The sequence below is a fragment of the Oncorhynchus mykiss genome, chromosome 8 (genome assembly GCF_013265735.2).
Source record: "Oncorhynchus mykiss isolate Arlee chromosome 8, USDA_OmykA_1.1, whole genome shotgun sequence".
NCBI classification, from domain to species: Eukaryota; Metazoa; Chordata; class Actinopteri; order Salmoniformes; family Salmonidae; genus Oncorhynchus; species Oncorhynchus mykiss.
Window position 1 is genome coordinate 46506450 of NC_048572.1, and position 72089 is coordinate 46578538.

Below are 72089 nucleotides of genomic sequence, written 5' to 3' on the forward strand. Positions count from 1 at the left end.
ACCTTTCTCTCAGTGGACTGAGGAAGAAGCAGAGCTGGTTTGCGTGCGTGACTGATTGCGCGCTCTTCGTTGTTTTTCCTTTCTATTGAATATGCTATTGTCCCATTAAAATATTATTGATTATTTAGACAATCTTTTGACATGTTTCAACGAACTTTACCGGTCCTATTAGGATGTATTCGTCTGCATGTTTTGACCGCCTTTGAGCCAGTGGATTACTGAACAAAACGCGCCAACAAAATTGAGTTTTTGGGATATAAGAGAAAACATTGCTGCACGTCTGAAGTTCGCAAAAGAGCACCTGGATGTCCACACAAAATATTCTGTGGACAGATTAAACTAAAGTTGAGTTGTTTGGAAGGAACACATAACACTATGTGTGGAGAAAAAAGGACACAGCACACCAACACCAAAACCTCATTCTCACTGTGAAGTATGGGGGAGGGAGCATCATGGTTTGGGGCTGCTTTTCTGCCTCAGTGCCTGGACAGCTTGCTATCATTGATGGGAAAATGAATTCCCAAGTTTATCAAGACATTTTGCAGGAGAATGTAACACTATCTGTCCGCCAATTGAAGCTCAACAGAAGTTGGATGATGCAACAGGACAACAACCCAAAACACAAGTAAATCAACAGCAGAATGGCTTCAACTGAAGAAAATACACCTTCTGGAGTGGACCAGTCATAGTCCTGACCTCAACCCGATTGAGATGATGTGGCATGACCCCGAGAGAGGTTCACACCAGACATCCCAAGAATATTGCTGAACCCAAAAATATTGCTGAAATACATAATTGATCATAGTGCTAGTAGAAGGGTAATATTTGCGATGCATTGGAAACATAGAGCAAGATAGAGGACTGATCTTCATATCATTGAGGCTACAACCCATAGGAATCCCCACTCAGTTAAATTTGAGTCATTTAGCAGACACTCTTATCCAGAGCAATTTACAGGAGCAATTAGGGTTAAGTGCCTTTCTTAAGGGCACAGATTTTTCACTTAGTCAGCTCTGGGATTTGAACCAGTGGCCTTTTGGTTACTGGCCCAATGCTCTTAACTGCTAGGCTACCAGCTGACAAATTTAAAATGGCGGAATCATTGTGGAAGCCCTCAATTGCTATGTCCATGCTAAAACAGGTTATATTCATGATGAGTCCTCTATCTCTCTCTATGGTAGGAATGCAAAAACAGGATGTTGCAGACTAACTACATCCCTTGCCGTTTAAACGCACATTGATGTTGTGTATAACGTTAGACTTTCCTGCATCCAAACATAGAACATCTATAAACTTTGCCTCTTCCTCTCTGATCCAAATACATTTTATATTAATAGTTCATTCAAGGTATACGTCCTGGCAAAAAAGTATTAATGAATCGACAAAGTTTCACCTTTGTTAGTAGAGTCTGCCTTTTTGAAACGTCTTCCATTTGACTGACAAAAACATTAATAAAAAAACAAAGTTTAATATTTTATGTGCATTCATTGCATGTTTCACAAGGGTTATAATAATCCAGAAAACATACAGTGGGGCAAAAAAGTTTAGTCAGCCACCAATTGTGCAAGTTCTCCCACTTAAAAAGATGAGAGAGGCCTGTAATTTTCATCATAGGTACACTTCAACTATGACAGACAAAATGAGAAAAAAAATCCAGAAAATCACATTGTGTGATTTGTAATGAATGTATTTGCAATTTGTGGTGGAAAATAAGTATTTGGTCAATAACAAAAGTTTATCTCAATACTTTGTTATATACCCTTTGTTGGCAATGACAGAGGTCAAACGTTTTCTGTAAGTCTTCACAAGGTTTTCAAACACTGTTGATGGTATTTTTGCCCATTCCTCCATGCAGATCTCCTCTAGAGCAGTGATGTTTTGGGGCTGTTGCTGGGCAACACGGACTTTCAACTCCCTTCAAAGATTTTCTATGGGGTTGAGATCTGGAGACTGGCTAGGCCACTCCAGGACCTTCTTACGAAGCCACTCCTTCGTTGCCCGGGCGGTGTGTTTGGGATCATTGTCATGCTGAAAGACCCAGCCACATTTAATCTTCAATGCCCTTGCTGATGGAAGGAGGTTTTCACTCAAAATCTCACGATACATGGCCCCATTCATTCTTTCATTTACACGGATCAGTCGTCCTGGTCCCTTTGCAGAAAAACAGCCCCAAAGCATGATGTTTCCACCCCCATGTTTCACAGTAGGTATGGTGTTCTTTGGATGCAACTCAGCATTCTTTGTCCTCCAAACACGGCGAGTTGAGTTTTTACCAAAACATTCTATTTTGGTTTCATCTGACCACATGACATTCTCCCAATCTTCTTCTGGATCATCCAAATGCTCTCTAGCAAACTTCAGACGGGCCTGGACATGTACTGGCTTAAGCAGGGGGACACGTCTGGCACTGCAGGATTTGAGTCCCTGGCTGCGTAGTGTGTTACTGATGGTAGGCTTTGTTACTTTGGTCCCAGCTCTTTGCAGGTCATTCACTAGGTCCCCCGTGTGGTTCTGGGATTTTTTGCTCACCATTCTTGTGATCATTTTGACCCCACCGGGTGAGATCTTGCATGGAGCCCCAGATCGAGGGAGATTATCAGTGGTCTTGTATGTCTTCCATTTCCTAATAATTGCTCCCACAGTTGTATTCTTCAAACCAAGCTGCTTACCTATTACAGATTCAGTCTTCCCAGCCTGGTGCAGGTCTACAATTTTGTTTCTGGTGTCCTTTGACAGCTCTTTGGTCTTGGCCATAGTGGAGTTTGGAGTGTGACTGTTTGAGGTTGTGGACAGGTGTCTTTTATACTGATAACAAGTTCAAAAATGTGCCATTAATACAGGTAATCCACCATTAATCCACCATAATTTGCAAATAAATTCATAAAAAATCCTACAATGTGATTTTCTGGATTTTCTTTCTCATTTGTCTGTCATAGTTGAAGGGTACCTATGATGAAAATTACAGGCCTCTCTCATCTTTTTAAGTGGGATAACTTGCACAATTGGTGGCTGACTAAATACTTTTTTGCCCCACTGTATTAGCCTAAATATGAACAGCATGTTAATCCACTAATGTCAATGTAGGTCTATGTCTTGATGTCACAAGATATGATTTAAATGTATTTTATTTGACCATGCATCCCACCCCATATCAAGTAAGAAAAGTTAATATTCAACCGGTATATCCAATGGTTAAGGTTAGGCATGGGGATAAAAATGGCCTAAGAATAGGGCTACATTTAAGGTCAGGAGTAGGGTAAGGTTAGGCATTGGTTAATTTTCCCCCATCCAAACCGATCTGACACCCAATGAAGAGAGAGATGTACGCTGTCTAGTGCCTGAATACAAATTTGACTGAGATTTTACAACCACAAGAAATACTGATCAAAGGACAATCTGTTGCGTGTTGGTATCATGTTTATGGTCTCAAAAACAGAGAGACTGGTGATAATAGAAATTGATCCCTGTCAGATATATAGGACATTTGTATGTGTGTGTGGGGTGGGCTGGGGGGGTGGGGGGTGGGTGTGGAAATATGGGTGCACGTGACAAGGTTTTCAGGAGCTGTACCCCAGCTGCTGGGGTAGTCTAAAATTAATCTCTCTCTTTATTGGCCATCAGGCCCAAAGCCTTTTTAGGGGTGTGTGTTTGTGCTAAGTGAGTGCCCCAACAGGGGTTCGCCTCTCGTGGCCAGAAATGTTCTAACCTGAGAGACAGATCCAGACGTACAGAAGCAGCATACTACTAAAGGACTAAGTAAGGACTAGGTAAGTCACTATACACACAAACACACAGGCGGCAGCTGAGACAAACATAGTCTCACAACACATTACACAACACATAGGCTCACTCCTACGAAACGTGACTGAGCATTGCACAAGCTTTGCATACTGTGGCAAGCATAAATTACTCTAAAACGTTTAAACACACAGAGCTTTTACTTTATGAATGTGACATTATAAGCCTACCTTTTAAAATGTTCATGGTATTGAACCACAATGTCCTTCTAGTCACCCGCATGACATGCTCATTTTACTGAGGGTAAAGGATTGTGAAAGTGTGCAGAATGGGTATTCATAGAATAATAGAAGACTGATTGGTTCCTACTAACTTAACGTCCACTTTGTTCAAAAAGGTTGTCTTTTTACTATGATAAAGTGGTATTTTGAGTGTGTATCATGCTACAATTTGTTTCTATCCAGGTCCTCGTAAAACATTTGTGTTGAACTCAACAATTTAGTAATGATGATCTCTTACTAGGTTGTATTGATGTAAATGAAGTGGTCGTCAAGCCTGGTCCTAGAGAACAGGTTATGCTTTGGAAACTGCCAAAACACCTGATTCAACTAAAAGTCTTGATTATGTATTTCGATATAGGACTTTGGATGCATTAAGTGTGCTAGTGCTGAACTGGAACAAAAGACTGCACTCCAAGACCAGGGTTAGTAGCTACAGCATATTATGGATCCCCCACTCAGGTTCTAAGTGGTAGAGAGTAAAGGTTTTATTCCTCCCATCACACACCTGTTTCAAATAATCAATAACCATTATGTAAAATATTGGTCTGATCATCATTTTTTTGTCTGGACCCAGATAAGCTGATGCATGTGTTACTAGTGCTGAGATGGAACTAAAGCTTGTATTAGTAATGAGGTATTTGTTTGTGTTTCCCTCGCAGGCAGCCATGTCGGTTTCTCAGATCACCCCCACCCTGTTCCTGAGTGGCGCAGACGCCCCCCTCAACCAGGCCCTGGTCTCCCGCAAGGGCATTACCCTCATCGTCAATGCCACCCTCAACCACGTCTGCCCAGTCTACCCAGGCGTGGAGTGCCTGCGTGTGCCCGTCTCCGACCTGCCCAGCGCCCGTCTGGGCGACCACTTTGACCGTGTGGCAGAGCGCATCCACAGCAACCGGACTGGTGGTACGCTGGTGCATTGTGCGGCTGGCATGAGCCGCTCGCCGGCCCTGGTCATAGCGTACCTAATGCGCTACCGGGGCGTGACTCTGTGCCGGGCCCACGCATGGGTGCAGGAGAGTCGGCCGTACGTACGACTCAACGCGGGTTTCTGGGCGCAGCTACTAGAGTTTGAGAAGAGGCTCTATGGGAAGAATACGGTTAAGGTGGCAGCGCCCATGCCGCCTGTGAAGCCGCCCCTGTCGCCATGGACACTGCGGTCATCATGGACACAGCGGTCACCACCGCTGTTGCCCAGGTCCCCATTGTTGTCGTCTATATCGCAGGCCAAGAAGTTGAAGAAGGGTAGGCTTGTAAGGAAATAGTAGAGGAGGGAAGTTTGCTTTTCTGTTTGAAGATGTGAGGGAAGAACTTACAGCCCTACTGCCTGAGGATTTAAACCAAGGAAGCAGGCATGTCCCCTGTCATGATTTGATAAGGGAAATATAGTACAATAATAATCTTTATATATATGTACACTGAACCAAAATATAAACACAACATGCAACAATTTCTAAGATTTTACTGAATTTCAGTTCATATAAGGACATCATTCAATTTAAATAAATTAATTAGGTCCTAATCTATGGTTTTCACATGACTGAGACTACCGATATGCATCTGTTGGTCACAGACACCATAAAGAAAGGTAGGGGCGTGAATCAGAAAACCAGTCAGTAAATGGTGTGACCATGTTTTGCCTCATGTATCACGACAGATGAGTTGATCAGGCTGTTGATGTCTGGTGAGTATTGTGTACACATTCTTGCGACATGGAGCCAGCCGTGCCTTATCATGAGATGATGGCGGCAGATGAATGCCATGACAATGGGCCTCAGTATCTCGTCACGGTATCTCTGTGGGTGGTTTCAAATCGCAATTGATAAAATGCAATTGTGTTTGTTGTCCATGGCTTATGCCTGCCCATACTATAACCCCACCGCCACCATGGGGAACTCTGTTCACAACGTTGATATCAGCAAACCGCTCGCCCACACGACTCAATACACACTGTCTTCCTGGTACAGTTGAAACCAGGAGTCATCCGTGAAAAGCACACTTATCCAGCGTGACAGTGTGAGCATGTGCCCACTGAGGTCAGTTTCAACGCCGAACTGCAGTCGGGTAAAGATCCTGGTGAGGGCGACGAGCACGCAGATGACCCTGACACAGTTTCTTACAGTTTGTGATGTAATTCTTCAGTTGTGCAAACCACCAGATTAATCAGCTGTTTGGGTGGCTGGTCTCAGACGATGCTGTAGGTGAAGAAGATGGTTGTGGAGGTGCTGGACTGGCTTGGCTACTAGTTGTCTGCGGTTGGGAGGCTGGTTGGACTTACTGCCAAATTCTCTAAAACGGTGGTGTATGTTAGAGAAATTGTCTGGAAACAGACATTCCTGCAGTCAGCACACCAATTGCACGTTCCCTCAAAACTTCAGATATCTGTGGCATTGTGTTGTGTGACAAAAGTGCACATTTTAAAGTGGCCTTTTATTGTCCCCAGCACAAGGTGTAATGATGATCATGTTGTTTAGTCAGCTTCTTGATATGCCACACCTGTCAGGTGGTTGGATTATCCTGGCAAAGGAGAAATGCTCACTAACTCACTATAAAGTTGTGCAAAAAATTGATATATTTTAGCTCATGAAACATTGGACCAACACTACATGTTGCGTTTATATTTTTTGTTCAGTGTATACAGTGCCAGTCAAAAGTTTGGACACATCTGCTCAGTCATAGGTTTTTCTTTATTTTTACTATTTTCTACATGGTAGAATAATGGTGAAGACACCAAAAAAATTTAACAAATTAACTTTTAACAAGGCACACCTGTTAATTGAAATGCATTCCAGGTGACAGCTATGAAACTGGTTGAGAGAATGCCAAGAGTGTGCAAAGCTGTTATCAAGGCAAAGGGTGGCTAATTTGAAATACATGTATTTAATTTTTTTTTGGTTATTACATGATTCCATATGTGTTATTTCATAGTTTTGATATCTTCATTATTATTCTACAATGTAGAAAATAGTTCAATAAAGAAAAACCCTTGAATGAGTAGCTGTGTCCAAACTTTTGACTGGCACTGTTTTGTGTGTATATAATATATATATATATATACACACAAAACAGTGCCATATATATATATATATACAGTGCCTTGCAAAAGTATTCGGCCCCCTTGAACTTTGCGACCTTTTGCCACATTTCAGGCTTCAAACACAAAGACATAAAACTGTATTTTTTTTGTGAAGAATCAACAACAAGTGGGACACAATCATGAAGTGGAACGACATTTATTGGATATTTCAAACTTTTTTAACAAATCAAAAACTGAAAAATTGGGCGTGCAAAATTATTCAGCCCCTTTACTTTCAGTGCAGCAAACTCTCTCCAGAAGTTCAGTGAGGATCTCTGAATGATCCAATGTTGACCTAAATGACTAATGATGATAAATACAATCCACCTGTGTGTAATCAAGTCTCCGTATAAATGCACCTGCACTGTGATAGTCTCAGAGGTCCGTTAAAAGCGCAGAGAGCATCATGAAGAACAAGAAAGCCATTTCTTAAAGATATCCATAAAAAGTGTCGTTTAAAGTTTGCCACAAGCCACCTGGGAGACACACCAAACATGTGGAAGAAGGTGCTCTGGTCAGATGAAACCAAAATTGAACTTTTTGGCAACAATGCAAAACGTTATGTTTGGCGTAAAAGCAACACAGCTGAACACACCATCCCCACTGTCAAACATGGTGGTGGCAGCATCATGGTTTGGGCCTGCTTTTCTTCAGCAGGGACAGGGAAGATGGCTAAAATTGATGGGAAGATGGATGGAGCCAAAAACAGGACCATTCTGGAAGAAAACCTGATGGAGTCTGCAAAAGACCTGAGACTGGGACGGAGATTTGTCTTCCAACAAGACAATGATCCAAAATATAAAGCAAAATCTACAATGGAATGGTTCAAAATTAAACATATCCAGGTGTTAGAATGGCCAAGTCAAAGGCCAGACCTGAATCCAATCGAGAATCTGTGGAAAGAACTGAAAACTGCTGTTCACAAATGCTCTCCATCCAACCTCACTGAGCTCGAGCTGTTTTGCAAGGAGGAATGGGAAAAAATGTCAGTCTCTCGATGTGCAAAACTGATAGAGGCATACCCCAAGCGACTTACAGCTCTAATCGCAGCAAAAGGTGGCGCTACAAAGTATTAACTTAAAGGGGCTGAATAATTTTGCACGCCCAATTTTTCAGTTTTTGAATTGTTAAAAAGTTTGAAATATCCAATAAATGTTGTTCCACTTCATGATTGTGTCCCACTTGTTGTTGATTCTTCACAAAAAAATACAGTTTTATATCTTTATGTTTGAAGCCTGAAATGTGGCAAAAGGTCGCAAAGTTCAAGGGGGCCAAATACTTTCGCAAGGCTGTGTATATATATATATATATATATATATATATATTTATTTTTTTAAAGTATATTGTAATTCCACTCCCCTTCCATATTGTTATGTTTAATTACAGATAGGAATGAGAGGGGGAGAAAGTTGAGTTGAAACACAGCGCAGAACATTTAAGAGGCCGTTTGTGGTCCAGAGTTGGCAGCGCCACCTCTGCACAAGAATGTGTATTCCACTACCTGAGGAAGAATGCAGACAGCAAATCTTCTGCCTAAAGTAATGAAGGAATTGTTATGGCCATCTTTCTCGCTGTAAGGGGAGTTCAAGTTAATTTAAGTCATCAACATTCAACAATTGATCTTTGAATTGTGGGATGAAAAAAATATATACTAATAGAAAAACACAAACAAACAACAATGCACATTTAGGGAACTATTGTTGTGGCTGTTGCTTGTGTTCACTGCTGTGGAATCTTGTTCCTAGGAATTTTCCTAGGTTCTTCCTGAAGTTTAAAACTGTACATGACAGTGGAGTAAGATCTTCATCACATTCACATTATCTCAAGGATGTCCAGTAAGGACTAAGCCTGGAACTACAGTTTTTTTTTGTATGTTTTTGTTGTTGTTGCATTTATGTACTTTGCAATGCCTTGTTTTATTGCAAATATGAACATCAAACCTTTTAAAGTTAAAGCGTGTAAAATGTGTAGACGTACCCATGACATTATGTTTGACATCATTATATTTCAGGAGGCGTTTTATGTAGAGGCCTTTGTTCTTAACGTTTACAGCTCAACGCTAGGCCCTTTCTGCAGTGGGGTGGTTTTGCAACCCAGGACCCATTATCAAAAGAAAATCTGGATGATTCCACGCCAGTGGAAGCAGAAAATATTTTGGGTATTGCAGATTGTTCTGGCAATTCTCACATAGAAACTAAATTAGGAGGAAGGATGTTTGAAATGTTTCAAAAAAATTGTGTCACAAACCATTTTTGGGAAAATCATTATGAAAGTGACAATTTTATGCCCTACACATGCCTCCTGTAAGACCCTAAATACATGATACAGACATATTGGTGTCATTATGCTCCTTATACTGTAGTGTGCTCTAACATATGGAGTATGTCTCGATTCTGAAATACAAATGCTCACATTCATTTATTCAGCATAAAAAAACGTTCATATTAATATCTCAAAACTATCATTTTTTATTTTGTTAATTTTTACACAACTTCCATAAATCCCATGTCCAACCTAGCAGGTCTCACTGAGGGCGCTTTCACATATTTCTGTATGATCTGGATCCTGGAGCGTTTGATATCCTGATCCACGCTAAAAAGAATATGTGAAACATAAACGAATCCTGGCACAAATAAATCCTGCGCCCTGCAAGGGCTGTGGGTCCAAGATCCAGGACCAGGGTACGAGGTATTGTGACACGGAAACAACCTGTGCTGATGTTCATGTGTCATAAAACTTTTAAAATACAGGTTGCAACTGGAGCGCTATTCGTTATTTTTTGTTGGTTATTCAACTTTTGTTATCCAGTTAACGTTAGGTAGACAATTAGAAAAAATAATTAACATTTCAAAATAGGGCAAAGGGACGACATGGACGATCTGTGAAACCGAGACCTTACTGCAGATCGGAGGGAGAGTATCAAGGCGGAAATGGCAAACACCCACAAAAAGACAGAAAAAAGCTATTCAGGGAATTTTTAAAAAACTACGCTCACAATACATTTCAGCGAGGGATGCACTCAGGAAGTCAGGAAGCTCGGTAGATGAAAAGGACAAGTGTCAATATTTTGATATGATTGACACGATCATTGGCTCACGACCAACAAGCAATCCAGTCTAAACTGTGGATACATCGTCAGAGACAGTCCTGTGCCTGCTGCTGCAAGTTAAAGTCCAAACAAGACACTGAACAGTTTGTCATCTGAAACGGATGATTTCTTCCCCAGTGGTAAGTTGACAGTAGGCTATGCATAGCAATGGTACACTGTAAGCTAACGTGAGCTAGCTATTAAAAACCAATAACTTTAGACCAAGTAACATCAGCCTGTGATTAAGTCCATTGCTTACAATAACAAGCTAGCTCAGTCACATTCCAACTTTTTTTGGTTACAGTAATCAATACTGCAAATGTATTCAATTATTTTACCTTTGTTTTTTTAGATGATCCTGCTTTTACTTCAGGGGATGTTATCCAGCAAGCGGGGACATGTACCACCAGTGAGGCTAGGCGGACAAAGAGGAAAAGGAAGGCACCTGACACACCAAGTACCATGGCAGCAATTGCAGACACACAGAAGAAACAATTTGAGGAGTTTATGAAGTTGGAGACTGACCGCCTCTTGAGCGAGCTTGCAGATCAACTGGTGGCATGGACAGCAAATGAGGAGGAGAACAGCGAAAGGCAGCTTCAGCAGTGAAAATAATATCTTTCTTACTGTGTTTCAGCACTTGGCAAACAGATTTGAACGTGTGGCAGGGGCCCTTGTCCTACCTCACCAAACCTGTCCCCCAACAACATAAAGCAGGCCCAATAAACACAGCATGGAATCCCCCCACACCACCATTTGGAGCTTCAATGTATGCAGCCTCAGATCTGAATCACCTTTACACCATTGAGAATGAGCTCTCAACATCCACCATGACCACATATTATCGTCTGTAGCTATCCATTGCAGAACTTTTGTCTTGTTTGACTTGATCCGATACATATAATTCTAATTTGTTCAGTTTTGGTTTTTAGATCATAAATAATATATTATTTATTTGATCAGATTTAACGAATATCAATCGATGCAAATATTTATTATATAACAATAATAACTTTGTTACATAATAATAGCATGCTAATAATGTAATAGCAAACGATTGTCATCTTGAATAGATAAGGCCCCTGAGGCCTACTTCATGAACATGGATTACTTAAATACTACACTGAAAAAAATATGTATGCAACATGCAACAATTTTAAAGATTTTACAGAGGTACAGTTCATATAAGGAAATTAGTCAATTTAAATAAATTCATTAGGCCTTAATCTATGGATTTCACATGACTGGGAATACACATATACATATTTTGATGACAGATACTTTAAAAAAAGTTAGGGGCGTGGATCAGAAAACCAGTCAGTATCTGGTGTGACCACCATTTGCCTCAAGCAGGGGAGGCAGATGAACCTGTAGCCATATTACTTCAACAGTATTTAACATTAGATTGTCTCTGGCTCGTTGAACAAATTTTAAACTGTCCATTTGCAATGTCTTACAATGGGCATTTACCATCACGAATTGGACATATTCTAATATGCTGCAGAAATGCCCAATTGCCTGGCTTGTTGAACTCGGGATGGCCGAGCAGTGATAGTGTTCCTCTCCATCGCTCATTGGTGTTGATTTCAGCCTGTCCATTTGGTGATGGAAAATTCCTCATTAAATACATTGGAAATGGACAAATGTAAACTGTCTGTTTGCAATGTCTTATAATGGGCATTTACCATCACGAATTAGACATGCCCCTAATATACTGCAGAAATGCCCAATTGTGACTGGCTCGTTGAACTCAAGATGGCCGAGCAGCGATAGTGGTTCCTCTCCATCGCTCGTTAGTGTTGATTTCAGCCTGTCCATTTGGTGATGGTAAATCCCTCATTAAATACATTGGAAATGTACACTGTCCATTTGCAATATAAAATGTACAATGCCAATATATTATACTGCCATCAAGTCAGCCATCAGTTAATAAGATATCATATTGACACCAAACTTACTTTGTCCAACTCTTTTAGAAGCCAACTCTCACATATTTCAGAGCCGGCCCACAATTCATAGCGCCTTCTGTTAAAACCATACAAATTTTAAAAAACATAGTTATATTCAAGCTGCGAGTCCAGTTCTGACATTATGTGTAGGCCTAGCTGAGGTGTCCCTGAATCCCGAGTTTCGGGTCAATAGGTAATTTGGGGCCCAAGCAGCGAACTTAATTAGTGCTGAAAATGCACTTATTTCGGGGGTTGCTATGGGTTCCCTGCATGAGCTATCGACCAGAAACGTGTAGTGTCAGTCTCTATGGGCTGAGGCAGTTTTAATGCACCTAGTCTTGTGATTCTGGGACTTTTCTAAATGTTGTCATTTTCGCGACGTAAAAAACAAATTGAAGTTATTTCAAATGGACGAGGCTGTTTCTCTGCCTGAGAACCTTCGAAGGCCACACATCTCACCGTGTACTACCGACTTAAGTGCTAGAACAGGTTTATAAAGCTTCAGAGCTCTAGATCTGACGGTTCTTGATGCTTCGAATGCAGGTAACTATTGCAGGCTCTGTGTGTCTATAAGCCCCATACTAAGTCACTCCATATTGACTCTGTCTGTGTGTGTGTGAGCACAGAAAATCACAGAAATCATGTTGAGTGCTGCAACTGGATCTATAACTTTTGGGATAAAAACCCACCTTTGTTTAACCTTCATCAAACGGACGTTGTACGATTTCTCGTAAATTACAATAGATAAATGGCTGTTTCTGTTTTTCCTCACACCATAGGTTTATATACTTTGATGTGAAGTGGTCAAATTAGCGCTGTATCACCATTTAAAACTTTTAATCCTATAAAATGTGCATCATCATATTTGCACCTCTTCGATGGTCCAACGTCACTGTCTGTTGTTCGGCGCTCTCTCAAACATAGTGAACATAAAAGTTCAATCAGGAGAAACAACAGGGATTATCCAGTCACAGTATATTTTAATGACCTAAAGCATGACATTTCTACCTTTAGATTTTGTGTCATAGAGAAAGTTGAGATATCAAACAGGGGAGGTGATATTAATAATACTCTGAGTAAAAGAGAATGTTTTGGGATTTTCACCCTCCAGACATTATTTCCTAAAGGACTTAATGCTGAAATGCCTATGTATGTTATGTTGTGAATTTGAACATGAAGTATGTGCCTATTGAAGATTACTCTGATGTTTTTCGTACGATGTACCCAATGACTAATGAAAACTTGCTATGTCCTCATTGTGGTTTTACAGATGTGTTCACATTTGCACCTCTTCGATGGTACAAGGGGCCAGTAGCTCTTCAGCTGCATCAGATTCCCAACTGTCAATGTCCATGCTAGCTGGGCTAATAACAAATGTAGAATTACTGATGCTAGCATTGGCTGTGCTCGTGGAAGCAGAACAACTTGTGTCGTCGACAGGTGCAGGTGTAGTGCTGCTGGTAGTAGCAGTACTACCAGTAGAGCTGGTATGTGTTTCTATGGACGCGGGCCGTACTTTTTTATAAACCATTTATCAATTTTCGAGCAAACGGAATGAGCAGCAGCTACGTTGGCTACATATGGACCGTTAGTGGAATTCCCGCGAGAGAGTAACGGATAATGTGATTGGATGTTAATTATTTGACTAGGCTACCTGTTGTTGACATTATATTGTTATTTCGCTGAACGCTAGATGGTTTAATTTTATTTTTTGGCAGTGAAACAAGGCTACTCAGTCGAGAAAAAAAAACATCAACCAAATATATAGCCCTGTTGGAAAATATAAATGGACTGTTTGAAAATCTGAATTTTTATATTTATTTATTTGAATCACATTTTTATTTGGCGTACCCCCGACTGTATTGCACGTACACCTGCCCCAAAGTTTTTGGGTTCTTTTTTTGTAAACCTGTGATTTTGTACAAGCATTGGAACTGTAAATCTGAATATTCTCTATTTTTTTAGGTGGTTGAAGCGTAATCTACGATTGCATATTATTATCTGTATTTATTTTTATTATTGGAAATGTGAGGAATTTTTTTCTGATATTAATGTTTGGTTGTTATGTTAATGTCTACGGACCAGAGTGCTCTGGAGCATGTTTTCATCAAGGATCTCTCTGTATTTTGCTCTGTTAATCTTTACCTTGATCCTGACTAGTCTCCCAGTCCCTGCCACTGAAAAACATCCCCACAGCATGATGCTCAGTTTGGCTGGGCGGCCAGCTATAGGAAGAGTGTTGGTAGTTCCAAATTCATTCCATTTAAGAATGATGGAGGTCTTGGGGACCTTCAATGCTGCTAAAAAAAACGTGGTACCCTTCCCCAAATCTGTGCCTCGACACAATCCTGTCTCTGAGCTCTACGGACAATTCCTTCGACCTCATGGCTTGGTTTTAACTTTGACATGCACTGTCAAATGTGGGACAATATATAGACAGGTGTGTGCCTTTCCAAATCATGTCCAATCAATAGAATTGACCACAGGTGGTCGCCAATCAAGTTGTAGAAACATCTCTAGGATGATGAATGGAAACAAGATGCACCTGAGCTCAATTTCGAGTCTCATAGCAAAGGGTCGGAATACTTATGTAAATAAGGTATTTCTGTTTTTTGTTTTTAATACATTTACAAACATTCTAAAGACCTGTTTTCACCTTGTCATTATGGGGTATTATGTGTAGATTGATGAGGGAAAAAAATAATGTAATCAACTTTAGAATAAGGCTGTAACGTAATAAATGTGGAAAAAGTCCAAATTTACTGTATAAAATAAAACTAATCAAGCAGAAAGTACCAGTGAAGCACTCAATATGGAAGAGGTCCAATGAAGCGGATGCTGAGCTACAGGACTGTTTAGCTAGCACAGACTAGAATATGTTCCAGGACTCATCCAATAGCATTGAAGAGTTTACCATATTAGTCACCAGCTTTAATAATAAGTGCATTGACGACTTCGTCCCCACAGTGGCTGTACGTACCGTAAATATCCCAACCAGAATCCGTGCATTACAGGTCACACCCACACTGAGCCAAAGGCTAGAGTTTCCACTTTCAAGGAGTGGGACACTGGTGCTTTGAAATGCTTTGAAAGGCTGGTCATGGCTCATATCAACACCATCATCCCAGACAACTTGGATCCACTCCAATTCACATACAGCCCCAACAGATACACAGATGACGCAATGTCTATTGCACTCCACACTGCCCTTTCCCACCTGGACAATAGGAACACCTATGTGAGAATGCTGTTCATTGACTATAGCTCAGTGTTCAACACCATTGAGCCCTACAAGCTCATCACTAAGCTCAGGACCCTAGGACTGAACACCTCCCTCTGTAACTGGATCCTCGATTCCTGACAGGCCCCCAACCACAGGTGGTAAGGGTAGCCAACAACACATCCACCACATTGATCCTCAACACGGTGGCCTCTCAGTGGTGCGTGCTTAGTCCCCTTCTGTAATCCCTGTTCACCCAAAAATGGGTGGCAGCGCACAACTCCAACACCATCGTTAAGTTTGCTGACGACAACACGGTAGTAGGCCTGATCACCGATGACGATGAGACAGCCTATAGGGAGGTGGTCAGTGACCTGGCAGTGTGGTGCTAGGACAACAACCTCTGCCTTAACTTCAGCAAGACAAAGGAGCTGATCGTGGACTACAGGAAACGGAGGGCCAAGCACGCCCCCATTCACATTGACGGAGCTGTAGTGGAGAAGGTCGAGAGCTTCAAGTTCCTCGGTGTCCACATTAATAAAGAATTATCATGGTCCACATACACCAACACAGTTGTGAAGAAGGCCACGACAATGCATCTTCCCCCTCAGGAGGATGAAACGATTTGGCATGGACCTTGAAAAAGTTCTACAGCTGCACAATTGAGAGAATCTTGACTGGCTGCATCACCGCTTGTTATAGCAAATGCTTGGCATCCAACCGCAAGGTGCTACAGAGGGCAGTGCGTATGGCCCAGTACATCACTTGGGCCGAGCTCCCTGCCATCCAGGACCTCTTTACCAGGCGGTGTCAGTGGAAGGCCCTATAAATTGTCAGTCTCCAGCCACCCAAGTCATACTCTTCTCTCTGCTACTGCACAATAAGAGGTACCGGGGAACCAAGTCTGGAACCAACAGGACCTTGAACATCTTCTATCCCCAAGCCATAAAACTGCTAAATAGTTAACCAAATAGCTACCCGGACGATCTACATTGACCCTTTTTGCACTAACTCTTTTGACTCATCACATGCGCTGCTGCTACTGTTTATTATCTATTCTGTTATCTAGTGACTTTATTCCTAGTTATATGTACATATCTCCCTCAATTACCTTGTACCCCTGCACATCGACTTGGCACTAGTAAGTACCCTGTGCATATAGCCATATACTCATTGTGTATTTATTCCTCATTTTTCAATTCTTTCTCTTTTTTACTCTCTGTATTGTTGGGAAGTTCCCATACGTAAGAATTTCACTGTTAGTCTACACATTTATTTTACAAAGCATGTGACAAATACAATTTGATTTTGAATTTACAGTCAAAATAATTTATTTCAAACATTTATACAATTTTGACATAGGTGTGAGATGACGTGTGAGGGGCTGCAGGGGTTTCCGCTACGCCAGTGGGTGCTGCCCAGCTGTTGAAATTTGGTTACCATGATGACATAATCATGTGGTTGAAACTTCACCCTTAAAACAATTTTATTCAAATCCAATGTATTTTCCACATAGATTCCACTTCACAATACGTTGACAAATTACATTGAAACTACACTAAAATAAAAGCCCAGAAGAAAGCATGAGTATCTATGCATCTCTGCAATTAGCCTATAATTACACTTGGAATTTAAATTGGAAATCGAACATTTGCAGATTATTCCAAATTTACACAACAAACAAACACCAGCGAGAATATCCTAACATGGATTGCAATAAATGTTTTATTACAAGCAATAATATCCACAACTTTTCATATATCATATTCATTTCACATCCAAAAGGAAAATAAATATTCTGAATAGCGTGTTAAAGCGAATCATCGACAACATGAAAGTAGCACTAGAAAAATACCTCTAAGTATATATAGACAAAATGGTTATTTAAAATGTCGTTAACAAAATGTCCTGGGTCGTGTTCAGTAGAAGAAGAAAACGGACCGAAACGGGGAGGGACTACCTGAAGTTGTCAAATAAGAAACTAATTACATTGCAAATGGTTTTGCTACAGTGTGCACTAATGAATACGACCCTGTTGTCTTAGCAATGCTGTTATGGATAATTGCAGAGGCTGGTCTGAATATTGATGTTTGCTAATGACACACTCATCCCACTCGTAGTTACCAGTGTGAGGCATTCTCTGCTCTCTGCCCGGAGTGGCATATAGCTGTGTGCCACTCCAGACAGAGAGTCTACAATTTTGAGAAATACTTTCTGTTTGTACATACAGAGATTGGATAGGTATTTCAATTACTTTTGAGTATTATGTCATTTGTATTTGAAAATACTGAAAGTGAATTAGATTTTTATTGCCAGACTATCACTACACTCACTCTCATTCGGAAGTGACTTTCTTTCAAACACCTTTGCGCATCCACCTACACCGTCTGATGGCTCGTAGTAATATATGGTATCTCTTTTTTGACACCAATGCAGCAAATTTTTGAATAATATGCAGCCACAAAGCTCTGAAGATTAACATTCAGAACTGTGCCAATTGTCTTAGCAATAGATACTGTTCATAGAGTGTTAGCCAAGGTTAACAGGCTGTTTTATAACTCATTTAAAGGGGCTGCCTGTAAATGTATTTTCTGTATTTTGAAAATACAAAATACATGCATTTTGAAAATACAAAATACATGTATTTTCATCAAATACATTTGTTGGCACCAGTATTTTGTGGTTCATTACAATGCATTGGTCTTTAGGGTATTTTATGTTTTGTAACAGATACATTTTAATGTTTCTTTGCCCACCTCTGTGTACATACATTACCAGGCAAAATGTTGGACACACCTACTTATTCAAGGGTTTTTCTTTATTTTTACTATTTTCTACATTGTAGAATAATAGTGAAGACATCAAACTAGGAAATAACACATATGGAATCATGTAGTAACCAAAAATCTGTTAAACATATCAAAATATATTTTATATTGGAGATTCTTCAAAGCAGCCACCCTTATCCTTGATGTCAACTTTGCACACTCTTGGCATTCTCTCAACCAGCTCCATGAGGAATGCTTTTCCAACAGTCTTGAAGGAGTTCCCACATATGCTAAGCACTTGTTGGCTGCTTTTCCTTCACTCTGCAGTCCAACTCATCCCAAACCATCTAAATTGGGTTGAGGTCAGGTGATTGTAGAGGCCAGGTCATCTGATGCAGCACTCTCCTTCTCGGTCAAATAGTCCTTCCACAGCCTGGAGGCGTGTTGGGTCATTGTCCTGTTGAAAAACAAATTATAGTCCCACTAAGCCCTAACCAGATGGGATGGCGTATAGCTGCAGAATGCTGTGGTAGCCATGCTGGTTAAGTGTGCCTTAAATTCTAAATAAATCACAGACAGTGTCACAAGAAAAGCACCCCTCACCATCACACCTCCTCCTCCATGCTTCACGATAGAAACCACACATGCGGAGATCATTCATTCACCTACTCTGCGTCTCACAAAGACACGGCAGTTGGAACCCAAAAATCTAAAATTTGGACTCAATAGACCAAAGGATAGGTTTTCACCGGTCTAATGTCCATTGCTTGGGTTTATTGGCCCAAGCAAAACTCTTCTTCTTATTGTTGTTGTCCTTTAGTAGTGGTTTCTTTGCAGCAATTCGACCATGAATGCCTGATTCACGCAGTCTCCTCTGAACAGCTGATGTTTAAATGTGTCTGTTACTTGAAATCTGTGGAGCATTTATTTGGTCTAAAATGTCTGAGGCTGGTAACTCTAATGAACTTATCCTCTGCAGCAAAGGTAACTCTGGGTCTTCCTTTCCTATGGAGGTCCTCATGAGAGCCAGTTTCATCATAGCGCTTATATTTTTTGCGACTGCACTTGAAGAAACGTTCAAAGTTCTTAAAATGTTCTGTATTTGCTGACCTTCATGTCTTAAAGTAATGATGGACTGTCATTTCTCTTTGCTTATTTGAGCTGTTCTTGCCATGATATGGACTTGGTCTTTCACCAAATAGTGCTATCTTCTGTATACCACCCCTACCTTGTCACAACACATTTGTATTTGTATTTGCATATATTATGGATCCCCATCAGCTGCTGTCAAAGCAGCAGCTACTCTTCCTTGGGTCCAGAAAAATTAAGGCAGTTTATACCATTTTAAAAACATACAATACATACACAGATTTCCCAAAACAATGTGTGCCCTCAGGCCCCTACTCCACCACTACCACATATCTACAGTACTAAATCCATGTGTTTGTAAAGTGCGTATGTTATCGTGTGTGTGTATATCGTGTGTGTGTGTGTGTGTGTGCCAATGCTTGTGTTGCTTCACAGTCCCCACTGTTCCATAAGGTGTTTTTTTATCTGTTTTTTTTTTTTTAATCTAATTTTACTGCTTGCGTCATTTTCTTGATGTGGAATAGAGTTCCATGTAGTCATGGCTCTATGTAGTACTGTGAGCCTTCCATAGTCTGTTCTGGACTTGGGGATTGTGAAGAGACCTCTGGTGGCATGTCTTGTGGGGTATGCATGGGTGTCCGAGCTGTGTGCCGGTAGTTTAGACAGACAGCTCGGTGCATTCAACATGTCAATATCTTTCATAAATAAAAGTAGTGATTAAGTCAATCTCTCCTCCACTTTCAGCCAGGAGAGATTTACATGTATATTTCTAATATTAGCTCTCTGTGTACATCCAAGGGCCAGCCCTGCTGCCCTGTTCTGAGTCAATTGCATTTTTCCTAAGTCCTTTTTGTGGCACCTGACCACACGACTGAACAACAGTCAGGTTGTGACAAAATTAGGGCCTGTAAGACCTGCCTTGTTGATAGTGTTGTTAAGAGGGTAGATCATCGCTTTATTATAGACAGACTGCTCCCTATCTTAGCTACTCCTGCATCAATATGTTTTGACAATGACAGTTAAAATCTAGAGTTACTCCAAGCAGTTCAGTCATCTCAACTTGCTCCATTTCCACATGATTACAACGCTTAGTTGTTTAGCGTTTAGTGAGTGTTTTGTTCCAAATACAATGCTTTTATATTTAGAAATATTTAGGGCTAACGTATTCCTTCCCACCCACTCTGAAACTAACTGCAGTCTTTGTTGAGTGCTGCAGTCATTTCAGTTGCTGTAGTGGCTGACATGTATAGTGTTGAGTCATACGCATACATAGGCACTCTGTCTTTACTCAAAGTCAGTGGCATGTTGTTAGTAAAAATCAAAAAGAGCAAGGGGCCTAAACAGCTACCCTGGGGAATTCCTGATTCTGACTGGATCATATTTGATAGGCTTCCATTAAAGGACACCCTCTGTGTTCTGTTAGACAAGTAACTCTTTATCCACATTATAGCAGGGGGTGTAAAGCCATAACACACGTTTTTCCAGCAGCTGCATGTCTAACAGGACAGCCCCACAATCATTTTATCATCAATTTCTCTCAGCCAATCATCAGTCCTGTGTGTAAGTGCTGTGCTTGCTGAGTGTCGTTCCCTATAAGCATGCTGAAATTCTGTTGTCAATTTGTTTACTGTGAAATGGCATTGTATCTGGTCAAACACCATTTTTTCCATTAGTTTACTAAGGGTTGGTAACAGGCTGATGATTGGTCAGCTATTTGAGCCAGTAAAGGGGGCTTTACTATTCTAGTAGGCTTAAATTGAAGATGTGGCAAATAGGAGTGGCAATATTGTCTGCTATTATCCTCAGTAATTTTTCATTCCATGTTTGGCTCAAATGATTGGCCACAAATTATCTTTTAACAAGGCACACCTGTTAATTGAAATGCATTCCTGGTGACTTCCTCATGAAGCTGGTTTAGAGAATGCCAAGGGTGTGCAAAGCTGTCATCAAGGCAAAGAGTGGCTACTTTGAACAATCTCAAATATAAAATACATTTTAATTTGCTTTAAACACTTTTTTGGTTGCTACATGATTCCATGTGTGCTATTTCACAGTTTTGATGTCTTAATTATTATTCTACAATGTAGAAAATATAAAAAAATAAGGGAAAACCCTTGAATGATTAGGTGTGTCCAAACTTCTGACTGGTACTGTACGTGGTTTAATATGTTTGTTCATTTCAGTCTATGGGTGTGTGTGTGTATCATTTGTTTTACTGTGTTCACACTCCCAGGAGTATCCCGGAAAACAAAGTATCCTGGAGGACTGTGAGTGCTGAGCCTGTTCCGTTGTCGACGAAAATGGACACATACTCCCCCGCCTGCAAGCCAGAACATAAAGGGTTAAAGACCATCAGTCACTCCGCACTCTACCCTCAATCCTTTCACCAAGAGCAGTGTTTATGCTCATCTATCACTCTGACTGCCAGTATCATTCCTGGCAAACAAGGTAATTGCACATAATTGTCAAAGTATATGTCTTTATCTGGAGATGAGAGTGTTGATAGGAGTGTGTGCAGATATCAGATTGTTGTGAATGGGTGGCCATATACATGTTTAACTCAATACTGTGTTTGTGTGTGCGTGAACGTGTAGTAATACCCTGTGTGTGTGAGAGAGAGTATATTACCTGTATGTAAAGGGTTCCTGTCAGTAAGATGCTGAAGACTCCTGAACTACCCACCCCTGTCACCGAATCCAGAGACCTGGAACATTCAGAGGCATAGCTCAGGAAAAACAGGCAGGAACAACTGGCAATGATTGAATACATCTCTGTTTGTGTGTGTGTGTGTGTGTGTGCATGCATGCGTTTGTGTGTGTGTACTAGTACTCACACATTGCTCTGGCATAGGGACTCAATGCAGATGGAAGCCTTCACACTATCCTTCATCCTGGCTTGTGACCTCTCATTGGGCTCTGAGAACACACACACACACACACACACACACACACACACACACACACACACACACACACACACACACACACACACACACACACACACACACACACACAGAGGTCAGTGGCAACCCATCATTCAGGGCAGGTGGGGCCTGCCTGTTTTGCTCAATATTTTGGCAAAAATACGTGTCACATATCAGCTTGCAAACAATGTTAAAAAATAAATGTAATTGAGTTAATAAAGTTGCATACACACATGGCCTCTTTTTTTTGCTTTTTTGAGTAAGGCAGGTGTGTCAGGGTAAATGCAAGTGTCTCAGCCTAGCCGAGTGCTTTCTGTGGTGGTGGGGCGAGCCAGCAGAAAATACAGAGCGTTGCGTCTGATTGGCTCAGTTTTCTGTCATGATTGGCTCAGTGTTCGGTCACTCATGGGACAGTACGTCATCCCCAATTCTAAGGTCAGAGCTCAAATATTTTATCCCCTTGGGTTCTGCCATAGGGTTATATTAGATGTGCCCATCCAAGAAGGTTCAAGGTCATTGGCCACAGATAGAATGATATCAAATCACGTTATATTTACAGTAGCTTGGATTGGACTGATCATGTCAACATCTTACTTTCAAAGTCTTACCTAAGCAGTCATCAAATCAAAGTTTATTTGTCACTTGCATCGAATACAACAGGTGTAGTAGACCTTACAGTGAAATTCTTACTTACAGGCTCTAACCAATCGTGCGAAAAAAAGGTGTGTGTGTGTGTGTGTGTGTAGGTAAGTAAAGAAATAAAAAGACAGTAAAAAGACATTTGAAATTAAGAGTAGCAAGGCTATATACAGACACCAGTTAGTCAGGCTTATTGAGGTAGTATGTGCATGTAGGTATGGTTAAAGTGACTATGCATATATGATGGACAGAGAGTAGCAGTAGCGTAACAAGAGGGGTTGGCGGGTGGTGGGACACAATGCAGATAGCCCGGCTAGCCCGGTCATCAGTTGTCATCAAGTCGACAATTGACTGGCAAATCCTTGTCATAATAAGAGAAATTATAGATAAAACGTATCAGTCCTCATCGGCCATTGTACATAAAGATTACTCAACATGTTTGAAATCGCAAATTCAACAATGAGTCGTTTGGAAGGAATCAATGGCTAATTGCAAGCGTTGCAAAGAAACCACTAAGGTTAGCCTGCTATTCAATGCCAGACATTGATGACAAGTTTGATGACAAAATATGCCAACTTAGGACCGCTGCGCCACCTTCACAAGTTGAGTCCAAAAATGTATTGTATACTGTGGCATAAATGATGTAATTACGCAAGGGAGAAATGTATACTGTAGCTAAGAAAGTAATACTTAGTGTATGTTGTGTAGTAAGCTGTTAGTAGCCCATGTGCCTCACCCTAATCATTTGGTGTATTTTCACCAACGCGGTATTGTAAACACATCGCTCGTGGCCCATGTGTGCTTGTTTGGTTACTTTTTTTTGTACAGCTTTGACAGTGCTACTGATAGTAGTTGTGGGGCTTGGCTTGTGGTGCTTGGCGTCAAATAGTGTTATATGATGTGCATTTCTTTTTGACACGCAAAGACCCAAACGGCATTCAATGTGCCTCACCCTAATAATTCTGTTCTATTTTCACCTCTTAATTCTGCCTACTGTTCTAACTTGGTGGTGCACAAATAGCCTATAACCTGTTTTAGAGAAATGTAATCATTGAATATTGAGCTTCCATTGTCTGTTTATATGCCCCATTTATTTATCCTACGGTTCTGTCGTGTACAGGGAGTACACTGTAAGAACAGCCCATGTTCTGAATTCTGTCGTTGTACATTTCAAAAGTGCTGAACAAATAGTTATATTAACTACGTCTGTCATCAATTGCTCATTAATGTCTTCATCGAAGTTACAGATTATGTGAAAGTTTGTACATCTCAATTGTCACTAGAAACCACATTTGTTTAAGGAAGTCTGCCATATCAGCTATGTTTTTATGTGTAGTTGTTTTGCTGGCATGCATCCCACTTCTTTTTTCTTTTTTCCCTTCACCAAGATTTGCTAAAATGGCCACTGACAGATGCACATGCTAAAATGGCCACTGACAGAGGCATACACATTGCAGTGGTGGTATGGGGTGGTTTCCCTTTGGGTGGACTTTCTGAAGAAAGACCCCACCCCTGTTCCTCAGAACTGGCCAGGCCTTATCTTCTCAACATCTGACACTGATTGGCCAGGGCAGTGCCTAGGCCACTTCTGATTGGTGTAAGCCAATGACACACCCAAAACATTCAAACTGTTTTTTGCCTTGCTGCCATCTTCACTTCTTTACTTGGCCTCTTGCAGGCAGTAAAATAAGGTCAGATATATTTCTAGGTTACGAGGGAAAAGCTACTTAGAGAAAAATATATACTGTACATTGCTATGGAGTTATTGTAATGTTGATTTGTATTTGATCTGTTGTGGAGATTTCTTTTGTATGGTTTCCCATCGTTTTTCTTCATTCCTTGATAGTCTCCTCTCTCCGTCTATCCATCCCCCTCTCTCACTCCCTATCCACCCCCCAGCTCCTATCTTCCTAATTTCCTTGTCTAACCACTTTTCTACCCCTCGTTATATCTCTGTTTTCTATCTATTTGTCCTCCTCCCTCTTGAACCTCTTCCTCTTGCTCCCTCTTTTTGTGTTATGGGAATCAATTCAGCCCCAATGTACTGCAAACCCCCTCACCACCATAATTTATCACTTTGGTATGGGCCGGTGTGGAAGTCTCACCTATGAGAAGGCTGGCGGTGAGTTGGTAGAACCCGGAGACGGGAGCCGTGTAGCGGCCACTGCTAGAGTTGAAGCCCTGGCCCCTCTGGAGGCTCTGCTCAGTGTCCGAGACCTGGAGGGGTGACACAGGGAGACAAAGGTCAATGGTCAAGTGATACTGCCTTAACTAAAATATAAACCATTTAACCTTGGTCGTATTTGGCCATTTTGTCCCATGCTTTTGAGGGATAGAAGGTGTTCTAATATCTGATGATGTAATATTACTGTGCATGTGTGTGCACGTGCATGAGTTTATTGTAGCGTGTGTCTACTCATCCAGTTGAAGGCCTGGGGCTCCAGTGAGTTGTGTCTGTAACCATATGCATGTGTGCTTGTGAGTGTGTGCCTGCGTTGGCATATTTATGTGTGTTTGAGTGTGTGTGTATGTGTGTGTGTGTGTGTGTGTGTGTGTGCGATTCACTCACACTGCTGAATGGCTGCAGCTCTAGCAGACTGCGGCGTGGCACGGTGAGTGGGTGGTGCAGGCGGCAGTGGAAGGCGGTGGCCACACGGGGAGGTCGCTCACAGAGCAGACAGGGTCCACCAGCCATCTCTGAGGTAGAGGGAGAGAGTTCCTGTGATCAGTTGACCTATTTATTTATTTTCAAGAGCGACAGAGACAGATTCCCCTCAATTCATTAGTGCACTATATAGGGAATAGGGTGCTATTTGAGACGCACACAGAGACTATTCATGGCTTTCACCTACCCAGCCAAGGCAGATCAATGACTGGATAGGTGAACACCTTCAAGGAAGGAAAGAAGGAAAGGATGCATTGTCAAAGTATTTGAAAAATACATTTAGATTATGTTGGTACTGCATGAGTTTTCTGTAATGGCAAGAGGAGGGGAGATGAGTGAGATTCATGTGGATTGAGGGAGTGAGTGTCAGAATAATCAAAAAGGTACTGAAGTGAAAGACGGAATTGTTTTTGTGTTGTTTATATTCTTAAAGAATATATGTTTGAGTTGTGGTGTGTGAGAGGTGCTGTCTTACATTGCTTTTTGAATTAAGAATCTGAGAGTGCCGTGGGCATGCCTAATATAAATATATTTGAGATTGATCTGTGTGGTAGTGAAGGCCCATGACTGCTTATCACTTATTAACCATCAGTTATTCATATTACTTTACTTTAATAAAACAATTATTTTGTATATTAGATTGTTTTATTTGATGACTTTATTATTTGATTCCAAGTCATCATCTCATCTCTAAAGAGATGTTGCCTATGCTGTCTGACAATATCGCTATTTTAGTAGTTCTTCAAAGTAAATAAGGCATACTTTTAATGACTGCTCAATACCAACTATCAATCACTTAGATGATGTATTTTCAGGTGGAGATACCTCAAAGAAACTGCTTTCTATGCATCCCCTCTTGATTACGCATTCTTCTGTCCCTTACATAGCAGGCATAAAAGAAACAGGCCGGACAAGTAGCTGCGCAATGGATTATGGCTATTGTAATTAATGATCACATGTTGTGCACTAAACTATGTAGAACATTGGCCTGTTGGATACTACAACTCCCAACTGTTCAGGCATGATCTGGTTTATCTCTAGAAAAACTGTAGTGAAATGTGTGCATTGAGCTCACAGAAAAAAACTGAATGAAATGGAATTAAAATAATTGAACTATCAATGTCTGTCAATTAGTTGTTTAAAAACTGAAAAATAATTGACATTTCGGTTAATCGCTCAGCATAATCTCTTGCTAATCTATACATTTTGCCATGAGGCTGAGAGAAGATTTTGGTTTTCTAAAGCAAATTTCCTGATATTCTACACATTTTGCAATGAGGCTGAGAGAAAATGTTGCCGTTTTAAAGCACATTTCCTGTAATTGTAAATATTTAAGGCCTGTTCATATGCTACCTGGAGGGGTGGGGGGGGGGGGACCTCCAGAAGGTCTGTGGGGGTGTGTGGTACACCAGTGGTGTGAATATATATTTGTTTGAATATCAGCAGTTTGTGTGTGAGTTTAAGTGTTAAAGAGTATGTTTTAGTTTGAGTGCTAGTGTCTGTAGCGTGTCTGCGAGAGTGTATGTACGGCGCCACCCTGCTCGGCTGTGTGAATAGAAGTCTTTATGTTTTAGAGGGCTGTGAGGACAGCCTGCAGTTCCCGGAGAGCACAAACAGACCCGTGTCTACTCACATGGCAGCCTGCCAACTCTCATTCCACACACGGACAGTTATTACAAACACACAAATGCCAACTGGAAACATACGCACATACCTCATACACACATACTCACGCACGAGCACACACACAAAGTAACAAAGACACACTAGCGAGTCTGGAGGAATCTGAGGAATTTTACGGCCCAGCCAAGTCACATCCACGTTCCGGAAAATTACCTCTATTAAGGGATCAGACCAGCCCACAATCAGACAAACAGCCTCCCAAGCATTTTATAGCCTACATTCACCCACATTGTTTAGAAAGACCAACTGTAACCAATACATAAAATGTAGTGGCTGTGCATTGTTATGCAGCATGTACTGAGTTATGCTGTGTTTGTAGTGTGAATATACTGCATGCACCGCAGAGTATGTATTCAGTAAATTGTTTTCAGCAATTGTAGTATCTTAGGGTTAGGGCAATTTTTCCCATATCAGATGACAGTTTTCAAGCTCTGGCTGCATTCGATAACCAAGATACAAGTCATAATTCAATAATCCTGTTGCAAAAAATAAACAATTGTGATCTCTGATTCAAACAACTAGCACTGTGGGTTCTGCTTTAGAGTCGGGTGTGGTTTTTCTTCAATATCAAATTGATACCTTTTTATGGATTTCATGGTCGAGTCACTCCATTGTTATGAACGTTCTCAGCGGCCACTGACTCCCAACTTTGGTGTCCACTAGTTTTAAACGGCTAGTGATGATTTCATAGTTGCTTAAAAATAAGATGTCATTGCTAAAAAAGACAAATAATTAATAGGCACCTCCTTGTCATCATTATGATGTCCTCAGATCAGTGGAAGATGGTGCCATTTATGATTAGGGAGGACTATTTTTTTTTGTATTAGCATGGCCTTATTTCTATAAAAAAACATTGGATGACTGTCATTCATATTCCATTCACACAGTTCAAATATTTTAATTTGCCCTATACCCATCATGATGTTGCTACAACCTAGTCTATAAAAAAAATGTGTGAACTAGGCCTTTGTTACTCCTCTATTAGCAGAGAAAAATACGCCTTAGTTGCAAAATGTCCTCCGGCTACACCATGGTGCTTCTCTAGATGATGCTGTTTGTATTTGTATTTATCCTGGATCCCCATTAGCAGCAAAATTAAGGAAGTTATACACATTTTAAAAACATTACAATACATTCACAACACACTGTGCTCCCAGGCCACTACTCCACCACTACCACATATCTACCATACCAAATCCATGTGCACGTGTGTGTACAGTGCTTATGTTATTGCGTGTGTGTGTGTATGCATGTGTCTATACCGATGGATTGTCATGCCCTGGCCTTAGTATTCTGTGTTTTCTTTATTATGTTGGTTAGGCCAGGGTGTGACATGGGTGATTTATGTGTCTTGTTTTGTCTAGGGGTTTTGTAGTCTATAGGGTTGTGTTCAGTTGAGTGTTCTAAGTAAGTCTATGGTTGCCTGGAGTGGTTCTCAATCAGGGGCAGGTGTTTATCGTTGTCTCTGATTGGGAACCATATTTAGGCAGCCATATTCTTTAGGTATCTTGTGGGTGATTGTTCCTGTCTCTGTGTTTTGCACCAGTTAGGACTGTTTCGGTTTTCCCACATTTTCTTATTTTGTATAGTGTTCACGTTTTCATCTTTCATTAAAGATGTTTATAAATAACCACGCTGCATTTTGGTCCTCCTCTCCTTCCCAGGAAGAAAACCGTTACAGAATCACCCACCACAACAGGACCAAGCGGTGTGGTGACAGGCAGCGGCAGCAGGAGCAGCACAAGGAGGAATGGACATGGGATGATGTGTTGGACGGCAAGGGTTGCTACACATGGGAGGAGATCCTGGCGGAAAAGGATCGCCTCCCATGGGTACAGGTGGAGGCAGCTAGGAGAGCAGAGGCAGCCGGAGAGAGGAGCCGGCGACACGAGGGAACACGGCTGGCAAGGAAGCACGAGAGTCCAGGCCTGCAGTGCGCCTCGCCTGTCCAGCGCTGTCAGAGCCTTCCTCCTCTCCAGCGTCGCCTGAGCTGCTCGGCTGCCCAGCGCCGCCAGAGTCTCCCGTCTGTCATGAGCCGCCAGTCTCCCGTCTGTCATGAGCCGCCAGAGTCTCCCGTCTGTCATGAGCCGCCAGTCTCCCATCTGTCATGAGCCGCCAGTCTCCCGTCTGTCATGAGCCGCCAGAGTCTCCCGTCTGTCATGAGCCGCCAGAGTCTCCCGTCTGTCATGAGCCGCCAGAGTCTCCCGTCTGTCATGAGCCGCCAGAGTCTCCCGTCTGTCATGAGCCGCCAGAGTCTCCCGTCTGTCATGAGCCCCCAGAGTCTCCCGTCTGTCATGAGCCGCCAGAGTCTCCCGTCTGTCATGAGCCGCCAGAGTCTCCCGTCTGTCATGAGCCGCCAGAGTCTCCCGTCTGTCATGAGCCGCCAGAGTCTCCCGTCTGTCATGAGCCGCCAGAGTCTCCCGTCTGTCATGAGCCGCCAGAGTCTCCCGTCTGTCATGAGCCGCCAGAGTCTCCCGTCTGTCATGAGCCGCCAGAGTCTCCCGTCTGTCATGAGCCCCCAGAGTCTCCCGTCTGTCATGAGCCCCCAGAGTCTCCCGTCTGTCATGAGCCGCCAGTCTGCAATGAGCCGCCAGAGCCGCCAGTCTGCAAGGAGCCGCCAGAGCCGCCAGTCTGCAAGGAGCAGCCAGAGCCGCCAGTCTGCCAGGACCCGTCAGAGCCACCAGTCAGCCAGGACCCGTCAGAGCCGCCAGTCAGCCAGGACCCGTCAGAGCCGCCAGTCAGCCAGGATCCGCCAGAGCCGCCAGTCAGCCAGGATCCGCCAGAGCCGCCAGTCAGCCAGGATCCGCCAGAGCCGCCAGTCAGCCAGGATCCACCAGAGCCGCCAGTCTGCCAGGATCCGCCAGAGCCGCCATTCAGCCAGGATCCGCCAGAGCCGCCATTCAGCCAGGATCCGCCAGAGCCGCCATTCAGCCAGAGCCATCAACCTGCCTGAGCTATCTCGTAGTCTTGGGCTACCTCTCAGTCCTGAGCTACCCCTCAGTCTTCAGCTACCCCTCAGTCTTCAGCTACCCCTCAGTCTTCAGCTACTCCTCAGTCTTCAGCTACTCCTCAGTCCCGAGCTGTCGCTCAGTCCGGAGCTGCCCCTCAGTCCAGTGGGGCCCTTTGTTAAGGTTACTAGGCCAAGGTCGGCGGCGAGGGTCGCCACTCAAGGGACGCTAAGTAAGCAGATTAAGACTGTGTTGGAGTGGGGTCCACGTCCCGCGCCAGAGCCGCCACCGTGGACAGACGCCCACCAAGACCCTCCCCTATGGGTTTAGGTGTGCGGCCGCACCTTTGGGAGGGGGGGGGGGGGGGGGTACTGTCACGCCCTGGCCTTAGTATTCTGTGTTTTATTTATTATGTTGGTTAGGCCAGGGTGTGACATGGGTGATTTATGTGTCTTGTTTTGTCTAGGGGTTTTGTAGTCTGTGGGGTTGTGTTCAGTTGAGTGTTCTAGGTAAGTCTATGGTTGCCTGGAGTGGTTCTCAATCAGAGGCAGGTGTTTATCGTCGTCTCTGATTGGGAACCATATTTAGGCAGCCATATTCTTTAGGTATCTTGTGGGTGATTGTTCCTGTCTCTGTGTTTTGCACCAGTTAGGACTGTTTCGGTTTTTCCACATTTTCTTATTTTGTATAGTGTTCGTTTTCATCTTTCATTAAAGATGTTTATAAATAACCACGCTGCATTTTGGTCCTCCTCTCCTTCCCAGGAAGAAAATCGTTACATGGTTGTGTTGCTTCACAGTCCCATAAGGTGTATTTTTATTTGTTTTTTTTAATCAAATGTTATTGCTTGCATCAGTTACTTGATTGTGGAATAGAGTTCCATGTAGTCATGGCTCTATGTAGTACTGTGCGCCTCCCATAGTCTGTTTTGGACTTGGAACTCTTGTCGCGTTTTTTGTGGGGTATGCATGGGTGTCTGAGCTGTGTGCCAGTAGTTTAGACAGACAACTCGGTGCATTCAACATGTCAATACCTCTCATAAATGTGACCGACCGGCTCAAATCGGTCTTATGTAGAAACATTTGAAATTGTGTATTTTACATTTTACATTTTACAAAATGTAAAGACTACAAAATTGCATATCATACACTACAGTTGAGGAACAATGGGAAAGGAAGTTTGCCTGATAAACTTGTAAACTCACTTTTGAGAAAATGGCCTTTGAAACTTTTAGTACTACTACTGGAGAGCTCTTCTTTGTCTACACCCATTCAGCATCGTTCACACACTCTTCAGCTTTAGCCCCACCCATCTCTTTAAGGGTTGATCCGAGCTCTCTCTACTAACAACAGAAGTCAAGCTAACTTGCTAGCTACTTCCAGACAAATGACAGAACAGCTCACTGAACATTACTCGCCCTAGCAGAGCTGGTTAGGCTGTTATGTTTTCCAGAGCGTTGGTGACTGCAACTGTGCTGTCAGATTGTCCATTCGGAAATTCAAAACGTGTCGTTCTCGGAGCGTTCAGAGCTCACACTGGACGCTCTGGCCGATGAGTAGGGTTGATACGAACGAACGTTCTGACCTCACAACGGCAGTCATGCACCCAAGATAACTGACTAACATTGGATAACTTGCTAGCTACTTCCAGGCACATAATGAGAGAACACCCCACTCTGACCATTTGAATCGCCCTAGCAGAGCTGGTTAGGCTGTTTTCATGTTAACCAGAGCGTTGGTGACGTTAACTGTGCTGCTGGCAACAATTTAATTATGCTTTTTTGCCTACGTTTACTGACACCAGTCATATTCAACGGGTGTTGAGAGTTCATAAATTCATCAGCTATTCTGCGCCCTGGCACACTCAGACAAGAGTGCTCTGAAATTGGAGTAGATGGCCAGACTGAATTTATGAACGCACCCCAAATTGTTACTTGCGTAGTGGGGTCTTTGGTTAAGACATGTAGCTAGCTCGGTAAACAATGAGCCATAATCACATCTCATGAAGTTACTACCCAGCTTGAATCTGCAGGTAGCTGACCAACCAGGTTCAATGTTAGCTAGCTAACATTAGGCAATAGCTAGCTAAGAAAATGGCTCTGAGATACGAATATTAAGGTCATACACGTAACGTTAGCCAGCAAGCCAGCCAGCTAATGTTAGATAGCTAGGTAAACAATGAACCATGATCCTAACTCATGACGTTACTACCCTGCATGAATCTGCAGGTAGCTGACCAACTAAGTTCGATGTTAGCTAGCTAACATTAGGCAATAGCTAGCTAAGAAAATGGCTCTGAGATACGAATAATAAGGTCATACATGTAACGTTAGCTAGCGAGCCAGCAAGCTAACGTTAGCAATGGTAAACAATGAACCATAATCACAACTCATGACGTTACTACACTGCATGAATCTGCATGTAGCTAACCAACCAGGTTGAATGTTAGCTAGCTAAAATTAGGATATAACTAGCCAAGAAAATGTATCTTTCTGTTAAAATTAGAAACCCGTAATATCTGAAAATGTAACTAGGTAGACTATCTTACATCATTCACGGATGGACGTGTCTCCTGTCGGATGCCATGGTTGCCCTTAGTTTGAAGATGTAATCCGGAGATAGGTGTTTTCTCCATCTCCTTAGCTATCATACTCGAATTCCACTGATTTCAAAACTCGAACCTCCAGAAAGTCGAGAGCAACACTAAAGCAGTTTTAATACATGATACATAAAAAAGCTGTGTTAGACAGAATTACCTACTGACCAGCTTAAATCGACAGAAGTGTGGCAGACCAATCCAAACTCATCTCTCGGCATGTCCAGCCCACTCATTACTCAGCCAACCATGGCTAGTGGGAAGGTTGTTGTCTTTTTATGTGGCTAAACCAACTAGACTTGTGATTTAACAATTTTATTTGTATGTACAGATGGCATACAAGTTTGTTATTAAGGCACATGAATGTTCACATGTTCGAGAAGGCATTTCTACCAAAAAATGCATTGTGATTCTAAAAAGTTTACATTCAAACTGCTCTCCTGTGAAGTGGTGACCCGCCTGTAGGACCTGCGTTGTTGATAATCCTGTTAAGAAGGTAAAACAGCGCTATATTATGGACAGACCCCATTTTAGCTACTACTGCATCAAATGTTTTGACCATGACAGTTTACAATCCAGGATTTCTCCAAGCAGTTTTGTCACCTCAACTTGCTCAATTTCCCCATTATGTATTACAAGGTTGAGGTTTAGTGATTTGTCCCAAATACAATGCTTTTAGTTTTAGAAATATTTAGGACTAATTAATTCCTTTCCACCGACTCTGAACTAACTGCAACACTTTGTTAAGTGTAGAAGTCATATCAGTCGCTGTAGTAGTTGACGTGTACAGTGTTGAATCATCCGCATACATAGACACACTAACTACATATGTCGTTAGTAAAGATTGAAAAAGTTAGAGGCCTAGACCGCTGCCCTGGGGAATTCCTGATTCTACCTAGATTATGTTGGAGAGGGTTCCATTTAAGAACATCCTCTGTGTTCTGTTAGACAGGTAATTCTTAATCCACAATATAGCAGGGAGTGTAAAGCCATAAACATACGTTTTTCCAGCAATAGACTATTATCGATCATGTCAAAAGCCGCACTAAAGTCAAACAAAACATTCCCCACAATCATCAATTTCTCTCAGCCAGTCATTTGTCTAAGTGCTGTGCTTGTTGAATGTCCTTCCCTAAAAGCGTGCAATCCTTTTCTTAATGGGTGCGTAATCATGTGCCTATGAACCAGATGTATACTGTTAGCACTGTGGTGGTTTGCCCCAGTAGGAAGTCCACTTTGTGCAGCTCACCCTGCACTAACATACATACGTAGAAGTAGTAGAAGTAGATATGCTCATGTTATGTATGTTAGTGCAGGGTGAGTTGCACATAGTGGACTTCCTACTAGGGCAAACTGCCACAGTGCTAATAGTATAAATCTGGTTCATAGGCACATGATTACTGCATACAATAGCTGTAGGATCAGCAGAGGAATTCTGAGCATTAGGTTACTTACATTGTGTCTGCCAATGCTCCTGGTATAATGTACATTTGCTATTGGGGCGGCAGGGTAGCCTAGTGGTTAGAGCTGTGGACTAGTAACCGGAAGGTTGCAAGTTCAATCCCCCGAGCTGACAAGGTACAAATCTGTCGTTCTGCCCCTGAACAGGCAGTTAACCCACTGTTCCTAGGCCGTCATTGAAAATAAGAATTTGTTCTTAACTGACTTGCCTAGTTAAATAAAGAAAAAAAGTCATTGTCTCAATGTAGCCTCATAATGCTGTGAAAGGATCCAGGTACACAAATGATTTGGATGGATCCCATCTTCCTTATAATACATGTTTTGTTTCCAAAAGGTATCAAAATTGTCAACAAACGTTTTGAGCTGCAATAATCACGTAGCCAGTTTTGAAGAGAACGAATCCTTCTAAAACGTTCAATGCCACAATTCAGAGAGGGCACAGGGCCAGATATGATGGGTCTTTTGTTAGTGTTTAGCAGAGACACTAATCAGCTTTTGTAAATCCAGTTTCAACTGTTCAGAGCTGCACTTCATAATGTCATTAAAACCCACATGGACTAACGATAGAATCAATTTCCATGTCCTGACGTAGTACATTCGGGAACTGGTAAGTAATGTTAATTACTCGCGCTCCTGGATAGGACATTGTTTTTGCACCGAGAGCTGCCCAAAATCAAGGCTGGTGAGAAGGATAAGAAAATCCGACGGCTCCCACGCTTCACAGGATTTGGAGAACCCTTTATGGACAGGTGAGAGGCAGGATAACCTGAGCACATTGCTCCTGGCGCAGGCTTCCGACAGATGGAGAAGCCCCGGTCGATCCATAGCAGGTTACCAAGATCGACTTAGAAATCGTAGGAATAGGCACTGAGCAGCAGACACAGGTGCAGGAAGATCAGGCTCCAGTACAGCGGAACTATTTGTTGTTTGTATCCGCTTTGGGCCTCTCGTTGGGAGTGTAGACTGCTTTGCGAGAGGCCGCTGTCTTCGGCTTCCACAGCTTGTGACATGCGACCATCGTTGATTACCATGTTCCTCTTGCTGTACTCCATCGACTCCGCTATCAGTTGGGGGACGAAAGGCAGGAGATGGCTCCCCTGGTGAATCAACTCCAGGCAACACCGGCCAGTATGATAACAACAAACGATAAGGTGGAGATACATCCAACAAGCGTGAAAGCCGTCCAGCCACCGGTGTAGAAAAGGTAAACATTCCACTCTGCGTTTGCTCCAGTTTCTTACGTAGGCTGGTGTCCTGTGTGATCAAGGAAGCCACCTCCAGCCTATAATTCTCGGCAAGCAAACAATTGCCACATTGGAACTCTGAGTGATCCAGTTTGTCCCGAAACAAAGCGTAGTAGATACAGCGCCTAGAGCACTGGAACTGTACATTTATTACTGTGGATAAAGAGGGCTCCATTGGAAAACTCATGGGACTAACTTCGTTCGCTTGATGGCTAGCAGCTTAGCAAATCTGTCAAGCAGGCTTCAACCTGTCTGTTAAGCAGGATTCCGGGACATAAAATAGCGGTCCTAGCTGTTAAAAGCTAATCCATGCTAATCCATGCAAAAACAAGTTCAGTATTTATATTTAATGAATATTGGTTGTGTTTTAGTCAAAAATGACATGTTTTCAGCATACAGTTTTCAGCTGCGATGTTGAGGCTACTGTAGACCTTCATTGCAAAACAGTGTGTTTTAATCAGTTATTTGGTGACGTGAATATATTTTGTATTTAGTAGAGCTTTATCTAAAAACGATAACGTTTGGAATGTTTCACCCCCCCAAAAAAATGTCACTGAATTGGCTGGTCCTCCCCTTCCTCCTCTGAGGAGCCTCCACTGCATCAGCCATATGCCTAAAGTATATCTATGCCGCCATTATCTAGCAACTATCGTCGTAGAAACCTAGCAATGCTAACATGCTCTTCACTTAATTTTAACTATGTAACATTACACTTCTTCTAAAGTAAAACTAATGACATCATAATGCTGATTAAGGGTTTGCCTACTTTAGGAATGCAATCTTATTTCCAAGCCGCACTTTACTATAAGAGAATGCATTGCGTGGAGCTGTATGTCAGTATGGAGTCCGAGAACTTGTGCAACAGAGTTAAGAATGTACCATAAGCTCACGTGACAGCTAGCTTGACATGTCGCCGATGGAGCCATCCAGGAGGTACCTTTTGAGTTGCTCAACCCCATTGGAACATTGTCAAGGAGGGTGGTCAGGTGTGTTGTGAAGCAGAGGATCACTGGTTTGAGCCCAGTCTGAGGCAATCAGACAGTGGAAGAATCTAAGCTGTTAGCAGCACACTGACCCGCTGCGGCGTAGAAGCCCTATGGGCCGGCTGAAGCATGACGTGGGATAGGAACCTGCCGAGCCAACCGAGGCAAGGAAACCTCTCGAGCCAGCTAGGGCGTGACAGCCCGACGAGCCAGCTTAGGCCCCCCCATTCCATCGGCGGCAGAATCCAAGCCCAACGTCACCAACAAAACAAGTAAACTCATGGGCCGGCTGAGGCATAGGAGCCCGACAAGCCGGCTGAAGCATGATGTGGGATGTGAACCTGCCGAGCCAACCGGGGCAAGGAAACCTCTCGAGCCAGCTAGGGCATGACAGCCCAACGAGCCAGCTTCGACACCCCCGGTTCCATCGGCACCAGCCCCCAGGTCCAACATCACCAACAAAACAAAACCACCAAAAACTTCCTTATGCTTCTTGTAATGTTAGTAGCATTATGTAAGGCCCGATGCAGGAGATGAGTAGCAAGTACAGGGAGTGAACCATTTAATACAGATGGACATGCAACGGAACAGGGACAGCGTCTGGACATAAACACGACACGACAAACAATGCTACTACAGGGAACATCACATAGGAGCAACTATATATGCAGGGGCAGTCAACAAAGAGAGGTAGTCCAGGTGAGTCCAATGAGCACAGCTGCATGTAATGATGATAACAGGTGTGTATGATGACGGGTAGCCTGGCAACCTCGAGCGCAGGGAGGGGGAGCGGGGGCAGGCGTGACACTGTAAAGCTGAAGCGTGTTTACCGTGAATGCAGTCTCCGCTTAAGTGGAACATTGCCTTTAAATTTAAAGACAAGATAAAGCTGAACTTCCGTGATGTGGATTGAAGAGCACTAGGACTATGTTTTGGTGAAGGCTTAAAACAAAATAATTAAAAAAGACCCGCCTATGTGTCTTCAGAATCCATAGTATTCTTAATGCTTGTTAGACTATTGTCAAACAAGGGTAGCCTAGTGGTTTGAGCTGTGGACTAGTAACTGAAAGGTTGCAAGTTTGATTCGTCGTTCTGCCCCTGAACAGGCAGTTAACGAACTGTTCCTAGGCCGTCATTGAAAATAAGAATTTGTTCTTAACTGACTTGCCTATTTGAATGGTGAGCTGCCGGAGGCAGTGGTCGAAGCAGCGAGCTCTGTCTCAGAGCCTCATGTGTTTGCACCCAGTACTGGGCGATATCATGACCAGCCTGAGCCCACAAGTTAATTTATTTATTTATTTATTTTTATTTATTTATTTAGTGCATTTATTTAAATATTTTCCAGAAGTAAAACGAATAGTCTGATAATTTACACATCAAAGAAAAGTGTCTCAGCGCAACAAAATCATCTTTGGATAGGCTCAAATTTTGACAGCATTGTGAAATGAATTATTAAATCCACACAATACAGGCTTTAAATCCACACCAAAGAACATAACTATAATGATAGGCTATGTATAATTTAACTATAAAATGTGGATGAGCATTTACACTGGAGGAAAGTTTACCTTTCTATAGTAGGCCTACATCTGTCAATCAATTGATGGCCCAAATCAGCTCATCAACTCAGCCAGGGAAACACAGTAGCCTATTATCGGTTATAACACCTTACCATGCCTATTCAGCTACGAGTTCTGCATGACCATGTGGAGCTTGTCCAGTTACATCTGGTGGACTCCTGAGCTTCCCCTGGTTCTTGGACATCCATGGCTTTCCACCCATAATCCTACAATTGACTGGCATTCAGGAAGAGTTCTGGGATGGAATCCTTCATGCCAGTTCGCCTGCCAGCAATTCTGTCCACACCTTTCCAGCTCTGCTCGTCTGGAGACCTCCGCTCCTGTTCCTCTGGTTGGGAATGACAAGCCTGACCGTTCCCGCATACCTCGGGATTACTGGGATTTGGGTCAGGTCTTCAGCAAACAAAAGGCCAGCAAACTACCTCCTCACAGACCCTATGATTGTGCCATCAACCTCCTGTCCAGTACCACTCCTCCGAGAGGAGAGCTGCATTGTCTCTCAGGTCCAGAGACTGCAGCCATGAACAATTATATTGAGGAGGTGCTGGCGGCTGATTTTATTCTATTTTATTCACTTCACCTGCAGGTGCGGGTTTTTCTTTGTTGGGAAGGATGTGGGATTACATCCCTGTATTGATTACCGGATTTAAATAACATTACCATCAAGAACCGTTACCCCCTTCCCCTTATGTCATCAGATTTTGAGAGACACCAGGAAGCTACGGTTTTCTCTAAATTGTATTTACGGAACACGTACAAGCTGGTGTGCATCAGACAGGGAGACGAGTGGAAGACAACGTACAACACTCCTAATGGACATTATGAGTACCGGGTCATGACGTTTGGACTTACTAATGCTCCAGACGTTTTCCAGGCCCTGGTAAATGATGTGCTGCGCGACATCCTTCACCAGTTTGTGTTTGTGTACCTGGATGATGTCCTCATCTTCTCCAAGTCCATGATTGAACATGTCCAACATGTCCGCCAGGTTCTCCAAAGACTCCTTGCTCATCACTTGTTTGTGTAGCCCGAAAAGTGTGAGTTTCACGTCCTCAGATCTCCTTCCTGGGGTATATCATGTTTCAGGGCTGTGTCCTGATGGACTCCCAAAAGGTAGGAGCGGTGGTCAACTGGCCGCAAACCAGTCAAGCAAGTTCAGTGTTTTGGGGGTTTTGCTAATTTCTACCGGACATTTGTGAGAAACTTTAGTGCTGTGACAGCACCATTGACAACGCTCTCCAAGGGCTCGGTTGGGCATGTGTGCTGGACCCTTGCCGCAGAGAAGGCGTTCCAGGACCTGAAACGTCGGTTTTCTTCTGCAACCATTCTTGTTCATGCGGATCCTTCTCTTCCCTTCATGGTAGAGGTGTATGCCTCTGACGTTGGCGTGGGGGCGGTTCTGTCTCAGCGCTCGGTGAAAGACCTAAAGCTTCATCCCTGTGCCTTCTTCTCCAGGCGTCTCACTCCAGAGGAGAGTAACTATGATGTCGGCAATTGAGAGCTTCTTGCAGTCAAACTGGCTTTGGAGGAGTGGCGGCACTGGTTGGAGGGCTCGGAACATCCCTTTACGGTTTGGACTGACCACAAGAACCTGGCGTACATCCAGGAGGCTAAATGCTTTAACCCCTGAAAGGCTCGTTGGGCTCTCTTCTTCACTCGGTTGAGATTCACATCATCTTACCTTCCGGGGTCTAAGAACGTGAAGCCGGATGCCCTTTCTTGCCAGTTCCCCAGCTCGAGTGAGGATCGGCCATTTGAACCCATCATCGCCAGGTAGCTCATCCCCGTGCCGGGGCGTCCTAGGGTATAGAGACTGTAGTGAGGGAGGCAGTTCCAGACAGCTGTCCACCTAACATACTTTTTGTTCCTCTTGGGGCACGGTCCAAGGTTCTTCAGTGGGCTCACTGGTCGCATCTCACCTCTCATCCGGGAGGGCAGCGAACGCTGGAGTTTTTGAGAAGTAGGTTTTGGTGGCCCTCAGTGAAGGCGGACACTCGGACATTTGTGGCTGCCTGTCCGACATGCGCCCGGAACAAGACTCCTCTTCAGTAGCCTCTGGGGTTTCTTCATCCGCTGCCAACACATTCTCAACCATGGTTCCATCTCTATATGGATTTCATCACGGGCCTTCCATCCTCAGAGGGACTCACGGTCATTCTGGTCGTTGTGGACTGCTTTTCCAAGGCGGCACATTTCATTATTTTCTCCAACTATTCTCCAAGATCGCATAGCAGTTCAGACGTGTTTTGTCCTCGTCTTGTCGTGTCCTGTATATATATATATTTACAACTTTTTTCATATACATTTTATTTTTATTTTCCATCAACTCATCTTCTAAACACTCTCCTGCAACCAGCCTCACCAATTTATATTTATAAAAAAGTATTATTTACCTCAGATCTGCAATCCTTCAGGAAGCTAGCCAGAAACTCCAGGAGGCTGGCCAGAAACTAGCCAGAAGCTAGCCAGGAGCTAGCCCAGAAGCTAATCCAGAAGCTAATCAGAAGCTAATCAGAAGCTAACCACGGTTTGTGGTCATCGGCTGTCCTTTAGCTCGAAAATCTATCGAAAATCTATCGCCAGTTTTGTACGGCGCAGCGCGGCTCGGAACGGAACATACCGGACCAATTTTTCTCTCCATGTCCCTGGATTTCAACTGCTCTCTGGACATTCATACCCGGATCTCACAGCTAGCTAGCTGCTATCCGTGTGACAGTCGGCTTTCGTCGATTCCGGAGCAAACATCGATTGTTCCGGTGCTAGCCAGCTCCGTCAATCACTCCTGAGTTCCATCATTCACTCCTGGGCTGCAGTCACCTATCCGGAACCGTTTCACTGCCTACGCGGAGCCCCACCGGGCCTTCACAACCGGACTGCCGACGTTATCTACCTGAATGAGATCCGGCTGGCTCCTCTGTCGCGACGTTACCTGAACGCCCATCTGCGGCCCGCTAACCGTTAGCTGTCTTACCGGCTGCTATCTGAATAGACAATCGGACAATTTATTTATTTTTATTATGTTTTCTTCTCGGGCCTCTATAACTATATATATTGTTCTTATTTTTGTTGTTGTTGTGTGATTTGGATTAATCCCCTCTACCACACGGAACCCTACTAATCTACTGACCAAACGCAAGAGGTGGCTAACAACAGACCTCCATCCTATGCTAGCTTGCTACCGGTTGGCCTGGCTAGCTGTCTAAATCGCCGTGACCCTAAACCAACCTCTCCACTCACTGGACCCTTTTGATCACTCGACTAAGCATGCCTCTCCTTAATGTCAATATGTCTTGTCCATTGCTGTTCTGGTTAGTGTTTATTGGCTTATTTCACTGTAGAGCCTCTAGTCCTGCTCACTATACCTTATCCAACCTATTAGTTCCACCACCCACACATGCAATGACATCTCCTGGTTTCAATGATGTTTCTAGAGACAATATCTCTCTCTTCATCACTCAATACCTAGGTTTACCTCCACTGTATTCACATCCTACCTTACCTTTGTCTGTACATTATACCTTGATGCTATTTTATCGCCCCCAGAAACCTCCTTTTACTCTCTGTTCCAGACGTTCTAGACGACCAATTCTTATTGCTTTTAGTCGCACCCTTATTCTACTCCTCCTATGTTCCTCTGGCGATGTAGAGGTGAATCCAGGCCCTGCAGTGCCTAGCTCCACTCCTATTCCCCAGGCGCTCTCTTTTGACGACTTCTGTAACCGTAATAGCCTTGGTTTCATGCATGTTAACATTAGAAGCCTCCTCCCTAAGTTTGTTCTATTCACTGCTTTAGCACACTCTGCCAACCCGGATGTTCTAGCTGTGTCTGAATCCTGGCTTAGGAAGACCACCAAAAATTCAGACATTTTAATTCCAAACTACAACATTTTCAGACAAGATAGAACTGCCAAAGGGGGCGGTGTTGCAATCTACTGCAAAGATAGCCTGCAGAGTTCTGTCCTATTATCCAGGTCTGTACCCAAACAATTTGAACTTCTACTTTTAAAAATCCACCTCTCTAAAAACAAGTCTCTCACCGTTGCCGCCTGCTATAGACCACCCTCTGCCCCCAGCTGTGCTCTGGACACCATATGTGAACTGATTGCCCCCCATCTATCTTCAGAGCTCGTGCTGCTAGGCGACCTAAACTGGAACATGCTTAACACCCCAGCCATCCTACAATCTAAACTTGATGCCCTCAATCTCACACAAATTATCAATGAACCTACCAGGTACCTCCCCAAAGCCTTAAACACGGGCACCCTCATAGATATCATCCTAACCAACTTCCCCTCTAAATACACCTCTGCTGTCTTCAACCAAGATCTCAGCGATCACTGCCTCATTGCCTGCATCCGTAATGGGTCAGCGGTCAAACGACCTCCTCTCATCACTGTAAAACGCTCCCTGAAACACTTCAGCGAGCAGGCCTTTCTAATCGACCTGGCCGGGGTATCCTGGAAGGATATTGACCTCATCCCGTCAGTAGAGGATGCCTGGATATTTTTTAAAAATGCCTTCCTAACCATCTTAAATAAACATGCCCCATTCAAGAAATTTAGAACCAGGAACAGATATAGCCCTTGGTTCTCCCCAGACCTGACTGCCCTTAATCAACACAAAAATGTCCTATGGCGTTCTGCATTAGCATCGAACAGCCCCCGTGATATGCAGCTGTTCAGGGAAGCTAGAAACCATTATACACAGGCAGTTAGAAAAGCCAAGGCTAGCTTTTTCAAGCAGAAATTTGCTTCTTGCAACACTAACTCAAAAAAGTTCTGGGACACTGTAAAGTCCATGGAGAATAAGAACACCTCCTCCCAGCTGCCCACTGCACTGAAGATAGGAAACACTGTCACCACTGATAAATCCACCATAATTGAAAATTTCAATAAGCATTTTTCTACTGCTGGCCATGCTTTCCACCTGGCTACTCCTACCCCTGTCAACAGCACTGCACCCCCAACAGCAACTCGCCCAAGCCTTCCCCATTTCTCCTTCTCCCAAATCCATTCAGCTGATGTTCTGAAAGAGCTGCAAAATCTGGACCCCTACAAATCAGCCGGGCTAGACAATCTGGACCCTTTCTTTCTAAAATTATCTGCCGAAATTGTTGCCACCCCTATTACTAGCCTGTTCAACCTCTCTTTCGTGTCGTCTGAGATTCCCAAAGATTGGAAAGCAGCTGCGGTCATCCCCCTCTTCAAAGGGGGGGACACTCTTGACCCAAACTGCTACAGACCTATATCTATCCTACCATGCCTTTCTAAGGTCTTCGAAAGCCAAGTCAACAAACAGATTACCGACCATTTTGAATCTCACCATACCTTCTCTGCTATGCAATCTGGTTTCAGAGCTGGTCATGGGTGCACCTCAGCCACGCTCAAGGTCCTAAACGATATCTTAACCGCCATCGATAAGAAACATTACTGTGCAGCCGTATTCATTGAACTGGCCAAGGCTTTCGACTCTGTCAATCACCACATCCTCATCGGCAGACTCAACAGCCTTGGTTTCTCAAATGATTGCCTCGCCTGGTTCACCAACTACTTCTCTGATAGAGTTCAGTGTGTCAAATCTGACGGTCTGTTGTCCGGACCTCTGGCAGTCTCTATGGGGGTGCCACAGGGTTCAATTCTTGGACCGACTCTCTTCTCTGTATACATCAATGAGGTCGCTCTTGCTGCTGGTGAGTCTCTGATCCACCTCTACGCAGACGACACCATTCTGTATACTTCCGGCCCTTCTTTGGACACTGTGTTAACAACCCTCCAGGCAAGCTTCAATGCCATACAACTCTCCTTCCGTGGCCTCCAATTGCTCTTAAATACAAGTAAAACTAAATGCATGCTCTTCAACCGATCACTACCTGCACCTACCCGCCTGTCCAACATCACTACTCTGGACGGCTCTGACTTAGAATACGTGGACAACTACAAATACTTAGGTGTCTGGTTAGACTGTAAACTCTCCTTCCAGACCCATATCAAACATCTCCAATCCAAAGTTAAATCTAGAATTGGCTTCCTATTTCGCAACAAAGCATCCTTCACTCATGCTGCCAAACATACCCTTGTAAAACTGACCATCCTACCAATCCTCGACTTTGGCGATGTAATTTACAAAATAGCCTCCAATACCCTACTCAACAAATTGGATGCAGTCTATCACAGTGCAATCCGTTTTGTCACCAAAGCCCCATATACTACCCACCATTGCGACCTGTACGCTCTCGTTGGCTGGCCCTCGCTTCATACTCGTCGCCAAACCCACTGGCTCCATGTCATCTACAAGACCCTGCTAGGTAAAGTCCCCCCTTATCTCAGCTCGCTGGTCACCATAGCATCTCCCACCTGTAGCACACGCTCCAGCAGGTATATCTCTCTGGTCACCCCCAAAACCAATTCTTTCTTTGGCCGTCTCTCTTTCCAGTTCTCTGCTGCCAATGACTGGAATGAACTACAAAAATCTCTGAAACTGGAAACACTTATCTCCCTCACTAGCTTTAAGCACCAACTGTCAGAGCAGCTCACAGATTACTGCACCTGTACATAGCCCACCTATAATTTAGCCCTATCAACTACCTCTTTCCCAACTGTATTTAATTTATTTATTTATTTTGCTCCTTTGCACCCCATTATTTTTATTTCTACTTTGCACATTCTTCCATTGCAAAACTACCATTCCAGTGTTTTACTTGCTATATTGTATTTACCTTGCCACCAAGGCCTTTTTTTGCCTTTACCTCCCTTCTCACCTCATTTGCTCACATTGTATATAGACTTGTTTATACTTTATTATTGACTGTATGTTTGTTTTACTCCATGTGTAACTCTGTGTTGTTGTATCTGTCAAACTGCTTTGCTTTATCTTGGCCAGGTCGCAATTGTAAATGAGAACTTGTTCTCAACTTGCCTACCTGGTTAAATAAAGGTAAAATAAAATAAATAAATAAATAAAATTCCGCTGACTAAACTCCCATCTGCCCGTGAGACTGCTCAGCTAGTTTTCCGCCTTCACAGTCTTCCTCTGGACATAGTCTCCGACCGGGGCCCCCTGTTTGCCTCCAAATTTTGGAGGGAATTTTGTACTCTTCTGGGGTCATCAGCCAGTCCTCAGGTTGTCACCCTCAGTCCAATGGTCAAACTGAGCGGGTGAACAAGGATCTGGAGACCACCCGTGTGTTCCCCAACCCCGCCACTTGGGAGTCAGCACCTTCCCTGGGTGGAGTATGCACACAACACTTTCCAGTGTTCTGGCCTGTCATCATTCCAGGTGTTGTACGATTACCAGCCCCCCCTGTTTCCAGATCAGGAGATTGAAGTGATGGTTCTGTCAGCTCAATGCCTCACCTCTCGTTCTGGACCTGGAAGAGGGCTTGGTCAGTGCTCCTGAGGTCCTCAGTTCGGGTTCAACAACAGTCCAACCGTCATCGCCGCCCATGGTGTTCAGTCCTCTGGTTCTGGCCACTCGGCCTCCAACTCCGCCTCGCATGATAGCAGGACAGCCAGCCTACACGGTGTGATGCATCCTCTCCAGTCGTCAGTTCCGGCGAGGGACTCAGTGTCTCGTGGACTGGGAGGGTTACGAGCCTGAGGAACGTTCCTTGGTTCCGGCCCGGGACATTTTGTACCCCGGATTAATTCAGGACTTCCGTCGATGTTCAGCTACCCCTGGTGGGACGTCAGGAGCCATTCCTTGAGGGGGTAGGGGGGTCCTGTTACAGGTCAGGTTTTCTCCCTTGAGTGTACTACCTGAGGTTGCCACTGGAGAGAACCCTTGGGTTACATCTGGTATCCAGGTGACCCTGATTGGGCTTATTGGGATCACCTGCTGGATGACTATTTAGGTTCCTCTGTGGACTGGGCCAGTTGCTCAGGTCTCATATTTTGTTCAGTGTTCTCGTGTGCCCTTGCTTTGTTGTTTTGCTATGAAGACCTTAAGTAAATATTCTGGATGTACCCTTTACCTCTGCCTGCTGTGTTTCTCTGTGCCTGTGTCCGAGTTCGTACTAGCACCATTGTCACAATTATGTGATGATTAATAGGCTAACGGGTAGCCTACATAATGTAGCCAATTGGAATATAATCAAATATGGGGCCTATTGCAACCACCGATTGCTCTAGATTATCGCCACCTGATGTCTCAATAAACCATCAATACGCTCTAATTTCCCGTCACAGCTGATCTCAACTGTCACCATTATTGGTCACCTCATTACCGCATCCTAAAATATTATATCGGTATTACCGTAGTCCTGCTTGCAACCAAAGTCTTCTAAGATATGTTCGCCCTCTGGTTGGTATTGTAATCGGAACAACTGAGACCTTTTTGAACAGACTAATGGCGATGTATCTATTTGACAAGCATTCCATACAATAGAAACTAAGTATTTAATTGTTTACCACAGCAAACCTACTGTGGAAATTTACCCAGCGTTTTGTATGAATGGAAACTCATGTTGGTGTGGCCTATTGTTATCATTGTTCCCTATTTATGTTATCCCAAAGTGTCTGGCATGCTAATTTATTATCAAGATCGGGGGTAAAATATCCCTGGACTGTCCATATTTGAAATGTGTAAATATATCAAGCCAATCTTTCAGTTCTTTGTGCCAGAAGGGCCAGAATCGACACGATAGGCCTGTAACCGCTAGACCACCCCAGGCCATGATTGAACAAAATTTGAACCTTAGGATACACTTGACACTATGTCGTAGCCTAGTGGAGACCAATAACTGGTTGACATCCAGGTCTGTCCCTTAATTTCAGAGTCTGCCATTGGTCTGTTCTTACGTACCTCTCAGTCGTAGCTGGAACTCCTGCATCAGCTCTTCCTGCTGAGGTAACAGGGGGGCGGGGGGGCCGGGTGGCCCTTGAGGGCCTGGTGGTCCGGGGGGGCCCGGTAGACCATGCTACAGACAGAGACAAAAAAACAATTATGAAACCAGTCCTCGATGATCAGTCCTCAAAGAGTTCAGACAAACGGGAATATCTAAGGGCTTCTACATCTCAAACTGATTGGTTACAGTTATTCTCGATGGGAGGCAGCTACAGAGTTTATTGGTGAAATGAGAAAACTGAGGATGGATCAGCAACAATGTAATTAATCCACAATACTAACCTAAATGACAGAGTGAAAAGAAGGAAGCCTGTACAGAATACAAATATTCCAGAACATGCATCTTGTTTGCAATAAGGCATGAAAGTAAAACTGTAGAAGATGTAGCAAAGAAATTAACTTTATGTCCTGAATACAAAGCTTTATTTTGGGGGCAAATCCAACACAACACATCACTGTGTACAACTCTTCATATTTTAAAGCATGGTCATCAGCAAGGACTAGGGAGTTTTTTAGGATTAAAAGAATAAAGCTAAGCACCGGCTGAATTCTAAAGGAAAACCTGGTTCAGTCTGCTTTACAACAGACACTGGGAGACAAATTCACCTTTCAGCATGACAGCAACCTAAAACACAAGGCCAAATATACACTAAAGTTGCTTACCAAGATGACTATAAATGTTCCTGAGTGGCATAGTTACAGTTTTGACTTAAATCGTCTTGAAAATCTATGGCTGAAATGGCTGTCTAGCAATGATCAACAACCAACTTGACAGAGCTTGAAGTATTGTAAAAAATAATAATGGGCAAATATTGTACAATCCAGTTGTGCAAAGCTCTTAGTGACTTACCCAGAAAGACTGTCAGCTGTAATCACTGCCAAAGGGGATCCTAACATGTATTGACTCAGGGGTGTGAATAGTTATATACATTTTATATTTCTGTATTTAATTTTTAATGGATTTGTTAACATTTCTAAAAACATGTTTTCACTTTGTCATTATGGGGTATTGCGTGTAAATTGGTGAAAAAAAGATTTAATCGATTTTGAATTCAGGCTGTAACACAACAAATGTGGAATAAGTCAAGGGGTATGAATACTTTCTGAAGGCACTGTATATATACTAAACAAAGATATAAACGCAACACGTAAAGTGTTGGGCCCATGTTTCAGGAACTGAAATAAAATAAATGTTCCATACCCACAAAAAACATTTACATCCCCATTTGTGAGCATTTCTTCTTTGGCACGATAATCCACCCACAGGTGTGGCATATCAAGAAGCTGATTAAACAGCATGATCATTCCACAGGTGCACCTTGTGCTGGGGACAATAAAGGCCACTAAAATGTGCACTTTTGTCACACAACACGATGCCACAGACTTCTCAAGTTTTGAGGGAGTGTGCAACTGGCATGCTGACTGCAGGAATGTCCACCAGAGCTGTTGCCAGAGAATGTAATGTTTATTTCTCTACCATAAGCCTCCTCCAACGTCATTTTAGAGAATTTGGCAGTATGTCCTCACAACCACAGAACACGTGGAGGTCCTGGGCTGGCGAGATTACACATCTGGCTTCTTCACCTGCGGGATCGTTTGAGACCAACCACCCGAACAGCTGATGAAACTAAGGAGTTTTTCTGTCTATAATAAAGTATTTTGTGGGGAAAAACTCATTCTGATTGGCTGGGCCTGGCTCCCCAGTGGGTGGGCCTATGCCCTCCCAGGCCCACCCATAGCTGCGCCGCTGCCCAGTCATGTGAAATCCATAGATTAGGGCCTAATTCATTTATTTCAATTGACCGATTTCCTTATATGAACTGTAACTCAGTAAAATCTTTGCATGTTGTGTTTCTGTTTTTGTTCAGTACTTATATAAGCCAGAATGTGAATGTACCGGTGTTAGCTAGCTTGTACCTGTGTTAGCTAGGCTTGTATTAGCCTACTGTGTAGATCTGTGTGGGTTTCCATTTGTATATCTACTCACCTTAGATGCCCTCTTTGGGGGCTTGGTCTTCTTGTTCTCTCCTTTGTTGGAGTTGTGTCTGAAGACGAGCCAGGAGTTACGAGGACTGACGATGGCCACATCTGAGGAGACAGTCTCCTGCAATTACAATGAGTTACTACTACCATGAATGTTGAAAAATATCCCCTTTAACCTTACGGACTGTAACCACTTGGTCCTCACACTGAACAGCAATATCATAATATTTACCACCGCAATTATATCTGACTCACAATCTTATACCCATCATAACAGTCATTCATCAAGTCAGACACATACTGCCATTTGGAGAGAAAAAAAACGTGTTTAACTGTTAATGTGCGATTATGTGTGTACATGTGAGAGACGTATTGCTAACGGTGTGTGTGAAAATAGAGACGTACCGGGCTCTCCGTACTGCCAGTGTTATTCTCTCCCTGGTTCTCCTGACTCTTTTCGCTCTGTGCAGCACAAAAAGTCACCAGCAGCACCATTAGGAGGGGCAGCAGCAGGAGCCCTCGTACCCTGCTTAAGGTGCCCCTGCCCTGGGCCGTATGGGGCAGCATGGTGGGGAAGGGCTGGAGGGCTGGTGGTGCTCCTTCCAGGGACACAGCTCTTCAGCTCGCCTGTCTTAGGCACCCATACTACGGAGATGATAGATCCTCAATACAGTTGCTCTGGTTTGCTGCTGGTTAATCGTAATAGGATTGTAGTCAAAGTTTAGAAGAATCACCGGCCTTCAGTTCTGTGGTAATTATTTTTGGGGGTTAAGTTGGCAGTATAGTTCCTCAGGTTAGTTTTCAAAGAGTTCCTGCTCCTGTGGAGGCCCCGTGATGCCACTATGTTGCGTTTTGTCTGTCTATGTCACTCTGTGCGTAGTAATACCAACCCATATGACGCTTTAATGTCTCTCCATGCCTCTTTATCTTCTTTGTTTCTCTCCGTTTCTGTTGATATAAACGTTTTGATTTCAGCGTGTCGAATACTTACTGCATATGTTGCATGCAAACTTGTTTGAGAAATTTGGTGTGTGTGGTATAGCCAATGTGTGAGACATAAATACTGTGTGTGTGGCACAGGCAGGTTTTCTGTCTTTGAATGTGTGTATGTGCGTAACAATTTTACTCTGTGTGTGGTATTGGCACAGTGGGTGGTATTAATTCTCTTCTTTTGCCCTCCTCTGTCTAGCCACTCTTTTTCCCTTACTCGTTCACTGCCCTGTGCTCTCTCTTCTCTTGCTCCCTCTCACTGTCTGTCTTTCTCTCCCTCTCTTCGCAATAGAAGTTGTTCCTTTGGTTGTTGGTTTAATTAGGGTGTCCTGTTCCCAGATAAATTTCCAACTTGTCTTGACTTCAATCCATATTCCTTGGGCTCAACACGCTGCGCCAGTGTAATGGCTGTGTTTGGACGGGTTCTGTTTGTAGATCTTTCTCTCTCCAAAGCGATTTTTTTTTATCTTCGTATTGTTGAAGACTCCTCCTCCTCCCTCCCTCCTTAGTGGGCTCCTCCTTCACTCTATCAGCCTCTTGATCTTGAGCTGTCACTCTTTCCAGCTGCAGCCCTGTTCCTCTTGTCTGCCCAGAGTCATTCTGTCTCTCTTTATCTCGCTCCCACCTCCCTGTGTTCTTTCCCTGTCTCCGTTCTTTGTTTGTGGTCTCTTTCATTCCCTCCCTCTCTGAATCATTTTCCCTTCTCTGCTGCAAGTTTTCCAGCACTGACTTACATGGCTTCCCACATGTCATTATTTTTTGCTGGGTCCTAGTGCCAACAAGGTAGTCTTTACTCCTTGACCCTGACCCAAGGACGTCGAATTGAATTTATTACATCCTTAAGAGTCAGACAAATGAAATACATTTTTATTATGGTGAACCTGGAGTTGTCAAAGTGAGAGAGTTCAGCCGAATCCACTTTATTGGTCTTATTCACAAATTTGTCTCTAGTTAAAAATAAATCAACATTTACAGACCACATTGACATAAATGACAACACACGTTTACACAGACCAATCGAGCCATTGACAACACAAGCTATAACATCTGGCGATATGGAGGATCAATGCAAAAGAAAGGGGGAAAGTGAGGGAGACAGAAGAAGAGGGAGAGCAACACAGCAGAGATATGAGAGGGGAGTGGTCTAACATTTGTTCAATGTTGCCAAGATGATGACATTTGTCAGGAAAGTTGGTGCATGAGAGCGAGCACTCCAGATGATGAAATGTTATTTTGGAGTTGAGTGTACCGTTTCAGTGGAAATGTATCTCTCTCGCGGCGGGGGGTTAAATTGCAAGGAGATTACCGGTTTCCGTTTTTTTGCTACTGCAGTAATGGCAGCTGCTGTACAGTACAGGCACAGATAGAACAAGGAGCTAATTATACAAATCTTTGCTACGGTGTATCAAAAGTAATTCTCTGGTAAAAAATATACGTCAGTCTTTCTGACCTGATTCAAACAATCTCCTCTGAACAGTTAACGTCTGTTACTTGAACTCTGTGAAGCATTTATTTGGGCTGCAATTTCTGAGGATGGTAACTCTAATTAACGTATCCTCTCCAGCAGAGGTAACTCTGGGTCTTCCATTCCTGTGGATCTCCTCATGAGAGCCAGTTTCATTATAGCGCTTGATGGTTTTTGCGACTGCACTTGAAGAAACTTTCAAAGTTCTTGAAATTGTCCATATTGACTGACCTTCATGTCTTAAAGTAAGGACGGACTGGCGTTTCTCTTTGCTTATTTGAGCTATTCTTGCCATACTATGGACTTGGTCTTTTACCAAATTGGGCTTTCTTTGGAATCTGGGATCATCAGTGACCGAACTGAAATTTGTGATATTTTTAATAAGCAATTTATTTCTGCTAGTTTTCTTTTTTAAAGAGAAAATGGCCAACATGATCCTGACCGGTCTATTGTTTCAGCCCCTCGGCCTTCAGCTGATGTGGAAAACAGTAAGCCGGTTTTTAATTTCCAAAAAATCACAGAAGATGAGGTCTTATCTGCTCTAGCTGCTATAGATTCTAAGAAATTGTTAGGCGCTGACAATCAGGAGCCATATTTACTCAAGTGTGCAGCACCTGTCAATGCTAGTGCAGTGGCGTACATCTTCAATCAAACATTAGTCGTAGGAAAGATTCCTAAAGCTTGGAAAACCAGATATAATTTAATTTCTAAATGTGGGAACTAATTATTGCTAATATTACAGTTATCTAGGTACTCCATTCGCAAACCTGAAGCCCTCTGTCCCCAGAAGGAAAGACCATGAAAAAGTGTTGGCTTAAGGTACAACGTCCTATTGAGGAAATGTAAGATAACTCAATGTCGTATTTAGAGTTACTGACATGAATACAAACATGTACAAGCAATCAATCAAATGTATTTTATAAAGCCTCTTTTACATCAGCAGTTGTCACAATGTGCTTAGAGATATACCCAGCCTAAAACACAGAAGAGCAAGCAATGCAGATGTACAAGCACAGTGACTAGGAAAAACTCCCTAGAAAGGCAGGAACCTAGGAAGAAACCCAGAGCCAGGCTCCGAAGGATTGCCAGTCTTCTTCTGACAGTGCTGGTGGAGATTATAAAAAGGTACAGCCATTTAGGCCAGATCGTTCTTCAAGACATTTAAATGTTCATAGATGACCAACAGGGTCAAATAATAATCACAGTTGTTGTAGGGGGTGCAATCGTTCAGCACATCGGGAGTAAATGCCAGTTGGCTCTTCATAGCTGAGAATTTAGAAGTTGAGATAGTGGGTCCGGTAGAGAGAGACAGGATCAAACAGAAGGTCTGGGACAAGGTAGCACTTTCGGTGATGAGCAGGTCCGCGTCCCATAGCCGCAGCAGACAGAAACAGCAGAGACTTGATCAACAGCATGACCAGTTGGACTAGGGACAGGGACAGCCAGGAGTCATCAGGCCAGATATTCCTGAGGCATGTTCCTAGAGCTCAGGTTGTGCATCCTTTATTAGTCCATGTCCTTAGTAGAGTGACCTTCAAATGTAATATTTTACACTTGTTCTCTGTGTATGTAAACCATTATTGTATGGCAAAACAGCTGTCACCTAAGATAGTGTAACATACAGTGGGGCAAAAACTTATTTAGTCAGCCACCAATTGTACAAGTTCTCCCACTTAAAAAGATGAGAGAGGCCTGTAATTTTCATCATAGGTACAGAAAATCACATTGTAGGATTTTTAATGAATTTATTTGCAAATTATGGTGGAAAATAAATATTTGGTCACCTACAAACAAGCCAGATTTCTGGCTCTCACAGACCTGTAACTTCTTCTTTAAGAGGCTCCTCTGTCCTTGTTACCTGTATTAATGGCACCTGTTTGAATTTGTTATCAGTACAAAAGACACCTGTCCACAACCTCAAACAGTCACACTCCAAACTCTACTATGGCCAAGACCAAAGAGCTGTCAAAGGACACCAGAAACACAATTGTAGACCTGCACCAGGCTGGGACGACTGAATCTGCAATAGGTAAGCAGCTTGGTTTGAAGAAATCAACTGTGGGAGCAATTATTAAGAAATGGAAGACATACAAGACCACTGACAATCTCCCTCGATATGGGGCTCCACGCAAGATCTCACCCCGTGGGGTCAAAATGATCACAAGAACGGTGAGCAAAAATCCCAGAACCACACGGGGGGACCTAGTGAATGACCTGCAGAGAGCTGGGACCAAAGTAACAAAGCCTACCATCAGTAACACACTACGCCGCCAGGGACTCAAATCCTGCAGTGCCAGACGTGTCCCCCTGCTTTAGCCAGTACATGTCCAGGCCCGTCTGAAGTTTGCTAGAGAGCATTTTGATGATCCAGAGAAGATTGGGAGAATGTCATATGGTCAGATGAAACCAAAATATAACTTTTTGGTAAAAACTCAACTGGTCGTGTTTGGAGGACAAAGAATGCTGAGTTGCATCCAAAGAACAAAGGAAAGAATGAATGGGGCCATGTATCGTAAGATTTTGAGTCAAAACCTCCTTCCATCACCAAGGGCATTGAAGATGAAACGTGGCTGGGTCTTCCAGCATGACAATGATCCCAAACGCACCGCCCGGGCAACGAAGAAGCATTTGGCTTCGTAAGAAGCATTTCAAGGTCCTGGAGTGGCCTAGCCAGTCTCCAGATCTCAACCCCATAGAAAATCTTTGGAGGGAGTTGAAAGTCCGTGTTGCCCAGCAACAGCCCCAAAACATCACTGCTCTAGAGGAGATCTGCATGGAGGAATGGGCCAAAATACCAGCAACAGTATGACTATCTTGTGAAGACTTACAGAAAACGTTTGACCTCTGTCATTGCCATCAAAGGGCATATATTAACAAAGTAATGAGCTAAACTTTTGTTATTGACTAAATACTTATTTTCCACCATAATTTGCAAATAATTTCATAAAAAATCACACAATGTGATTTTCTGGATTTTTCTTTTCTTCTCATTTTGTCTGTCATAGTTGAAGTATACCTATGATGAAAATTACAGGCCTCTGTCATCTTTTTAAGTGGGAGAACTTTTTGTTCTTTTTAAGTGGGAGAACTTTTTGGTGGCTGACTAAATACTTTTTTGCCCCACTGTATATTGACACATTCATGAAAATAGTAATAGCCTCTAAACCTTCAAGCTGCATACTGGACCCTATTCCAACAAAACTACTGAAAGAGCTGCTTCCTGTGCTTGGCCCTCCTATGTTGAACATAATAAATGGCTCCCTATCCACTGGATGTGTACCAAACTCACTAAAAGTGGCAGTAATAAAGCCTCTCTTGAAAAAGCCAAACCTTGACCAAGAAAATAATTCAAAGTATCGAAACTCCCATTCCTCTCAAAAAAATGTAGAAAAAGCTGTTGCACAGCAACTCACTGCCTTCCTGAAGACAAACAATGTATACGAAACGCTTCAGTCTGGTTTTAGATCCCATCATAGCACAGAGACTGCACTCGTGAAGGTGGTAAATTACCTTTGAATGGCATCAGACCAAAGCTCTGCATCTGTCCTCGTACTCCTAGACCTTCGTGCTGCTTTTGATACAATCGATCACCACATTCTTCTGGGGAGATTGGAACCCCAAATTGGTCTACATGGACAAGTTCTGGCCTGGTTTAGATCTTATTTGTCAGAAAGATATCACTTTGTCTCTGTGGATGGTTTGTCCTCTGACAAATCTACTGTAAGTTGCGGTGTTCCTCAAGGTTCCATTTTAGGACCACTATTGTTTTCACTATACATTTTTACCTCCTGGCGATGTCATGTGTAAACATAGTGTTAACTTTCACTGCTATGCGGACAATACACAGCTGTACATTTCAATTAAAACACGGTGAAGCTCCAAAATTGCCCTCCCTGGAAGCCTGTGTTTCAGACATAAGGAAGTGGATGGCGGCAATTATTTTTTAAACTTTTAAACTCAGACAAAACAGAGATTATAGTTCCAGGTCTCAAGAAACAATGAGGTCTTCCATTGGATCTGACAAATAATCTTGATGACCTGGGTGTCACTCTGGGGCCTGATCTCTCTTTTGATATATCAAGACTACTTCAAGGACAGCTTTTTTCCATCTTTGTAAGATTGCAAAAATCAAACTTTCTATCCAAAAATTATGCTGAAAAGTTCATCCATGCTTTTGTCACTTTTAGATTAGACTACTACAATGCTCTACTTTCCGGCTACCTGGATAAAGCACAAAATAAACTTCAGTTAGTGCTAAACATGGCTGCTAGAATCTTGACTAGAACCAAAGCACAGCCCCCACACCACTAGAGGGATATCTTCAACCACCAACACCATCTGTGGCTATTATTATTAGACCCTGCTGGTCATCTATTAACGTTTGAACATCTTGGCCATGTACTGTTATAGTCTCCATCCGGCATAGCCAGAAGAGGACTGGCTACCCCTCAGAGTCTGGTTCCTCTCTAGGTTTCTTCCTAAGTTCCCTACCTTTCTAGGGAGTTTTTCCTAGCCACCATGCTTCTACATCTGCATAGGGTACATAACAAAGTATTGAGATAAACTTTTTTTGAAAATATATTCGTAAAAAATGTAAATAAATTCAAATAAATTCATAAAACATCATACAATGTGATTTTCTGGATTTTTTTTCTAATTTTGTCTGTCATGGTTGAAGTGTACCTATGATGAAAATTACAGGCCTCTCTCATTTTTTTAAGTGGGAGAGCTTGCACAATTGGTGGCTGACTAAATACTTGTTTGCCCCATTGTATATAGTATTAAGAAACTTGAATGTCTCCCTTGATCCTAGGTCCTGGCAGTGTTCTGCAGACTCAAGAAAACTGAGGTTTGGAGAATTACGCAGATTTAAAGAGGAGTCCGTAATTTGCTTTCATCATGATCATGATCTTTTCATCAAAGAAGATCATGAATTTTTAACTGACATGTATTTTTTGTTTTTAGTGGTGCGACTGCATCTAGGGTATTATGCAAGGTTAAATTTAGCTCCTCCGTTAGGTGGTTAACCAATTTTTGTACTCTGACTGTCACGTTCTGACCTTAGTTCTTTTGTTATGTCTTTGTTTTAGTATGGTCAGGACGTAAGTTGGGTGGGTTGTCTATGTTAGTTTTTCTATGATTTGCTCTTTCTGTGTTTGGCCTGGTGTGGTTCTCAATCAGAGGCAGCTGTCAATCGTTGTCCCTGATTGAGAACCATATTTAGGGAGCCTGTTTTCTATTGTGTTTCGTGGGTGATTATTTTCTGTTCTGTGTTTGTATTTCACCGTTCAGGACTGTTTTCGTTTCGTTCTCGTGTTTTGTTGTTTTTATTTGGGTATTCGTTTTCCTTTAAAGAGAATATGAATACTTACCACGCTGCACCTTGGTCCTCCTCTCTTTCTCCCAACGACGAACGTTACACACTGACATCCTTGGGTAGGTAGAGGGAGTCTGGAACGGCATATTATTCCACGGGACAAAACTAGGTCCAGAGTATGACTGTGGCAGTGAGTAGGTTCAGAGACATGTTGGACAAAACTCATTGAGTCGATGATGGCTCCGAAAGCCTTTTGGAGTGGGTCTGTGGACCATTCCATGTGAATATTAAAGTCACCAAAAATGTGAATATTATCTGCCATGACTACAAGGTCCGATAGGAATTCAGGGGACTCATTGAGGAACGCTGTATATGGCCCAGGAGGCCTGTAAACTGTACCTATAAAAAGTGATTGAGCAGGCTGCATATACTTCATGACAAGAAGCTCAAAAGATGAAAACGCAGTAATTATTTTTGTAAATTGAAATTTGAGCAGACATGTTCTCTCTCTCTCCTATTGAAAAAGCTACAGTCCGGTTGAAATATTATCGATTATTTATTGTAAAAGCAACCTGGGGATTGATTATAAAAAACGTTTGACATGTTTCTACAAACTTTACGGATACTATTTGGAATTTTCGTCTGCCCCGTCGTGACCGCTCGAGCCTGTGGATTTCTGAAAAAAACGCGCCAACCAAATGGAGGTATTGTGGATATAAAATATTCTTTATCGAACAAAAGGAACATTTATTGTGTAACTGGGAGTCTCATGGGTGCAACCATCCGAAGATCATCAAAGGTAAGTGATTAATTTTATTGCTTCTCTGACTTTCATGACCAATCTACTTTGCTGCCAGCTGTTTGTAATGTTTTGTCTGCTGAGAGAGATGTCCTAACATAAACGCTTGGATAGGTTTTGCTGTAAAGCTTTTTTGAAATCTGACACTCCAGGTGGATTAACAACAAGCTAAGCTGTGTTTTGCTATATTGCACTTGTGATTTCATGAAAATTAAATATTTTTAGTAATTTAATTTGAATTTGGCGCTCTGCAATTCGGCGGATGTTGATGAAAATTATCCCGCTAAAGGGATTGGTGCGCCAAGAAGTTAACAGGATCGTTTTGACAACATCCGGTGAAATGGCAGAGCGCCAAATTAATATCAGAAATATTTAACTTTCATACAATCACAAGTGCAATACACCAAATTAAACATTAACTTCTTGTTAATCCAGCCACCATGTCAGATTTCAAAAAGGCTTTACAGTGAAAGCAAACCATGCTATTATCTGAGGACAGCACCCCATCAAACAAACACATGACAATCATATTTCAACCCGCCAGAAATACCAATATAATTTATGCCTTACCTTTTAAGAGCTTCTGCTGTTGGCCCTCCAATATGTCCCAAAAACATCACAAATGGTCCTTTTGTTCAATAAATTCCATTGTTATATCTCCAAAATGTCCATTTATTTGGCACGTTTGATTCAGAAAAACACCGGTTCCAACTCGCCCGACATGACTACACATTAACTAATAAGTTATCTGTAAACTTTGTCCAAACATTTCAAACATCTTTTCTAATCCAACTTTAGGTATTTTTTAACCTAAATAATCGATACAATTTAAGACGGGATAAACTGCGTTCAATAGCGGATAAAATGAAAGTGGAGCGAGCTTCAGGTCGCGCGCCCCAACCACAACAGTACACTTGGCTATCCACCCAGATAGGAAATGGCTACTTCTTCATTACTCAAAAGAAAAACACCAACCAATTTCTAAAGACTGTTGACATCTAGTGGAAGCAAATGGAACTGCAACCAAGTGCCTTAGAAATCTAGATCCACATAGAAACATCATTGGAAACACTGTTACCTAAAAAAAAAAAAAACATTTCGGAAAAATATTATGAATTGCCATATTAGGCATAACTAAATTTCTACCTTTTTGGATGTCATAATATACATTGTTTTCAGAAATTGTTTCCAGTATCCTAATTTAGTTTGTTTTGTGTTTTCTGATTGTTTCAGTGGTTGCATTCAAAAAGCTTTGGATGAAGGACTTCCACAGTTCACTCCAAAAGGCATTAGATCTGAACTGGGTTTGAATTCGTTTTTGTTGTTTTAATTATTATAATTGTCAAGTATCTTCAAACTTCCATTGGTTTAAGTCAGTTGTTGGTTTATTGTTCAGTTATCACTTGGCTCGTGTAAATAATTCTGTAGTTGTCTCTTTCAACAACACCCTAAGGTCAACATAGTGTTCACACTTCTCTCATGTAAATGTTGTAGCTACATAAAAAGATTAAACAATTTATTGGGGAAATATCCAGGTCTTTGCTATTTTCTTCATTACCATGCTGGTGACTTCAAGTTGTATGGGATTTATCTTTATCTGTGAAAGACATTGAATACATGTTGTTCAGTATATTTACTACATTTAATATGTTTAATTTTTTTCTGTGAAGTAAGTTCATGGAAAGTTGTGATTTGGTTTATTTACAAAATGTAAATATTGCTAACACACAGTAACCAAAAACAGTATCTAATTCACATATTCATACTGAGTTTGCAGAAAACAGAATGTTAGCCACACGTTTCCCAGAATTGTTTGCCAGAAGTTTGTTCACAAGTTCCCACAACAGTTTGCCACACAACTAAATTGCATGTGAAAATCTGAGCAAATTTTCAGCAAACTGGCTAAAGGTTTGCCACAACGGTTTACCAGAAGCCTGTTTCTTCTGTAAGGGTAATCCCTGGCAACCCTACAAAACAATAGTTATATCAAGTACAGTACAGGTATAAAGTACTGATCTGTTTCCCAAATCAGATAACACACATTTGTCCCAGGTTCAGTGCCTAAATGGATGTTGCATGAAACAACCAATAATATTATGTTCAACATACACAATAACAACATACCGTCTCCAACCTTAAGATAACAGAATCAAACAGATGAAATGGAGAAACAACTGCATTAAGTTAAATAGGAATTAGTGACAAGGTTCATGAGTTCAAATAATTCTTTACAGTGAGGGAAAAAAGTATTTGATCCCCTGCTGATTTTGTACGTTTGTCCACTGACTAAGAAATGATGAGTCCATAATTTTAATGGTAGGTTTATTTGAACAGTGAGAGACAGAATAAAAACAAAAAAATCCAGAAAAACGCATGTCAAAAATTTTATACATTTTAAGGAGGGAAATAAGTATTTGACCCCCTCTTAATCAGAAAAATTTCTGGCTCCTTTCTGGCACACTCTTAAAGGGAGTGCTCCTAATTTCAGCTTGTTACCTGTATAAAAGACACCTGTCCACAGAAGCAATCAATCAATCAGATTCCAAACTCTCCACCATGGCCAAGACCAAAGAGCTCTCCAAGGATGTCAGGGACAAGAGTGTAGACCTACACAAGGCTGGAATGGGCTACAAGACCATCACCAAGCAGCTTGGTGAGAAGGTAACAACAATTGGTGCGATTGTTCGCAAATGGAAGAAACACAAAAGAACTGTCAATCTCCCTCGGCCTGGGGATCCATGCAAGATCTCACCTCGTGGAGTTGCAGTGATCATGAGAACGGTGAGGAATCAGCCCAGAACTACACGGGAGGATCTTGTCAATTATCTCATGGCAGCTGGGACCATAGTCACCAACAAAACAATTGGTAACACTACGCCGTGAAGAACTGAAATCCTGCAGCGCCCGCAAGGTCCCCCTGCTCAAGAAAGCACATATACATGCCCTTCTGAAGTTTGCCAATGAACATCTGAATGATGCAGAGGACAACTGGGTGAAAGTGTTGTGGTCAGATGAGACCAAAATGGAGCTCTTTGGCATCAACTCAACTCGCCATGTTTGGAGGAGGAGGAATGCTGCCTATGACCCCAAGAACACCATCCCCACCGTCAAACATGGAGGTGGAAACATTATGCTTTGGGGGGTGTTTTTCTGCCAAGGGAACAGGACAACTTCATCACATCAAAGGGACGATGGATGGGGCCATGTACCGTCAAAACCTTCCTTCAGCCAGGGCATTGAAAATGGGTCGTGGATGGGTATTCCAGCATGACAATGACCCAAAACACAACCAAGGCAACAAATGTGTGGCTCAAGAAGAAGCACATTAAGGTCCTGGAGTGGCCTAGCCAGTCTCCAGACCTTAATCCCATAGAAAATCTGTGGAGGAAGCTGAAGGTTCGAGTTGCCAAACGTCATTAAGGTTTCAAGGCTGACTTGGAGAAGATCTGCAAAGAGGAGTGGGACAAAATCCCTCCTGAGATGTGTGAAAACCTGGTGGCCAACTACAAGAAACGTCTGACCTCTGTGATTGCCAACAAGGGTTTTGCCACCAAGTACTAAGTAATGTTTTACAGAGGGATTTTGTTGTTGTTATTCTGTCTCTCTCTGTTCAAATAAACCTACCATTAAAATTATAGACGGATCATTTCTTTGTCAGTGGGCAAACGTACAAAATCAGCAATGGGATCAAATACTTTTTTCCCTCACTGTACATGCAACAATTTCAACAACTTTACTGAGTTACAGTTCATATGAGGAAATCAGTCAATTGAAATAAAGTCATTAGGGCCTAATCTATGGATTTCACATGAATGGGAATACAGATATGAATCTGATATGATTCATATGGACCTCAAGATCTCGTCACTGTATTTTTTGTGCATTGAAATTGCCAATGGACAAAATGCAATTGTGTTCATTGTCCGTAGCTTATACCTGCCCATACTATGACCCAACCGCCACCATGGGGCACTCTGTTCACAATGTTGACATCGGCAAACTGCTCGCCCAAACAATACCATACATATGGTCTGCAGTTGTGAGGCCGATTGGACGTACTGCCAAATTCTCTAAAACCAAGTTGGAGGCGCCTTATGGTAGAGAAATTAACATCTAATTCTCTCTGGTGGACATTTCTGCAGTCGGCATGCCGATTGCACGCTCCCACAAACTTAAGACATCTGTGGCATTGTGTTGTGTGACAAAAGGGCACATTTTAGAGTGGCCTTTTATTGTCCCTGTGTAACAAGGAGCACCTGTGTAATTGTCATGCTCTTTGATCAGCTTATTGATATGCCACACCTGTCAGATAGATGGATTATCTTGGCAAAAGATAAATGCTCACTAACCGATTTTATTTCAGCACGAGACATGGGACCAACACTTTACATGTTGCGTTTATATTTTTGCTCTTTGTAGATTTGAGACTCTTTAGTTCACATTCCCTTCCAGTTGTGCATAAAGTAACAATGGACTTAACAAAAAGTAATGCATCCTGAAAATGCAGTGACCCTGTATGTGATATGGGCTTGCACATGAATCGATCCACATCAGCTTGGTTTGAAAAGTACCTTTCCTCATGTTTTGGTGGCTCATAACTTGATCCGGACTACCTTTTCTTATGTGCACCAAAAAAACAATCTGCTGCTACCACCACTGTTCTATTGTCCTGTAAAGAGATATACTTGGATACAACTTAATAATTTTTGGACCCCAGGAAGATTAGCTGCTGCATTGTAACATATGATGGGGATCATAATACGGGACTGGTCGAAATTTACGCAATAGTATGCAATATTTACCCGGAGGAAAATGGGTAAGGGTCAGGCTTTTTCAATTTCAGTCAGGGAGAGAGAGGGGTTTAGTATTTTTCATATCCAAAACGTGGGCATGTAGAGTATATGGTGAATCAAATAACGCTTGTCGTGATGACATTGCGAGCTAGCGCGCAACAAGAACAGTGGTAGAAATGCTGTGTTCAAAACAACTGTGAACTCGTAAATCTCTGACTTCCGACTTCAGTGTTAATCAGTCAAGATAACTGGGTACTTTGAGAAAAAAAATGTCAGAAGTGTCTGTCCTGAGTGATATAAGAAAGAGCAGGAAATATTAGTTTTTATTTTTTATTTTTTTTACATGTATTTAACCCCTTATTTTTGGCATTAAATGGGGAGGGTTCTACTTAGCTATATGGAATTGTTTTGAGAAGGTCATACACCAAGGATCATTTTGCTATTTGATTTTGAAATGTAAGACCCCTTTATGTATAAAGAAATATATCAATAAATTGTTATTTATATAATTGATCTTGGTTTCATAATACAGTTTCTTCTTCTTTGTTTAATTTAGTCACATAATATCTCACTTTGCAGTAAGTCAGCCAGTCAGTCAGATGTGCAGTCAGACTTATTAGCCACTCCTTTTGCCCCAGCTCTTTCAACCATACAGTTTCCCAATTCCTTATCAATCCATGGATTGATAACCGTCCAGTCATTTTCTTAACAGGTGCATGTTTATCAATAATTGGAAGATTTCAATTTCAATGATTTAAATTGCAATTTCATGAATTCATCAAGTGCAGCAGCTGGTTGCTCCTCATTAATCACATCAGACCAACAAATATTTTAACATCATGAACATAAGAGTCATAGCAATCTTTTGTAGGATCTCGTATACATTATTTTAGACCTAGCATTTGGAACTTTGGCTCTCTTAGATATAGCCACTATATTGTGATCACTGCATCCAATGGGTACAGATAAAGCTTTAGAAGTTCTACAGTATTAGTAAAAATGTGATCAATAAATGTGGAAGATCTTGTTCCTGTAGTGTTTGTAAAATCCTGGGAAGGTTAATTAATAACCTGAACCAGATTACAGGCACAGGTTACAGTGAGAAGCTTCCTCTTGAGCAGGTAGCTTCCTGAAAATCGGTTATTATTCAGGTCCCCACCCCAAGAAAGTAGACCTCTGTTTACATCACATACACTATCATGCATTTCACACACATTATTTTGATACTGACTGTTAGCACTTGGTGGCCTATAGCAACACCCCAAAAGAAAAAGCTTTAGATGAGGCAGGTGAACAGCAACCACAGCCCTTCAATAACACAAGACATGAGATCTTCTCTAAGCATTACAGGGATATGGAATATATATAACAACACCTCCCCCATAAGCATTCCTGTCTCTTCTATAGATGTTATATCATTGTATTGCTACTGCTGTATCATCAAAGGAATTATCTAATTGGTCTCAGAAATGGCTAATATAACTTGACTATTGTGTTTGTTTTCTCACATTATTTGTAACTTATTTTGTACATAAAGTTGCTGCTACCGTCTCTTATGACCGAAAAGAGCTTCTGGACATCAGAACAGCGATTACTCACCTTGAACTGGACGAAGATTTTTTCTCTTAAGGATCCGCCCCTCTTTTTCAATTTTCCATCCAAATCTAACTGCCTGTAGCTCAGGACCTGAAGTAAGGATATGTATATTATTGATGCCATTTGAAAGGAAACACATTGAAGATGTGGAAATGTGAAATTAATGTAGGAGAATATAACACATGAGATCTGGTAAAAGATAATACAAAGAAAAAAAAACGTTTTTTTGTATTTTTTTGTACCATATTTGAAATGCTAGAGAAAGGCCACAATGTATTATTTTGGCCACTAGATGGCAGCAGTGTATGTGAAAAGTTTTAGACTAATCCAATGAACCATTGCATTTCTGTAAAAAAATTGGTCCAAACCCTTCAAGACAGTCGTGAATAGGGCACGACTATACCTTTTCCTCCTCAGCAGACTGAAAATATTTGGAATGGGTCCCCAGATCCTCAAAACGTTTTACAGCTGCACCATCAAGAGCATCCTGACAGGTTGCATCACCGCCTGGTATGGCAACTGCTCGGTATCCGACCTTAAGGCGTTACAGAGGTAGTGAGTACAGCCCAATACATCACTGGGGCCAAGCTTCCTGCTATCCTGGACCTATATACTAGGCGGTGTCAGAGGAAGGCACAAAAAATTGTCAAAAACTCCAGTCACCCAAGTCATTGACTGTTCTCTCTGCTACCGCACGGCAACTGGTACCGAAGTGCCAAGTCTAGGTCCAAAGGCTCCTTTACAGCCTCTACCCCCAAGCTATAAGACTGCTGAACAATTAATCAAGTGGCCACACGGACTATTTACATTGTACCCCCCCCCCCCCCCCCCCCCAGTTTTATACTGCACTTTACTACCTCGACTAACCTGCACCCCTGCACATTGACTCGGTACCGGTAGCCCCTGTATATATCCTCGTTATTGTTATGTAATTTAATAGTGTTTTTTACTTTAGTTTATTTAGTAAATATTTTCTTCACTCTATTTCTTGAACTGCATTGTTGGTTAAGGGCTTGTAAATATGCATTTCAAGGTAAGGTCTACTACACCTGTTGGATTCAGTGCATGTGATAAATAAATTAGATTTGGTTAATATGGGCTATTTTCAGCCCTTTCCTGGATAGCTTCTCAGAGATAGACATAATCTGGGAAAAAACAAATATTCAGCATTCCATTAATCAGTTGGTGTGTGTAAGTGTGTGTGTGTGTGTGTGCTGTGGGGTTGAAGCGACGAACCAATAGGCTTGGCTTTCTCATCCTTTCCAGGCTTTTGGGATGGAGGGTGGACAATGAGCGTGTTAGAAGCGAATGTGAGCAATGTCCCAACGCGCTCTGGCAGCTTTAACGGCCAGATAACTTTAACGGATAAGTTATTTTCTTTCCTGGCGCACAGCTTCAGGATAGTCCTCGTTGAGGAAGATGTACGTTCCTCAATGAGGACTATCCTGGCTTTTTCCAGAACAGTTCTTGGCTCTTTCCAGAACAGCTACCTTGCACCTGGGTATGTCACCTGGGTCAGTGGTGGGTTTTCCATTCCTGTGGGTGCGCTCCACCTCAATCTTCCTGTGGTCCAACTTCAGTTTCTCCGAGATCACTTCCCCCACTTTGTCCTCAAACCGTCTAGTTCTCATGTGGAGATTCTGCAGTTCCGACCACAAGAATGTTGTTCAACTTGGATTGTCCCTGATTTCGCTGTCACTGTTATTATGGATTCACATACAGAACTCATGTCCTCTCTCAATGACATATAGATTGCTTTCATCTTGCCGGTTTCCTGTTTAAATTCATCGAGCTGACCCTGGGAGAACTTGCAAACTGTTCATCAGGTCCTGGAGCTCTCTGGTCAGATCGTTCATTATCTTATTAGTTGACACCACCAGTATTTGGACACAACACTTGAAGCTATTTTCTTGTTGTGTAACAACTGCTTTTAGAAATATTTTTGTTTGTTTAAAAGATCCTTCACCTGTGATAGAGAGACACCACTGTCCTCAACGGTATTCCCACCGGCTTTGGTCTTTGTCATGGTAGCAACGTAGGCTACACTGTTACTCCTCGCAGCTCCAGAGAGGGAAGGTCACAGGGAAGATGGAAACAGCAACAAACTGCAGCGATCTAGACAGCCATAAGCCATGTGACAATCCACAGTCCCAGCCACAAGGGCTAACCGCTTCACGGGTTGTGTTCAAGCCCTCAAGGAAACCCCCCTAGCTTGATATGCAGCTAACCAAGCAGCTCATCAGACCAGGCAGTATCCCTGGACAGATAGCAACAGTCCCAACAACTGATGCCAACCGCGTCACAGAATTCAAACTCAAAAGGTAGCGCCTAGTAAGTCTTTCAAAACTTTCCCCAACAGACCGAGCTCTCCCTCTATCCATGTAGTCAGCAGACCACTGCAGTCTGAGGCTGGTGGAGTGTACAAGGCCAGAGTATATACCTGACCAATGACACTGCTTCCGACACACACAGGCAGAGCTCTACTTGCACATCATGCACTCGGTCTGAAAGAAGAAAATGTTAGTCATGAAAAGTTCCAATAAAAAGTCACACAAACTGTTAACAGAATGGAGCAAAAAATGTTCCATGCAAATACCGATCGTTTTCTATGGCATACTGTATCTGTGGCGCGAAACAGAACAATCCGCAATCGGGAATTACATTTTACCATCATTCAGGGTCAACAATGTAGAAAACTTAGCATTTCACATAGTAAGCATGATCAACATGCTTAAGAAGTTTAGGTTTGGTGAAATATTTTTGGGAAATAACACTATAATTAGCCTTGTCCTAGCCTTAACAGTCCATAGGGCAGAAGCATATATCCTGTTTCTATAAACCCTAGTTTATTGCAACGTCTTACCCCAAATCCAACTCCTTAATGCTGAATGCCAAGCAGTGATGCATTGGGTCCCGCTTTTTAAAGTCTTTGGCACAACTTAAGAGAGGATCGAACCCAACCTTTCAATCTCAGGGCGGACACTCTAACCCCAAGGCCACTGAGTTGATGGGTGCATTATGCTTTATGTAAAAACTTCCACTGCAGATTGTCGGCTGCTCTAACTCAAAACTGAGGTTTTAGGTTTTCTCTTTCTATGATTTCACCTTGAAACGAAATGTTTGAGGGCAATTGCTTACCGAAACTGGGTAGTTCACATTTACTATCTGCAAAACCTTGTCTACCGAGTTGTAAAGGGGTGGCCAGCCACATCATTTTTTTAAAGTCTCCCATGACAACAACAACTAGCCCATTGATTATATCCACTAATAGTTTCTTCTTGTTCTAGGTATGTGTTGAAGGAATTCTAAATTCCTCTGTATTATTTCCCAATCAGAATTAAATACTCTGTCAATGCATTCGAAGGGTTTGTAAAACCCTATATATTTATAAGAATGGACAGAGCCCCGGTCTTAAAAGTCAGGTAACAGCGTTTAATTCAAGAGAGTACTGGTACATACACATTTTTCCACAGGTTATAAACTGAAAATGACGTCAGCGTTTTCTAAATGTTCTATCTCTTCATGACATGGGTAGAGAGGCCCTATAGTTCTCGAGCCTTCTCTCCTCACCTGAAGCCAAGGTCAGTCATTGTAAATCAGCATTCTAGACAGTCTGGAGATAGTCTGTCCCTGCCATCTGGAGATAGTTCATTCATTTGTACAAAGGAACAGACCGTCATTGTTACTAAACTCCTGACTATATTATATACAATTGGGAATGGGAGCAAGAGGGAAAATTCATTATGTACAGTACATAATAGCATTTGGACTAGTCAGTCCTGATTGAAATGTATACATAATTAGTCATCATTGATAAAAATTCCCTTAACAGTATGATATCATAACACAGTTACTCTCCTACAATTAACACTAGAACCGCCATAGTCCAGCGGCCACTGACATTTGATATTGTACATTTTAACAACTCTGACAACCCAAAAAATCTATGTCCTGCTCCTTCTCCGATTTGTACTAATTGTTTGTTTTGTATTAATTGCTCATTTGACAGAATTTTGAAATCACAAACAGTAATTAGAGCCATTGTTTGTCATGTCAATTCCCAACTTCCCAACCCACCAAGACTATGTGCTGTAGGATGTTGGTACCCAGCTAGGCACTAATGCGCCTCCTCACTGAATGAATGACATATGGATGAATGGGCAATAATTGTGCACTTCACAATGACATGTAAATTACTCCCAACTGAATGATGAGGGTGAAGAGGTTGATTTAAAACAACAATAGTGTAAGAACCGACACTTGGAGATGAGAAGCAGGTACGGAGAGGTGAAAATTTAATTAGAACAGACATAGAACAGGACAGGAACTGTGTCAGAACCGGGTAATACAGACAAATTACAAGAAATGCAGAAGCAGAGAACAGAGCTGGGGAACAGACAGATATAGGGGAGGAAAGACATAGGTGATTGAGTCCAGGTGAGTCCAATAAATTGCTGATGTGTGTGGCGAGGGAAGCAGGTGTGCGTAATAATGGTGGCAGAAGTGCGTAGTTGCCAGCGAGTGTATAAGAGGCAAAGTCAAGTGCAGGAGAATAGTGTGATGTAAACAGGCTCACTTTTATTTTAGTTCCAAAACGAGAGCACTACATAAATCAAATGCGCTCAAAACATGGAACATAACAAAAGTAAAGTGCGTAATAAAACACCACAAGAACATGAAACAATTACACACAAAATATGATGGGAAACAGGGTTAAATACGAGTAGATTGATTGGGGAAATGAAAACCAGGTGTGAATGGAAACAAGACAAGACAAATAGATATATGAAAATGGAGCGGCGATGGCTAGAAAGCCGGTGACGTGAATCGCCTAACGCCGCCCGAACATGGAGAGGAGCCGACTTCGGCGGAAGTTGTGACAGTAGGGGTTAATACGATAATCAGAGGGAAGCTGTAATCTATAGCATACCTCGTTCACCCTCCTCAGGACTTTAAATGGCCCCAAAAACAGCGGACCCAGCTTCCGGCAGGGCAGGCGAAGGGGCAGGTTACGGGTCGAGAGCCAGCCCCGGTCTGCGAACACCGGGGTGCGAACACTGGGGATGGACACAGGCGGTCTCCCATGTCTCCTCTGCGTGCCTAAACCAGTCGTCCACCTTAGGAATCTCGGTCTGACCCTGATGCCACGGTGCCAGAACCGGCTGGTACCCCAATACACACTGAAAGGGGGAGAGGTTAGTGGAGGAGTGGTGAAGCGAGTTCTGTGCCATCTCGGCCCAGGGCACAAACGCTGCCCACTCTCCCGGCAGGTCCTGGCAATAGGACCACAGAAACCTGGCCACATCCTGGTTGACTCTCTCTACCTGCTTGTTTCTCTCGGGGTGAAAACCTGAGGTAAGGCTAATCGAGACCGCCAGACATTCCATGAATGCCTTCCAAACTCTTGACGTGAACTGGGGACCCCGATCCGACACTATATCCTCAGGCACCCCGTAGTGCCGGAAGACGTGTGTAAACAGGGCATCCTCAGTCTGTAGGGCCTTAGGGAGACCAGGCAGAGGGATGAGACGACAGGACTTAGAAAAACAATCCACAATGACCAGGATTGTGGTATTTCCCTGTGAGGGAGGAAGATCCGTTAGGAAATCCACTGACAGATGTGACCAAGGTCGTTGTGGGATGGGTAAGGGATGTAACTTACCTCTGGGCAGGTGTCTCGGAGCCTTACACTGGGCACACACCGAACAGGAGGAGACCTAAACCCTCACGTCCTTAGCCAAAGTGGGCCACCAGTACTTCCCAGTCAGACAGCGCACCGTCCCACCAATCCCCGGATGACCAGAGGAGGGAGACGTGTGGACCCAAGAGATCAACTGGTCACAGACAGCAGACGGAACGTACATACACCCAACGGGACACTGGAGGGGAGCGGGCTCTGCATGCAACGCCTGTCAATGTCCGCATCCAGATCCCACATGACCGGCGCTACCAGACGGGAGGCCGGGAGTATGGGAGTCTGATCCACGGGCTGCTCCTCTGTGTCATACAGCCGGGATAGTGCGTCTGCCTTCTTATTCTGGGAACCTGGTCTGTAGGATAGGGTAAACACAAAATGGGTAAAGAACATGGCCCACCTTGCCTGAAGAGGATTCAGTCTCCTCGCTGCCCGGATGTACTCCAGGTTGCGGTGGTCAGTCCAGATGAGAAAAGGGTGTTTAGCCCCCTCAAGCCAATGTCTCCACACTTTCAACGCTTTAACAACTTTGGGACTCGGGGGCAGTATTGAGTATTGAGGCCCAGAAGCAAGAATATGCATATAATTAGATTTGGATAGAAAACACTCCGAAGTTTCTAAAACTGTTTTAATGATGTCTGTGAGTATAACAGAACTCATATGGCAGGCAAAAACCTGAGACAAAATCCAACCAGAAAGTGGGAAATCTGAGGTTTGTAGTTTTTCAAGTGATCGCCTATCCAATATTGTCACGTCCGTTGTAAGGAGGAGACCAAGGCGCAGCGTGGTATACGTACATTCTTCTTTTATTAAAGAAAGAACACTGAACAAACCAACAAAACAACAAAACAAACTAAATGTGAAGCTATACGAATAGTGCAGACAGGTAACTAAACATAGAATAAAAACCCACAAACACAAAAGGGAAAATGGCCACCTAAACATAATCCCCAATCAGAGACAATGATAAACAGCTGCCTCTGTATGGGAACCATATCAGGCCACCATAGACATATAAATACCTAGATATACAAAACCCCTAGACATACAAAAACCCTAGACATACAAAAACCCTAGACATTACAAAAACTAGCATACCCACCCTCGTCACACCCTGACCTAACCAAAATACAAAGAAAACAGAGATATTAAAGGTCAGAGCGTGACAAATATACAGTGTCTATGGGGTCATATTGCACTTCCTAAGGCTTCCACTAGATGTCAACAGTCTTTAGAACATTGTTTCAGGCTTCAACTATGAAAGGGGAGCGAATAAGAGTTGTTTGAATCAGGGGTCTGGCAGAATGCCATTGGTTTAGTCATGCAGGCGGCCGTGAGAGCGAGCTCCGTTCCCTTTCATACCTAAAGACAAAGGAATTGTCCGGTTGGAATATTATTGAAGATTTATGATAAAAACATCCTAAAGATTGATTATATATATTGTTTGACATGTTTCTACGAACTGTAATGGAACTGTTTTGACTTTTCGTCTGGACTAAGTGCCCGCGCCTTGTGAATTTGGATTTGTGAACTAAACGTGCAAACAAAAAGGAGGTATTTGGACATAAATGATGGACAAAACAAACATTTATTGTGGAACTGGGATTCCAAGGAGTGCATTCCGATGAAGATCATCAAAGGTAAGTGAATATTTATAATGCTATATCTGACTTTTGTGACACCTCTCCTTGGTTGGAAAATGGCTGCATGTTTTTCTGTGGCTAGGCGCTGACCTAACATAATTTCATGGTGTGCTTTTACCGTAAAGTTTTTTTTAAATCTGACACAGCGGTTGCATTAAAGAGAAGTTTATCTTTAATCCTATGCATAGATGATCTTTATCGAACAAAACACACATTTATTGTCCAACATGGAGTCCTGGGAGTGCCATCCGGTGAAGATCATCAAAGGTTAGTGATTAATTTTAACGCTATTTCTGTCTTTTGTGACACCTCTCCTTCTTTGGAAAACGGCTGTATGGTTTTCTGTGGCTAGGAGCTGACCTAACATAATCGCAAGGTGTGCTTTCGCCGTAAAGCCTTTTGAAATCAGACACTGTGGCTGGATTAACTTCTTGGAGACAGGGGGCAGTATTTTCACGTCTGGATGAAATGCATGCCAAATTAAATTGCCTGCTACTCATCCCCAGAAGATAAGATGTGCATATTATTAGTAGATTTGGATATAAAACACTCTGACGTTTCTAAAACTGTTTGAATCATGTCTGTGAGTATAACAGAACTTATTTAGCAGGCAAAACCCAGAGGACAAACTCAGATTTTTGTGGTCACTCTTTTCAATGGTGATTTCATTGGGAATCCAGATTTCTAAGGGACCTTCTTGCAGTTCAGACCTTCTTGCACCGCTTCCACTGGATGTCACCAGTCTTAAGAAATTGATTGAGGATTTTCCTTTGTGTAATGAAGAAGTAGCCCTGTTCAGAACGAGGGTCACTTGTAGTGTACTGTTAGATAGATGCGCGTGACCAGAAAGCTAGCTACAGTTTGATTTCCTCCGGTATTGAACACAGATCATCCCGTCTTCACTTTTATCGATTATTTACATAAAAAATACATAAAGTTGTATTACAAAAGTATTTTGAAATGTTTTGGTAAAATTTACAGGTAACTATTGAGATATTTTGTAGTCACGTTGCACAAGTTGGAACCGGTGTTTTTCTGGA

General features: G+C 42.6%; 2 protein-coding genes across 3 annotated transcripts; one reads left to right on the forward strand and one right to left on the reverse strand.

Annotated features, from left to right (window-relative positions):
* Positions 1-3652: 3652 nt before the first annotated feature.
* On the forward strand, positions 3653-6709 carry si:ch1073-184j22.2 (dual specificity protein phosphatase 18). 2 transcript variants are annotated; one of them, XM_021612655.2, is made up of 3 exons: positions 3653-3767; positions 4378-4441; positions 4679-6709. In XM_021612655.2, the coding sequence occupies exon 3, from the start codon at positions 4685-4687 to the stop codon at positions 5279-5281; it is 597 nt and encodes a 198-aa protein (XP_021468330.1). In that variant the 5' UTR covers positions 3653-3767; positions 4378-4441; positions 4679-4684; the 3' UTR covers positions 5282-6709. The 2 variants fall into 2 exon arrangements, with proteins under 2 accessions (XP_021468330.1, XP_021468331.1); XM_021612656.2 differs by lacking the exon at positions 4378-4441 and having other exon boundaries at positions 3675-3767.
* A 14491-nt stretch (positions 6710-21200) lies between these two features.
* Positions 21201-50442, reverse strand: si:ch1073-184j22.1 (erythroferrone). Its single transcript, XM_021612657.2, has 8 exons — positions 49157-50442; positions 48756-48872; positions 46727-46841; positions 25338-25465; positions 24874-24985; positions 22040-22121; positions 21835-21910; positions 21201-21526 (listed from the first exon to the last, which is right to left on the reverse strand). Exons 1-8 carry the CDS (start codon positions 49316-49318, stop codon positions 21428-21430), a joined length of 891 nt encoding a protein of 296 aa, XP_021468332.1. The 5' UTR covers positions 49319-50442; the 3' UTR covers positions 21201-21427.
* Positions 50443-72089: the final 21647 nt, after the last annotated feature.

Excerpts from the sequence above, each read along its gene's own strand:
- si:ch1073-184j22.1 (XM_021612657.2), bottom strand. The coding sequence starts at position 49,318 with ATGCTGCCCCATACGGCCCAGGGCAGGGGCACCTTAAGCAGGGTACGA. Across the intron at positions 24,986-25,337 it reads AGCTGCAGCCATTCAGCAGT|GTCTCGGACACTGAGCAGAG; the intron begins GTGAGTGAATCG and ends TCACCCCTCCAG. Across the intron at positions 21,527-21,834 it reads CAGGAACCCTTTACATACAG|GCGGGGGAGTATGTGTCCAT; the intron begins GTAATATACTCT and ends TCTGGCTTGCAG.
- si:ch1073-184j22.2 (XM_021612655.2), top strand. The coding sequence starts at position 4,685 with ATGTCGGTTTCTCAGATCACCCCCACCCTGTTCCTGAGTGGCGCAGAC.